The sequence below is a fragment of the Callospermophilus lateralis genome, chromosome 11, assembly GCF_048772815.1.
Source record: "Callospermophilus lateralis isolate mCalLat2 chromosome 11, mCalLat2.hap1, whole genome shotgun sequence".
Lineage (NCBI taxonomy): Eukaryota > Metazoa > Chordata > Mammalia > Rodentia > Sciuridae > Callospermophilus > Callospermophilus lateralis.
Genome location: NC_135315.1, coordinates 61,021,372 through 61,082,319, shown reverse-complemented (window position 1 = coordinate 61,082,319; position 60,948 = coordinate 61,021,372). Strand labels below are relative to the sequence as shown.

The 60,948-nt window shown below is 41.2% G+C and overlaps 1 protein-coding gene across 8 annotated transcripts; it reads right to left on the bottom strand.

Annotated features, from left to right (window-relative positions):
• Positions 1 to 3,042: 3,042 nt before the first annotated feature.
• Prpsap2 (phosphoribosyl pyrophosphate synthetase associated protein 2) lies at positions 3,043 to 40,619 on the bottom strand. Of its 8 annotated transcripts, none has more exons than XM_076870515.1 (13): positions 40,491 to 40,619; positions 38,685 to 38,725; positions 35,690 to 35,785; positions 35,291 to 35,439; positions 34,342 to 34,394; positions 31,579 to 31,645; positions 26,768 to 26,940; positions 25,054 to 25,169; positions 17,503 to 17,558; positions 9,513 to 9,661; positions 7,384 to 7,454; positions 4,795 to 4,941; positions 3,043 to 3,729 (listed from the first exon to the last, which is right to left on the bottom strand). In XM_076870515.1, exons 4-13 carry the CDS (start codon positions 35,407 to 35,409, stop codon positions 3,571 to 3,573), a joined length of 1,110 nt encoding a protein of 369 aa, XP_076726630.1. In that variant the 5' UTR covers positions 35,410 to 35,439; positions 35,690 to 35,785; positions 38,685 to 38,725; positions 40,491 to 40,619; the 3' UTR covers positions 3,043 to 3,570. The 8 variants fall into 8 exon arrangements, with proteins under 8 accessions (XP_076726630.1, XP_076726629.1, XP_076726633.1 ...); XM_076870514.1 differs by having other exon boundaries at positions 40,524 to 40,619; XM_076870518.1 differs by lacking the exon at positions 35,690 to 35,785.
• Positions 40,620 to 60,948: the final 20,329 nt, after the last annotated feature.

The following is a 60,948-nucleotide window of genomic DNA, read 5'->3' as shown; positions in this document are numbered from 1 at the left end:
TATTTTTTTTAAATCCTCTCTTTTGCTTACCTCTGCCCTAATCTTTAATATTCTCTTCCTTCTGCTAGCTTTGGATTTAGTCTGTTCTTTATTTCTTTAAGGTGTATAATTAGGTTATTGATTCGACATACTTTTCTTCTTTAATGTAGCCATTTTCAGCTACAAATTTCCTTCTGAATGGTGTTTTTTGCTATATCACAAAACTTTTTTGTTTCATTTTTATTTATCTCAAAGTACTTTTAACCTATTTTCCAGTTTCTTCTTTGATCCACTGATTTTTTTTTTTAAAGAGAGAGTGAGAGAGAGAATTTTTTAATATTTATTTTTTAGTTATCGGCGGACACAACATCTTTCTTTGTACGTGGTGCTGAGAATCGAACCCGGGCCGCACGCATGCCAGGCGAGCGCACTACCACTTGAGCCACATCCCCAGCCCCGATCCACTTAATTTTTTAAAAAATTTTTTGTGGTACTGGGAATTGTACCCAGGGCCTCTACCACCTAGCTACATCCCCATTCCTTTATTACTTGGAGTCAGGGTTTCAATAAGTTGCCTGGGTAGCCCTTGAACCTGTGATCCTCCTACCTCAGGCTCCCAAGTAGCTGGATTACAGGTGTGTACCACCATGCCTGGCCAGGGTATGTTTTTAAAATTTCAATGTATTGGTGAATTTTCCAGATTTTCTTCTGTTCCTGATTTCTATTTTATTCCATTATGATCAGGAAAGATATATTGTATATTTTAATCTTTTAAAATTTACTGAGATCTACTATTTTGTTCAACATATTGTTTGTACTAGAGAATGTTCTACGGGCACCTGAGATGAATATGTATTGTTATTGTTGAGTGGATTATTTTACAATGTGTCCATTAGGCCTAATTGGTTTATAGTGTTCAACTACTCTTATATATTTTTTGTCTAGTTCTATTAAAAGTGGATGTTGACACTTGTAATCCCAGCTGCTCGGGAGGCTGAGGCAGGAGGATTGCGAGTTCAAAGCCAGCCTCAGCAAAAGCAAGGTGCTAAGCAACTTGGTGAAACCCTGTCTCTAAATAAATACAAAATAGGGTTGGGGATGTGGCTCAGTGGTTGAGAGCTCCTAAGTTCAATCCCCTCCCCTCAAAAAAGTGGATGTTGAATTATGTATTCCTTCAATTCTGTCAGTTTTTTTTTCCTTCATATATTTTGGGGTTCTATTTTTAGATGCATATATAATTATTCCATCTTCTTGATGGATTGTCCCTCTTTATTATTAGGTAATGCCATTATCTCTTGCAGCAACATTTGTCTTAAGGGTTCTTTTGTCTGATATTTGTGCAACCACGTTTAACTATAGCTACTCTTTGCATCAGTATCTTTTTCTATCCTTTCACTTTCAACCTATTTGTGTCTTGGGAGCTAAACCAAGCAAGACTCTTGTAAACAGCATAAATTGGATCACTTTTAAAAAATTCATTATTGATATATAGAATTGCATTTGATTTATGGATATTGATTTTATATCCTCCTGAAACTTGGCTGAATTCACTTATTAGTTCTAGAAGTTTTCTGGTGGAATTTTTTAAATTCTCTAAGTATAGGATCATGTCATCAACAAATAGTGATAAAAAGTTTTGAGTTCCTCTTTCCTATCTTTACCCTTTAAATTTTGTCTAATTGCTCTGGCTAGAGTTTCAAGGACTATGTTAAATAGAAGTGGTGAAAGAGGGCATCCCTGTCTTGTTCTAGGTTTTAGAGGGAATGCTTTCAATTTTCTCTATTTAGAATGATGTTGGCCTTGAGCTTAGCATAGGTAGCTTTTTACAATATTGAGAAGTTACTATTATCCCAATGTAGTATTCTTAAATCCCATTTATTTGTGAAGATCATGGTTTTCAATTTCTAGGGACATATTCATAAAGGCAAGGGCACTTCTTCAAAGCTAATGGTTCTATCATTAATTGAATTTGAAAACTTAGGGGGATTGAAACACCATTTTCCAAGCTTTTTTTTTGTTGTTGGCATCAGGGATCGAACCCAGAGGTGCTTAACCACTGAGCCACATCCCCAGCCCTTTTTATTTTTGAGACAGTCTCACTAAATTGCTAAGACTGGCTTTGAACTCACAATCCTCCTGCCTCAACTTCCTGAGCTGCTGGGATTCCGGCATATGCCGCCACATTTTTTTTTTTTTTTTAACTAAAATGGCATGGTGGGCACCACTTGGTGGTGGGCACCACTTGGTGTTGGAGGAGCTGCTCAGGGCAGCTTCTAAGTCTTTAGTGCTTCTGCACACATGGGATCCCAGGCTTGCTCTGGCAAACCTGAGTTACTGCTTTCTGAGGGTCACTGAGAAATCCCACTATGGAAAACAGTGACTCATCTTAATTTTGTGCTAAATCAACTGCTATTTTAGTCCAGATTTTGACAGGCAGAAAAAAAGGTTTCTTTCTTGTGAGAAAGTCTATGCTTCCTCCCTGGATTGGCTGGCAGTGCCATTGAGAGCAGCCTAAAGAAAATCCTCATCCACTGGCCTACCTCTGGAGTCCCAGCATTCCTTAGAAGCCTATCTGCTATACTCTAAGGGAGAAGGTCGGAGTTCTAAACTTGAAACTTTAAAATTAGACAATCTGTAGACCCTTGACACGGACAAAGTTCCCATTATTTTCCATTTATTATGCTCCCCTATCTCAGAGCGTGTCACCCCCCCCCCCCGGCCCCAGGGCCTGCAGTGGCATATACTGATGCCACTGTTATGTTCTAGTAAAGGAGGCAAAGCCAGATGCAGAGGGCTGCTCATGCCCCCTCCATCACATTTCGTCCTGAGATTCAAACTTCTGCCTCAGTCAAGTGACTTCACATCGTAACTTGCAGGGTCTCCAATCAATCATCAGAATAGGGAGCACTGCCCTGCTAAGAGGCTACCTACCTCCAAGGAGGCTACTGTACCTTCTGCAAATTTATGCAGAAAACTTAACAAGCTGATGAACATTTCAGCATCCATAGCACATATATTCTGCTTACATTTTATTTTAGTTATAGAACAACTGTCCAAACACAATTTTAAAAAACACACACAAACACAAATTTTTATTCCTTCTTTTGTTGCAGAAAATAAATACAACCACATATTCCATATGCTTGTCTATAAAAGCATTTCTAAAAACATCATTTACTTGAGTCAACAGTATAATCTTTTTGGCTTTTCAATAGCAGGTATCAGAGTAAATTATTTGAACATTTTTGGACACTTGGCTCAAGCAACTTTGGAAAAAGGCTGTTTGTAGGCTTAAGAATCTTATTCCAAAGTTTTTTTTAATAGTTACACTAAAAACAACCACATTTTAACTTATTTAAGAGGAGAATAGTTTTTCTTTTATAAAAATTGCTCCCAAAACTCAAATACCCAACCAGACATAAAAAGTTTTGTCTGTCTTCCCAGGAATCCATGGGGAGGGGTGGGGGGAGGGGTGAGGAACAGCAGCACAGGGTTCTGTCAAGTACATCCAGCCCTAGCCAGAAGGGTCCTCACAGCATTCATGCCTGTGCTTCCAGTTTGGCCCTTGGGAGTTTTAAAAAGGACAGCCTTTTAGTCATCTAAGCCTATGTTTCTGAAAAGGTAGGACATAGACTCTCCATTGTGAATTCGACGGATGGCTTCTGAGAGTATCATGCTGATATCCACAGTTTTGATCTTGGGACACTGAAGCTTCTGAATTTCATGTGGAATTGTATTGGTAACCACCACCTAAGAATCAAGAGGAAAAACCAAGAGCATCAGAAAGTCAAGTAGCTTCTGGGGCTGGGGGTGTAGCTCAGTGATAAGACAGCGGGTTTGACATGTATGAGCCTTGGGTTCCGTGCCCAGCACTGCAGAAAACGAAAAGAACACTAAACAATCGAAAACTAAAAGCTAAGCAGCATGGCTTGATCTGAAAACGTGATGTATTTTCAAATATATGAGGTCCTACTTAACAGGACGGGGGCAGAGTGGTCTCCCCTCCTTTCAATAAGCTTTCCAATCAACGTGAAGCTATCCGTGTCTCTTGGGTTAAGATTTGATAACTTCACACCTACTAGGATAGTTATGGCTAAAAACACAGATGATAACAAGTGCTGGGGAGGATGTGGAGAAACTGGAGACCCCTCACTGCTGTTAGGACTGTGAGTTGCTTAAGCTGCTTTAGAAACCTGTCTAGTAGCACCTTAAAAGTTTACATATTAAGTTACCATATAAACTAGCAATCTCTCTCCTAGGAATATGTAGCCAGGAGAGCTGAAAACACATCCACACAAAAACTTATACATCAAGGTTCATAGCACTATTGTTCATAATAGTAAAAAAGTACAAACTGATCTCAAGTTTCCAGCAATTGATGGAGAAACAAAATGTAGCACATACCACAGAATATTATTCAGTCATAAAAAGGAACCAAGTATTGATCCATGCTACAAAATGAATGAACCTTAAAAATATTATGCTAAGTAAAGAAGCTAATCTCAAGTGATGACATACTGTATGATCTCACTTCTGTGGTAATCATTACACAATTTTGGATTCTCTAAAAACCATCAGATTGTATACTTTAAGTGAATGAATTCTATGATATGCAAAATTTATGTCACAAAGCTGTGATTTTTTTAAAAAAAAGTGGTATTCAAGCTGCTTATAGTCAATGAAATGCAACTTTAACCCATGTTTAAATTCATTTTTAGCACAAATGAGCATCCTCTTGTACCAACTCTCTGTGCCTCAGATTTTGGAGATGCCAATGCCCGGGCAAGTGCACCCACATTAACCAGGGCCCATTACCTCATCAATGGCAGACTCTTCAATCAGCCGGGGGGCGTCCGAAGACAGCAAGCCATGAGTCGCCATCACAAAGATCTTATATGCACCTCTTTCCTTCAGGGTCTCTGCTGCAGCAAGAAAGCTGTCGACATCATCGATGATGTCATCCTGTCAAATCACAGGTGGAGCAAAGGGCATATGAACACTTGCAAGGGTGGGCTAGACAACCAAAGGAAAGGGGCTGCCTAAGTGTACTGTGACAGATCTTCCGCGTTCAGTTTTAACACATGCAGGTGTCATGTCACCAGGCCCCACAATATCCCTCCAGGCCTCTACCACAAGCTGCCTCCTTGAACAGCAATTATTTCTCATTATTTCCAGGGCTGCAGTCTCTACACCCTAGGCTCACTGGGGAATGGGCTGTTTCCATCCCTGTATGTGACTGGCCAGAGCCATACCCTTTCTTCAATGCAGGTGCTTGAGGTGTGTCTTGGATGATTTTTTAAATGCAGAGGGAAATTGTTTGAAGATGCTTTTTATTCAAGGTAATGGAACTGTGCCTCTATCCCTCAGTTTTTTCCTTGCTACTTTTCCTTATTTTCCAAATTTTCTTCACTGAGCATATGAGAAATATGCTTTTTTATATGCTTTTACAATGAGAAAAACAAATAATGATTGCTGTTTTTTAATAATAAGACATCCTATCAAATGCTTTCTAATGTATAGACCACAGGTTCCTGGAGTTCTTTTATGGTATCAAGCATTGTCTAGAGTTGAATGAATATTCATGTATTTATTTTACATGTATTACTCTTTTCTGATGTAGACTGATATTAATATAATCAAAAAATACAGATATCACTTAAAAGTTCTCTTGGTAAAACAGTATCTTGTGAGACTAAACTGGCAACCATCATGCAAACCAGCAAATGCAACTGTGGGCATTAACCCAGAGAATTAAAACTGTGTTCACACAGAAGCCCATACAGGAACGTGCATAGCAGTTTTATTTACAATGCCTGAAAACTGAAATCAGCTCAAATGTCCTTTAATAAGCAGTTGAAAAATGATACCTACATATCACAAAAATACTGCCTAGCAATAAAAAGGAAAAAATTATTAAAATACAAAATGACTTGGAGCGATCCCAAAGGAATCATGTTAATAAAAATAAAATCAATCTCAAAAGTTTATAAACTATACATTTCATGCATATGACATTCTTAAAATAAGTATTATAGAGACGGGGACAGATCATTGATAGCTAGGAGTCAGGGATCAGATGGGAGAAGATGAAGGTGCAACCATGATGGGGTGGCATCAAGGAGCTTTGTGACGATGGAATAGCTCTGTACCTTGACTGCAGTGGTGGTTACACATACACACACGCACATGTGTGCACACAGGACATGTAAGTGGTGCTACCTAATGGTGCTATGTTTGACCCACAGCACCACAAAAATAAATAAAACGAGCTATGTGCTTCATAGTACTGTTAATTTCAGGTTGTGTTACTGTATCATAATTCAGCAAGACAGAGGAAGCTGTTCAGGAGCACAAAGAACCTCCCTGTACTTTTTTTCCCCCTACTTCCTATGACTCTATAATTACTTCAGAGTGATTTATTATAGCTTTTGCCAATTAAATAATAAATCAACAGAGAGCTGTTACCCTGTACTGGAGATAGATTTTTAATTTGAAAAAGGAACAAACAAAATCACCAAGCACTGGGGAAGACATGGGGCACCCTTTGAGGAGCTGGGAAAATTGTTGCGACCACTTTGGAAATACTGGACAGCACTAGTAAAGTTCCAAGTGTGCATGTAGCAGGATCATCAATTCAACCCCAGGCTCCTAGAAATTGACACATGGATGCACTCAGAAACAGGTACAAAAATGTTCAAATATTATTTGGAAATAGAAAAAAAAAAACCAAAAACTGTATGCTCAGTGCTGTAACACCATCCAGCAGTGAAAAAGAAGAATGTGCAACTCCACGTCAGTAGGCAGGTGAAGCTCAAAAACAGTGCTGGACAAAAGAGTATACAGAGACATCAACTGAGGTCATGTCAACAAGCAGAGCAAAAAAATATGGCATTTAGTGATACACGTTGTTATGCAGACTATAAAGATAAGTAAGGACAAGGACTGATGATTCTCAGGCTAGTGACAACCTGAGAATGGGAGAAGAAAGAGGCTAGAGAAAGGCCAGGCAAGGATTCCAGAGCACCTTGCTACATGGCTGTCTCAAGTGGAGCAGTGAGAACCAGGTGTTCATTCTAGTCTTTTTAAAACTATCCACACAGGCAGTAAGTACACCCTTTGTGTACATTGGTTTTATAACATATAAAATGATATGTTTTTGTTTATGTGTTTGTGTGTGATGCTGTGAGTGGAACTCAGGGCTTCCTGCATGCTAAATAGGTGTTCTATCATTGAGCTACATCCCCAGCTCCTAGTGTGTGTTTTAAAACAGTTATAATCAACTTTGTTTTGTACTTAACTTACTTGGCTGCACCATCATACATATATGTGCAGTTAATAAGTCAACAGCATAACAGTGGTACATACTCCAATTAATAATAATAATAATAAAAGAGGTCTCCATACCACAATGATGGCAATCCTTCCTCCAACGTCACCAACGACTGTGATAGGGGGCTTTTCTTTAGGAATCAGCACTGGTCAGAATAAAACACATACAGCAAAGTTTCTATATTAAAAAGTAAAAGTAAGTCTTCAAGAAGTTAATGTCTCATAATTAAAAACTCCCCACACACTAGGAAGAAAAGGGAACTTCCCTAATTTCTTAAAGAACAACTGGGATAAATAAATAATTAAAAAAAAAGAGTAACAACCCAATTAAAAATTGTACAAAGGATACAAATACTTGAAAACATGAAGACATGTAACATTATTAGACATGAAGGAAAAGCAAACCAAAATCAAAATAAGATGCTATTTCACACTGACTACGACAGTGATAATAATAATTTAAAAAATCAGAAAATAAGCACTAAGCATTAGAGACACTGAAACCTTTGTGCATTGCTAACCCTAACCCTAACCATTTTAATGATACCCTGGGAGTTCCCCCAAAAGTTCAACACAGAATTACCAATTACCAGTCCCATTCCTCAGCATAAACCAAGAGCAAGGGAAGCTATGTGCCTACAGGAGCTTGTACATGAATGCACAAGGCAGCCTTTTCTCCCAAAGGTGGAAACAACTCAAGTCTCTATGAAATGATGAATGAACAGTGTGACATAATGACACAATGGAACTCAAGCACCTTGGCACAGGATGATTTATAGGCTCTGCTGCCCACATCCTGGAGCAGTGCTGCTGGACTCCCTTATCAGTGGCTCAGGACGCTCCTCTGGATGGCATGGGCAGTAAACCACGGTGGCATCTCTGTGCAATACGTCCCCATGGCTGTAGAGGGTGTGTGCCATGAGGCGTGGATGCCTCCACCTAGGTAACAAGGATGCCCCAGAGAGCCTTGGGGCCCAGATAGAAAAGAGGCACAGGGGTGGTGCTGCCATGGAGAGCCAATACTAGGGCAATGCCCAGTGGAGTCATGGGGGCAGGGCTGCCCCTGAGACCCCAGACTGCTAGAGCCACCAGCATGCAGCTCGAGCTTGAGAAGTGGGAGACATGGGAGAAACACTCCATGGGGGGGCCATGCAGCAAGGATGTGGGAGTGGGGCCTCCCAGAGCCCTGCAGGCCCAGTCCAGCCCCAGTGTGTCAGGAAGGTGGCACATGGAATCAGAAAAGATTGTTTTGGAGACTTAAGATTTAATGATGCTTACCCTGTTGGGTTTTGGGCTTGGTTGGGACCTGTTCCTTCTCTCGTCTGTTTCTTCTTTTTGGAAGGGAAATGTGCAGCTTAAGTCTGTCCCACCACTATGCTTGGAAACCTATGACCTGCTTAACTTTGCAGGTTCACATCTGGAGTGAAATTTGCTTCAGATGACTCCCATTCATATGTGAGTAAGGTGATTTTGCGTGAGACTTGGGACTTAATGCCGAAACTAAGCTAAGATTTAACTGGAGTCGACACTGGGCACCATGAATGGAATGCATGTATTTTGCAATGAGGTGGCTGTAAATTTCAGGGGTGGGGTGGGGGTTGAAGGTGAAATGGTGTGCTCTCATGGCTGCATCCCTCCTGATTCATTTTGTTACAGTAGCCTGAGCTAAGATGGGTCGTTATACAATCTTGTATGCTGCCTTTATTCACTTACATTGCTCAGAGTGTAATCTTGTATGCTGCCTTTATTCACTTACATTGCTCAATTAGCCACACTGACACAACATAATTTATTAAGCCCTATCCTCTGCTAGATCAATTAAACATGTCCAAAATTTTGCATAAAATATAACACGGTGGTAAATAACTTTTATGTAATAATAAGCTTTTCACTTTCATTAAAGTACACTCTAGGGTATACTGATGAATGAATGAAATTTCCTAAAGTACCACATGGAGTCTAAAGAGTTTGAACATCTTCCTAGGCCTTGCAATGACAGGATGAACTGCTTTTAGAGGGCTCTACTACTCAGGCCTGCAAAAGTGCATCATTATAGTGCAGCCAGAAAAGGCATGAATCAGCTTTTATGCCAATCCAAAAAACAAAAAGAAAAGTTCACATTAAAAAACAACAAACAAACAAATGCACACTTCAGTTAGCTATACAATCAGGGGAAAGTGACAAAGAGATGCTGTAGCACTTACTGGGGATCTCTAAGCTGGGATGGATGGCAGCCACACTCCTGACCATGGGTGGGGAGTGCCGTCCATCAACCAAGTCTGACTCAGCATCCTGTGCTTCTCCATGAATCACAGCGATTCCCAGGCGCAGGCGCTCAGCAAAAGACTGTGCCCTGAGGAAAAGCATTAGATGCAAAATCAAAACTCATGTAGCACCTGTTCTTTGCCCATGTATGGTGGGGGGGCATCCTGAGGACACAAGTTAGATGCAGTTTTCAAAGGAATAATGATAAAAAGAGAATAAAATAACCTCCAGAATATCTGAATGCAGGATTAAGTATGGAGAGACCATAATAGATGCGTCCCTCTGGCTGTAGGCACAAATGGTGGGTGGCAGCCTGGTCTTACCTGCAATCAATCATCTAAGACATGTTATGTTAGGTGATTGCCTCTCAGCCTCAGTTCCTCTCCTGTCACTACTCAGGCTACTTACCTTCCTCTCAGAACCACATGAGATACAGCACATCAAATATTTGTCAAAGTATTATGCATTAATTTTTAAATAGATTTATGAAATATGATGGAGATATGAGAAACTGCACTTTTAAAGTGCACAATCTCATTAAGTGTTGATATATGTGTATGCCCACAGAAGCTTTAGCACACTGAAGACAATGAACTCTACATCACTGTAGAGCATATTCTTGTGTTTCTTTGTAATTCTGCAGTATGTATTCTGTTGTCTGACTTCTTTCACTTAACATAATGCTTTGGAGATTCATGTTATACTGTCTTTATCAAGAGTTCACTCCTTCTTTTCAATGCCGAGTAATACTCCACTGTATGAATATATTGCAGCTTAACCATTTACTTTGTGATAGATTTTGGGTTGCTTCCAGCTGTTTTAGCAAATGAAGCTGCTAAGAACATTCATGGGTTGACCTCTGTATAGGCATATGCTTTCATTTCTCTTGGGTAAATACCCAAGAAAGGAATGGCTGGATCACATAGTAACAATATATTTAACTCTTCGAAAGACGGCCAACCTGTTTTCCAAAGTAGTTATACCATATTACATTCCCATGAGCAGTATTGAGAGTTCCAGTTGCTCCACATCCTCAGCAACACTTGATATGGCCAGTCATTTAATATAATCCATTCCAAAGGTGTGTGGTGGTACATCATGCTGGTTTAATTTGGATTTTCCTAATGGCATTCAGCATCTTGTCACATTCTTACCTGCCATCCATATATATTTTTTGCTAAAAAATTTGTTTATCCCTTGCCAGTTTTTTTTTTAAACAGGTTGTTTGTTCCCTTGTGAAGTTTTGAGAATTCTTTGATATATTCTGAGTGCAATTCTTTATCAGATACATGCTCTACAAATAGTTTCTTCCAATCTGTGCATTCTCCTTTCATTTTCTTAATGTCTACTGGAATCTGATATTCCATAGATTTCCTTGTTTCCAGACAGTCTTGATGATTTCAGTCGGTATAATTAGCTCTACTGACCCAACATAATTTACCATGCTCTGTCCTCCGCTAAACCACCTATTTTGCATGAAATATAACACTATGGTGAATAGCTTTTTAAAATGAAAACTTTTTGCTTATGTTAACATACACTCTAGGATATACTAGGATACTCTAGGATATGACCAACTTTTTTCTCTCATGAACTGAGTTTTTGGTGTCATATCCAAAAATATATTTGCCTAGGAAGTGGGGATGTAGCTTAGTAGTACGGCACTTGCCTAGTGTACGTGAGGTCCTTGGATTCAATCCCTGTTACCTAGCCCACTGCCCCCCCCACCCCACCAAAAAAAAAAAGAAAAGAAAAAAGAGTAACAGCAAAACATAGACATCTTGCCTCATTCTTGATCTTAGGGGAAAATTGATCAGTCTTTCAGTAGTAAGTGTGATGCTAGCTGTCAGTTTTTCAGATTCTCTTAAAAGTTTTCATCAGGAATAGAACTTAATTATCCCATTCAAATAGAGTTGAATTATGCCAAAAGCTTTTTGAGTCTACTAAGATAATGATGCAGTTTGTCTTTTTTAGTTTGTTAACATGGTGAACTACATTTATTGAATTTTTAAAAATGTTAATCTAACCTTATGTTCCTGGGATGAACTTCAAATGGTTAGGATGCACTGACCTTTTATATATTGTTGGATTCAGTTTGCTAAAACGTTGCTTAGGATTTTTACAACTATGGTCATAAGGATATCAATCTGTAGTTTTCTTTTCTTGTATGTCTGTGTCTAGTTTTCCTATCAGGGTAATGATGGTCTCAAAGAATGAGCTGGAATCTTTCATCTTCTGTAACAGTTCACGTAGAATTAGTATTCTTACTTTCTTAAGTGATTGGTAGAATTCACCACTGAAATCTGGGCCTCAGAATTTTCTCTTTTGGGGATCTGGGGTTGTAGCTCAGTGGCAGAGCAATTGTCTACTGTGCTGCATCTCCAAAAAGGCAAAAAAGGAATTTTCTTTGTAAAGGTTTTCACTTCACTTTCCTCAGTAAGTATAGGCTATTCACGTTACCTGGTTCTTCTTGAGAAGGTTTTGGTAGTTTGTCTTTCAAGCAATTTGTCCATTTCACCTAAGTTGCAGATTTACTGGAATAAATTTAATATAGTATTCTCTTATTATCCTTTTAATACCTGTAGTTTGTGGTATCTCTCATTCCCAGTACTGGTAATCTTTATTCTTTCTCCTGACTGACTGGATAAGGTCTCATCAATTTTACTCTCAAATAACTGGCTTTCAGGTTTCATTGCTTTTCTCTACTGTTTATTTTCTATTTTACTGATTTGTGCTTTAATTTTATTATTTTCTTTCTTATGCTTACTTTTTTTTTTTCCCCTCTACTTCTTCTTCTTGGGTGCTGAGGATGGAAACCAGGGTCTTGCACGCTACCACTGAACTAGATCCCGAGCCCCTCTTATCTTGTTTTGTTTTGTTTTTTTTTAAAAGAGAGAGAGAGAGAGAGAGAGAGAGAGAGAGAGAGAGAGAGAGAGAATTTTTCTTAATATTTATTTTTTAGTTCTTGGTGGACACAACATCTTTGTTTGTATGTGGTGCTTAGGATCGAACCCGGGCCGCACACATTCCAGGCAAGCGCGCTACCACTTGAGCCACATCCCCAGCCCCTCTTATTTTGTTTTTTATTTGCTTTTCTTTTTCTAGAAAGTCTCTTAAGGTAGAAGCTGAGATCACTGATTTGAGATCTTCTTTTCTATTACAAGTGTTTAGTCCTACAAATTTCTCCCTAAGTAGAGTTTTTATCACAAATTTTGATGTGCTGTGTTTTCATTTTCATTCAGTTCTAAATACTTTCTGATTTCCTTCTTGATTTCTTCTTCAACCCATGTGTTATCTAGAAGTGTGCGAGTTAGTTACCACACACTCAAGACTTCTACTATTAGAATTATTCTTAATTCCAGTGTGGCCACAGAACTTATTTTGTATGTCTTAAATAATTTCTAATTTGAAGCTGTTTTTCATGTCCCAGAATATTGGCTTTAGTAATATATGTGTGCTCAAAAAGAATGGATCTTCTGCGTCCCTGGATGGAGTGTTCTAAACTGTGGAGTAGAGCCCCCTGGTTGACAGGATCTTTTAAGTCCTCTGCAGCCTCACTGATTGTCTACTTGTTTTATTTACTATTGTCAGAGGAATAATGGAATCGCTAATGATCATCTTGGACAAATCAATAACCTCAGTTATTGAGGTCGGCTTCATACATTTGAGGCTATGTTCCCAGTTCATAATGTTTAGGATTATCACAAATTCTTGAACAAATAAGCCCTTTTTCATTATGAAAAGATGTTCTTTGTCCCCAGCTATATTCATTGCTCTAGTTGGTTTGATATCAATGTAGCCAACCCCATTTTTCCTTAAAAAACTTAGTCTTACCATGACATATAATGTTCTATATTTTTTCTCTTAACCTATGTCCTCCTCCTCACTACCTTGTGCCCTGCTTCATTAGGTCCCCAGCCACAGCATGTCCACTTCCCCAACTGGCCAGATTCCTGAGCATAATACTGGGTTTCACTTTGTCTTCCAACCCTAACAACCTAGTACACAGCAAATATTCACGTCTTAAGGACACAATGAGTTCTCCCAGTTTTGGTTTTCCAATACCAAAAATTCAAAACATGCTCTTATCTAACAGTTTACAAGAATAGCTAAAAACAAAAAAGAAAAAAAAGTAGATTATACCAAATTCTCATCAGTATTATCAACACAAGACACATCCAAGGCATTTCCATGACACATGAAGAGCAAAGCTCTGGAAAATGCAAAATCCTGTTCTCTAGAGGGACAGAAATCTCACCTCTGTCAGGTTTCCTATGTGCACTAAAGAAAGCTTGGTTACAGTGTTAAGTCAAGGAATTAACTTCAGGCTTAAATCATTCTACTTCAAGATAAATTTTGCTTCTTTCAGTAGAAAGCATAACATTTTTACCATAGCACATGTAGTTTAACCTTTTGTGGTATTAAAAAAATCTCAACTGCATATAAGTAAATATTGATTGGTCTGGTCCTACCCATGAGGAATCTGATTTATACTTCTAAGAAAAGGATGATAAAGACTTCATGGAAGCAGGTCTGTACCACATAATCAATATAAAAGTGTGTGTGTGTGTGTGTGTGTGTGTGTGTAGAATAACTGTATTTAGGAAAAGTGAGTCAAATGAAGAAATTTACCAAAAATTTTTAAATATCCCAAAATTTAAGGTTTAGTATTCAGGGGCTGGGGATGTGGCTAACTGGTGGAGCACTTGCTTAATATATGCAAGCCTCTGGGTTAAATCCCCAGCAATGTTTAAAAAAAAAAAAAAAATATATATATATATATATATATATTTAGTATTCATCTAACTTTATTTATTTTATTTTTTTTTAAAGAGAGAGAGGAGAGAGAGAGAGAATTTTAATATTTATTTTTTAGTTCTTGGCGGACACAACATCTTTGTTTGTATGTGGTGCTGAGGATCGAACCCAGGCCGCACGCATGCCAGGCGAGCGCGCTACCGCTTGAGCCAAATCTCCAGCCCTTCATCTAACTTTAAATCCCTTCCTACAAAAAAATTCAAGTCAGTTTTAAAAGAAATTCTTAGAGAAAAAAACTTCAGTCAAATACAATGGCAGCCTCTGCAGGAAAGTTTGGTACCACACAGATTAGCTCCTCCTTCACTTTTAAGACTGGCTCTTCAAACAAAAGTCCACAGAAGCCCCAACCAAAGTCCACTCTCCAGCCAGAGGACTAAGAAAAGGGCAGCTCGGTGAGTGAGTGGAAAAGAAGGGCCTCGTTCTAGCCAAACACCACAGAATAACCTGCAGCCTGTGTCTCAGTGCTCTGGCTTAGGAGAAGTTCATGGAGGGACTGGCATCCCCCTCAGGGTAATGAGTGCCCAGCCTGCCAGTGTCTGTGGATGGCAAAACCTGAACTTCCACCCCCATTCAGCAGCGGAGAATGGCCCTCCCAATCTGTCTGGTCAGGTGGGAAACCTCAACTTCTCTCCTCAACTCAGTAACAAGCCCCATAACCTCCCCCACCATTTTCTCTACCAGAGTCAATAAGAGATCAGCAAAAATCAGGTTTTACAAAAGATCCAGACATAAAGACAGATGCAAATATCCAGGTTCTAAAAGAAAATCACTCACACCAGAAGTCAGGAAAATCTCAACATGAATGAAATCAGCCAATTAACACATGCTAATACCAAGAGGACAGACAGGCTAGAATTATATGATGACAATTTAAAGCTTCCATCAAAAGAATATGACAGGGGCTGGGGTATAGCTCAGTTGGAAGAATTCTTGCCTCCCATGCACAAGGCCCTGGGTTCAATCCCCAGCACCACATACACACACACACACACACACACACACACACACAAACACGACAAGGAATAATTATGACATGCTTGAAAGCAATGGAAAAATCAGAAAGCCTATGCAAAGTAATAGGTGTCAGCAAAGAACTAGAAAATATATTAAAAAATAATTTTAGGAGTTTAAAAAAATAACCTGTGACTGGGAGTTAATGGTAGGTTAGTGGTAGGGTGTGTGCTTAGCATGCTGGAAGCCCTGGGTTCTATCCCCAGCATCAACAAACAAACAAAAAACAACTATTAAATTAAAAAGCTGTTTTGACCTCAACTGAACTGATAGCTGCTGTCCCCAGCAGCCACCAGATGCTTGGCAGAAAAGCATTTAGCAGTAACTCTCTCAGACTTGTGAATACCATGAAGGAAATCAGGCCTGCAACACTGACACACGCCACGTGGACAAGCCTTGAGGACAGATGCTGAGTCAAACAAGCCAGTCACAGAGGGCCACGCACTGAGATTCCATTTATGAAATACTCAGAACAGGCAAATTGAAACAGGCAGAGATGGAGGGAAGTATGGGCAGGGAATAATTGTGTAATGGGCACAAGGTGTTTTGTGGGATGATGAAAAAGTTTTATAATTGGAGGCAGGTAGTGGTTGCACAACATGTAAATGCATCAAATGCCAGCAAACTGTAACCTTCAAAATGGTTACTGTCTGCCCTCTGTATCCATAGGTTCTACATCCACATCCATGGACTCAATCAAGGACTGAAAACATTTGAGGAAAAAAAAATGCATCTATACTGAACATGTAGACTTTTTCTTGTCATTTATTTTAACTATTTACATAGCATTTACATTGTATTAAGTTTTAACCATATGTAATTCAGACATAATTTAAAGAATACAGGAGGATATAGCATAGGTCATATTCAAATACTATGCCATTTCACATAAGGAACTTGAGCATCTGTGGATTTTGGTATCAAAGGGGTGTCCTGGAACTAATCGCCTGCAGATACCAAGGGACAATTATATATCATGTGTTTCTCAGAAGCATGAAAATCAAAGAAAAATAAGTAAAAATTAGCCTTTAAACAAATGTTTAGAAAAGCTGTTTGAAATGTTTATATTCTGAAATGCATCAAGATTTCCTACAACTTAATCAAATGGACAAGAAAAGACCCAATGATAAAGCTTACAGAAGGTACGTGGGGCGGTGACACAGGCCTGGATATGGTAAGGAGGTAGGCCATAGAATGGGGTCTCATAATTGTTTTGGCCCAACACCAATTTATTTTTTTTTAAATATACTAAGTGTATACACTGTTAGGCTTAATTGATAATATCAAACAACTTATCTGTAAGATTTATGAAATCATGGCTTACTAAGAACCACACTCATTCTTTAATATTAACAGCACCTGGGCCCATTGTGGAGGTACTTTATGTCTTCTTTCATGCCACAGGACTCAATAGATCCACAGAGATAAAATATTCAACTGGAAAATCATTTTAGAGGACCTTTTTTTTTTAAAAGGAAAAAAGCCTTTATTCCTACCTGTGCTTTTGTTCTTTCCCTCTCCAATGGACTGGCTTCTCTAGAAAATAATGCCACATGAAATTCTGTCATCCAAAATCCAATTTTAAGTACTGTATCCCTGACTCAGCACTTACTGCAGGCTAAACATAACTCAGTACAGACTGGGGGCTGCCCACTCTGTATAGCTCAGGGTGTTTGTTTCTTAAAATGTTACCTTTTAACATGTGCAAATAAGTGGCCTCTCAACTGGATACATTTCTGTTAATAAATCACTTAGTTCTTTGAATAAGAGGCAGCAAACAACCACAGGTATATTCACCAGTATTTTAAGTGGCAGACTTTTAAGACCCATAAGTGCTTGTCCATCTGGAAGGGAAGGAGGTGCTAATTAGTATTCCCCAGACTTGGATGGCTTTGCTCAAGAAATATAACTGGCAGTCACAGGCTGGGCTGGGTGGGGTGGGGTGGAGAAACTGAGTTGGCAGGATAATCTTAAAATCAGTACATGGAAGAGAAAGAAGGGTTTCTAGGGGTACTACTGACATCTGGTTGGGAACTCCTGGGAGTTGATCAGAACCATCCTCAGAAGCTGAACCAAGTACAGGTATGAGGTCCCACCTACCTCTTGGCCGAGGCTGGAGACTTGGCCACGATGACTGCATTCCTGTAATCTGGGATCTGTGATAGACAAGAGTTTGGGGATTACCACCATGTCTCTAAGAGGTCATGCTGACAGTCAGTGAAAAAGAAGGTTCCTAAAGACTCAAACTGTCCTATGATTCCTTGGAAGTTTTGCAAAAAGAGAAGTTCAAAACAAAGTCTTTTTGGGAAACTGAAGGAATGCCAACGACCTACTAAGGTGTGAGACCCAGAGATTCCTTTTAAGAGAAAAATAGGATAATCAGTGATTAGCTCACATATGTACACCGACAAATAACTGATATAAAGAGGCTTCTATTAAGTCAATAGAAAATCCTCTCATGATTCCCAATTACATGCAGTTTCACAGTACAAGTAGGATAGTCACTCAATTCAAATCCAAGTTAACTGTCAAATTTCAAATTACTGTGATCCAGAGATGACTATTCAACATATTGTAGTCACTATATGCTGAATGAACCAATTTTGGAAAGGAAAATCAGCCCTGTACTATTTTTAAAAGAGCCTAAAACCAAAAGCAAACTAACAAAACCAATTAAAGTATCAACCCCACTTATGGTGGGGTTCCTGAGGGACTAAACTCATGGGAACTTCACCACTGAGCTATGTCCCCAGCCCTTTTTTCTATTTTTTATTCTGAAGCATGTGTGAGACTTGTTGCCAAGGTTGACCTTGTCTCATCAAACATCATCATGATGCAATCTTCCTGCCTCAGTCTCCCAAACTGTTGGAATTACAGGCATGTGCTATGGTACCCTACCTGAAATATTTTTAATGTTGAGAACTGATGTAATATGTGCTAGTGATGTAGTGATGATTAGAGTCAAAGATGTACCCATTTTCAAGGTCTAAGTGCATAGAATTTTTTTTTTTTTTTTTGGTACCAGGGATTGAACTCAGGGGCTCTCCACCACTGAGCCACATCCCCAACCCTATTTTGTATTTTATTTAGAGACAGGGTCTTAATAGCTTAGCGCCTCACTGTTACTAAGGTTGGCTTTGAACTTGAGATCCTCCTGCCTCAGCCTCTCAAGCAGCTGGGATTATACGTGTTTTTTTTTGGTAGTACTGGAGATTGAATCCAGAGGAGCTTTACCGTTGAGTTACTTCCAGAACTTTTCATTTTTAAGACAGGGTCTAAGTTGCCCAAGCTTGTCAAGAATTTGTGATCCTCCTATCTTTGTCCCCCATGTTGCTAGGATTATAGCACAGTGCACCACTGTGCCTGGCTTCCAGTGTTTTCTTGTTCTCACAATTATACCAGATGGTTTTAATATCAGCAGTAATAACACCTAACACACTGTATGATGCCTACCATATGAGAAACTTTTTAAGTGAACAAAAAATTGATTCACATAAGGATACACAGATGCATCTGTGTCGGGAGCCATTCTCACACGTGACTGGGTGACTCCCGGTTAGGGTCTGAGGCGCTCTGGCTTTGTCGGAGCTTTCCCGGCCCTCTCCTGTTGAGAGAACCTGTCCGTGTGGGGGTGTAACTGACCACTGACCCCGGAGGCCCAATCACTGACCCTGACCTTGGAGTGCGGCCCCCCCTTCAACCTTCATTGGATGGAATTCTCCCCTGAATTTCTTGCTCCCCAATAAAAGGCTACTCCCTGGCGTGCTCTCTCTCTCCTGCTAGCCCTGAGTAATCCTTGCTGCCCTGCCGGGCAGTTAGAGGAGGGAACCAGAGAGGGGAGCCGTCTCGGACCTGGTCATAGAAAAAGGTAACTGAGTCTGTGTGTTTATTTCGATCTCGCTAGCTAACTTTTATGCCAAGAACCTCATTAATGAAACCATTGCGCTGGCCGCATGGTAGACATCTGTCATGAGCACACAGATCAGTGCATCCACAGGAAAGCCTAGCTCTTCCCATGCTCTCAGGAAGGAAGGCAGAAAAACATATTTTCACTTGGGCACTTCTTTATTTTTTTAGAATTCATTTGAAATGATCTCATGTATTTCCTTGTCTCATCAAACATCATCAACTAGCAAAAACTCACCCTAGAGAAGATATAACAACCAAGGAAACCATTAGTAAAACAAATAAAAGGACTCTAATCAAAACATGCCTATTGTCTCTTCCAAGGTTACACAGGAAATCATACATTTGAAGGAGGAACAGTTGTAATGAGAAAGAACAAGAAATCTAGGAGGAAGAAGTCATTATGGTGTAAATGAGAAGTTCAGGAGCTGGTTGAATGGTAGAAATAAGCCAGCTTAAGAAAAACAACCTGAGATGACTGAGCCAAGGCCTTTTCCCAGTATGCTACATATAAGTATGCAAACACAAATAAAACAAAAAACAAGTCATAGCAGGGATAGTGGTGCACACCTGTGGTTCCAGCTATCCAGGAGGATGAGGCAAGAAGATCAGTTATTTGAGCCTAAGAGTTTGGGACCAGCCTGGGAAACATAGCAAGACCCCATCTCAAAAATAAACCAATAAACAAATGGGGGAAGAGAAGAAATTATAGTCTATATTATCTTCTGAATTAGCACTTTAATTTTTTGGGGTTATATAATATGAAACAAAATAAGTAGTTATTAATTTTCCTCTTTCCAAAATTCTTGAGTCATTTTCACTATGAGGGCCTAAACTGATAGTTGGAATGTAGGGAAGGCCTCAAATCTTACCAGAAAAAAAGTTTTTTTTTGAGGTCAATAAACTGCTGTCTTTTAAGTATAGTATTGTAAAAGGAAGTTATTTGGAAAAGTTACTGAAGAAAGAAATAATTCATGTGAGACAAACAGTTCCTAAAATAAAAATCTAAGTACAATACAAACCAAAATTTAAAAGACTTCTTAAGTAAAAAGTCACAAAGTGCTCTTATGTCAAAGAATAACAAATATGACTAATAAAACTGCACAAATCTGATTTACCCAATAATAAAAGGGTGGTTCAACTTGAGAAAAATAAATTTAATACACTACATTAACAAAATGTGCGCACACATACATACACACACACACACACACAAACAGAATTAATAAAGGAGGAAAACGTACAATTATTTCAATACAGAAAAAGCATTTGACAAATCCAATACCTTTTCATGATAGAAGACTCAGAAAAACCAGGAATTGCAGGGAATTTACCTGATATGATAAGGAGTATTTATGAAAAACCCATAGCCAACATCAGACTTAATGGTGAGTGAAAGCGTTTACCCTTAAGTTCATGATTGAAACAAGAATAACACTTTCACTACTTGTGTTTAAAAAGGACTGAAAATTCTACCTGGAAATATCAGGCATGAAACGGAAATGAAAAAAACTCAAGTTGGAAAGGAAGAGGTCAAACTAATTCCATTTGTAAGTGACCTGTTCTCATACGCAGGAAACAATAAAGAATACAATCTCGACTCCCTGAAAACCCACAACAAACTACTATAGCTAAAAATGAATGTTGCAGAACTGCAGGGTACAAGAGCAACATGCAAGTATCAGTAGTGTTCCTATATTCCACCAATGAACACTCCAACAAACAAACAAAATTCTACTTGCAGTAACATTCAAAAACTAACAAACTCTGGAATAAATTTAACTTAGGCTAGAAAGTGAAAGACTTGTACACTGAAGAAACTGATATCTAAATACATGGAAAGAAATGTTGTATTCATAAATGGAAGATTAAATATTAAGATGGCAATACTGTCCAAAATGATTCACAGATTTAATACAATCCCCATCAAAATTTGAGATATGGCTTATGATTGCAAATCAAGCAAGGTTAAGTCACCATGAGGCCTAAATGACTTTGTCTTCTTGGAGATTCTTCACATCTCCTCTCCAATTTAATTCAATAGCAGATGTAATACTGGAGATAAGGTCATGCATGGATTCTGTATTACAGTCTAGAACTAATGCTGTTAAAATACATTTAGATAGGAAGAATCCAGTGGAGAAAGGTGGGTAGGGAAAGTTTTGAAGCTCTATTGTGAATTACAAAGTGAAGGCAATGTATTTTATTTACGTATTTATTTATTTTATTTGCGATTTTTAGATATGTAGACAGTAGAGTGTATTTTGACGTATCATACATACTTGGAGTATAACTTCCTATTCTTGTGATTGTATGTGATATGGCATTACACTGGTCATGTATTCATGTATGCACATAGGCAAGTTATGTCTGATTCATTCTACTGTCTTTCCCATTCCCACCCTCCCTCCCTTCCCTTCATTCCCCTTTGAAGTAAAGGTAAAGTTGATTTTAGAAAAATTATTCTACATAGAATTTTTCTGGTCATAACCTGTTCAAAATATAACTGCTTCTACCTTGTTTTAATCTGGGCTGGGAGAGAAGTGGGTTGACAGGGTTAAGACAAACGAAAACCATAGTTCGTTGCAGGTATTCTGGTGCTGTTTCCATGAGCTTCACCTCTGGTTTTCTTACTTTTAGTAACCCAAATGAAGAATTTAAAGCTCTTTTATAAAATATTTTGGAAACAAAGAACATTTCATTGACAGTGATTCTAATATTCAGGTAATCAAACCTGATTTTTGCAGATGAATACTTGAACAAAACTCAACATGTTTCTGAAACAGATTGGTATGGAACAAGAATTAGTAGTTTATTTTCAATCCTTGAGTCATTCAACTGGATCAGTTAGAATTTTCCAGGGTAATAATGGCCTGTTAATATTGCCTGGAATAAATAAATGAGTTCAACATTAAAAAAAAAAATTGAGATAAACATTTGCATAAACAGAAAAGCTGTTCTCAAATTTATACGGAGTCACAAGCTTCAAAGAACCAAAACAATCTTAAAAAAAGAACAAAATTGGAGAACTCATAATTCCCAATTTGAATCAAAACTGAGTGTGGTATTGGCAAAAGAGAAGCATAAAGACCAATTTCAGAGTTCACAGATAAACCAAACATCTATGGTCAATTGATTTTTGACAATAAGGTACTAAAGCCATTCAGTGGGCAGAAGAATAATTTTTAATAAATGGTGCTGGACAATTGGATATCCACATACGAAAGAATGAGTGTGAACGCCCACCTCACAACATACATGAAGAATAACTCAAAATGGATTAAGACTTACACCGAAGAGCCAGAACTGTGAGATGTTTAGAAAACAGGGAAATATCTTGATAACCTTGGATTGACAGTATATATTTTTTAAAGATAAGACAACAAAAACATAAGTAATAATAAAACCTGGACACATGCCTATAGTCCATACGACTACAGTCCCAGTACTGGGGAGGCCAAGGCAAGAGGATAGATTGCTTGGGTCTAGGAGTTCGAGACTACCAGCCTGGGCAACATAGTGAGACTTTGTCTCAAAAAACAAAAAAACAAACAAACAAACAAATGCCATAAATTTGATTCTGGTATTGGAGGGGAAAAAATAGATCAATAAAAAATAGTTAAACAAACTTTATCAAAATTATAAACTTTTGTGCATCAAGGGACACTATCAAGAAAGTGAGGCAATCTGCAGAATGGGGAAAATACTTGAAAATCTTCTACCCAATATAGAGTCTGGTATTCACCAAGTTCAATGGCATTACTTTTTAGGGGATGCAAATCAAAATCACAATTATCACTTCACACCCACCAAGATGGCTATAACCAAAAAATAACCAGAAATAAATGGTAAGAACCACCACATATTCCTGGCTAAGTGAAAGAAGCCAGACAAGAGGATAAACTCTATAATTCCATTTATATGAAATCTCTAGAACAAGCAAATCCCTGGAGACAGGAAGCAGATTAGTGGTTGCCAGGCAACAGGGGCAAAGGGCTGGGTAGGTGGAATGGAGTTACTTAATGAGTTCAGGGTGTTCTGGGGTGATGAAGAACTGGGACTAGATAGAAATAGTGGCTGCTCAACATTGTGAATGAACTAAATGCTACTGATTTTTATGTTTAAATGGTTAATTTTATGTTGTGTGAAATTCACTTTGTGAGACAAATGTTTGCTTCCAACATTCCCCAAACACAACTAAAAGATGGATAAGTTATAAACTGAGAAATCTAAGGGAAATAAATACCAACAAATCAAGAATGAAACAAAGAATGCCTACAACTCAGTAAGAAGCACTCAAACGAAACCACTATTAAATAGAAGAAGGGATGTAACACATTTTCAGTGAAGAGGAAAAATATCTGAAGATATATATGTTCAACCTCAATAGTCATCAGATCCATCCTTCAAAGTGACAGGATACCATATCACAAGCATTCAACTAACAAGAGTTTAAAATTTGGTAGCGTAAGCACTGAAGCAAAGATGGATCCACAGGATTTTGATCTCATTGCTAGTGGGAACATAAGTTGGCACAACTGCTCTGGAAAAATCAAACATTCACACAACATGCAATTTTGAAATTTCACTAAGTTACAAGGTGGCTTGTATACCACTGGAGACATTGAGCATGTTCACAGGAGAGCTATTATGATAGGGAAAGCCTACAAACAACTCATGGAAAAGATTAAGTAGGCTGAGATTCAGCTGCACAAAGAGCACTTCTCAGTAGTCAAATGGATAACTGCACGTACAACAACAGGGATGAGTTCCAGTTGTGTACATAGTTCTTACTACATAACACCAAGTGAAACACTCAAAAGATTACAGTTTCTTCTTGTCAAAGTTAAAAAATGTAAACCTACATACATAATTTAGCATTAGATATATGAACTAAAACTATCTAAAAAGAAAATTCAAGGAAAAATGACAGGAGATTCGGGGCCCATGGTTCCCTGGGTGGGAGGAGGCAGTGAGATGGGGCAGAGAAGGATCACATCAGCAGATGTGAACTACTGGGATGGTTATCTCCTCTCTCTCTCTCTCTTTTGTACTGAGGATTTAACCCATGGGTGATTTACCACCAAGCTACATCCCCTTTTATAAAATTTTGAGACGGGTCTGGATGAGTTGCCAAGGCCTAGAACTTGCTGGGATTACAGATGTGTGCCACAGCACCTAGCCGATTTTTGTTTTCTTGTTGGGTGATGGAATTAGGATCATGGGTGTCAACTACTCTGTCTCTGAACAGAGAATGGAGAGATGGAGATAGTCAAATGAGCCAAGACCACACGTGGACAAATGATGAGACTAACTTATCTTTTATGATAAATGACTAGTCCAATTCTATGTACTTGAGGTCCAAAAGAAAAGGCTATTTTTTTTTTTTTAAAGAGCGAGAGAGAGAGGGAGAGAGAGAGAGAGAGAGAATTTTTTTAATATTTATTTTTTAGTACTTGGCGGACACAACATCTTTGTTTGTACGTGGTGCTGAGGATTGAACCCGGGCCGCACGCATGCAAGGCGAGCGCGATACCACTTGAGTCACATCCCCAGCCCAAGAAAAGGCTATTTTAAGAGACGAGTAAAAGAGATAAATTACTTATTAAAACATTTAAAATACAGAAATGCATTTGTAAACCACAATAGATCGCTAAACAGGATACAACAAATTTTAATTCTTTAGGGACACCCAGAACTATACCTTTACCAGAATATTAAAATAAAAAGTTCAAGTTGGCTCACCTCTTCTTGAATATACTGTAATAGGAAGGGAGATGCTCTTAAATTATCCACAGGAATATTAAAGAAACCCTGAATTTCCTTCTGGTGTAAATCCATAGTAATGAGGTGGGTTAGACCTTCAAAAATAAAGCAGATACAAGCACATAAATAGTTGTAAAACTAGCTGCACCACATAAAATTAGTATCATGTAAAATAAAATATTATATATAGTAAGTTACCATGAAAAAATTACTCTCCTATCAAAAAACCCCAGCATCAATATGGTTCAGATTTTTTGATACTATGAGATGCATGATTTTTAAATAAATTTAAAGTACAAAACAGTAAAGATAATAGTAATAGAGAAATGAATCTAAAAATTCTATGAGAGTGGTTCTATCTATCTCCTTGAATTTTCCTTAATAAGCATAACAAAGCCTACAGAGAAACTATACCAAGCAGGAAATGGAGCAAATGAAAAACCTTCACTATATCTTTAAAGAATATCTGAAATGATGATCAGCAAAGTATAGGGAAAATTCAATATGAAAAAATTTAAAAAGCAGTACTTGCCCAGAAGAGCAAAAAAAAAAAAAAAAAGAGCCTGGTGATTCCTCCGGTGGAAGGTTGGAAGGAAAGGGTAAAAGGGTGGACCCAAAAGACCAGTGAGGAGCCCCTGCTCCTCTTTTCAGTGCCTGTTACAGTGTTTTCAAGGGGAGATGCTGCCGAGGTCCCTGGGGTTTGTTTCACTTTTGCCTTCTTTGGAATGGGTACACTAAAAAATATATTCTATGGTAAGCATCTGTGTTAAAATGCAGCGATATGGTGATTTTTAAATTCCTTTCTCTTTGTGCAAATGCTCTGTGATATGTAGCTTATAATCATATACTCACAAGCACACACATGGACATATAGGAGAGTGTTTGCACATGTACAAACACACACAATGGAAACTATGTAGAATATTTAGAAACAAGTGGACATATTTAGGATGCTACCTAAGAATGCATAACACAAAAAAAATACACACTGTTTGCAAAATATGCCTGTCCTGGAAAGGGAAAAGGCTAAAATACAAATAGTTGCTGTGTTAAGAGAAACAGCAGGGTTCAGAACGACTGTCATCCTTCAAAACAAGTTTAATGTCATTTCAATATAAATTTGAACAAAGTTTTTAGGAAAAAATGAAAACAAAAGTTTTTCTCATTACCTCCATGTTTTAGGGAGTCGTAAACAGAATTCTCTGCAGAATTTCTCATTATTAATCCCCTTTTTGTGATTTTAGTTACCCATGGTCCAAAAAGATTATATGGAAAATTCCACAAGTAAGCAATTCATAAATTTTAAATTGCACATTGTTCTGAATAACACTATGAATAACCTGCTTTGTCCTATTTAGGAGGTACATCATCCCATTATCTAGTGCATCTATGCTATATAAGTTATCCACCTGAAGTCACTTAGTAGCCATCTCAGTTGTGAGATCTGCTGCCCCAGTACTGCAGTGCGCCTACAGAGTTTACTAGCACTCACTGTTTTAGGTATCACTGGGGGTCATGGCACATCTCTCTTGTGGAGATGGACTGCACAAACTAGTGGGGTTTAAAAGCAGCATCACTGTTTTTCCTCGGTTCAGCATTCTCATTTGCTTAAGAGAATGCTTTGAAATGATTCCTGTAAAAATAAACTCCCAAGCTCCCAGTCAGTTAGTTGTCAAGGATCTGCCTTTCTTACCAGCTTTGCACATCATGGAGGCCAATAATTTAGAGACAATGGAGCCTCTTTTCCTCATCTTGCACTGTTTGCTGTAAGGAAAGTAGGGGATCACGCCGATGATGCTCTTGGCACAAGAGGTCTTACATGCGTATACCATAATCAGGAGCTCCATGATGGTGGTGTTCACATCCCTGTAACCCAGGCACAGAAAATCCCATTGAGGGGTGTGAGATTTAAGATTTCCCTCCTGATCTGGGGATGTAGCTCACTAGTAGAGCATGCTTAACATGCTTGAGGCCCTGGGTTCCATCCCCAACACCAAAATAATAACAGTAACATTATTATCTCCCTGTTCTAAGACTTGAGGTGTAAAACACAGAAACCAGTGATGTCTTCTCTTCTCATATCTCCATGAGCTCTCCACACATTTCCTCTCAACTGATGACTCTAGTTTCTTCCCCCCCCCGAGACCAGCGTTGTTTAGAAGGCAAGAGGCAATAGGGATTAGAGTTAATTTTGGAGTATTTCTGGTGTGCAAAGTTCCTCTCTGATTAATGGCACAACACAGGCCAACTTGCATGGTGCAGATGCACCTGGTGGTAGGCTCCCATGGAAGCTGTCTTCTCACAGAGTACTGGTCTCAGAGATAACTCCAAAGTTACACACTACTCCCCACCCACTCCTGGCTCCTGGAAGATCTTGCTCCAGCAATCCTCCCTCCCTGCTTGCACCATCATCTGTCACACTCCCCTGGCTCATATTCATCAGCTTGTAAATATTCAGGTCCTTCTTCCATTAAAAACTACAATTCATAACCAGCTTCTCTGAAGCCCCAACTCTTTGCTCCACTTTGCAATACATCTTAGGAGAGTTGTCTACCCCATTAGGTGACCATGGCCTGCCCCTCCTGGAATATCCCTGAAGTCCATGCTCCATGCAGAGAAACTTGTCCTTAAAGTGAAGTTAGACTGTGCAGGCCTCTGCTCAAGACCATGAGATAGCCTCCTCTTCTGCCCATGGCCAAAGCCCAAGGTCTCACAGTGGCTCCCATGCTCCTTTATTATGATCAGCCCCTGTCCTTCCCCTGGCTCCATGCCCCCTTCTCAGCCCAGTCACACTCTATTCTGGTCAGTCCTCCTACTGCTGCTCATTGCCACAAAACACCTGGTTCTAGATGGTTCTATCAGACTCACTCCCACCCCTTGTGCAGTTTTTGTTCCAACATTACCTTCATGACAAGACTTACCCTGTCTGCCCTTCTACCCTCTCATTACCATCCCTTCTGATTCCTTGCTATACCAGTTTTTTTTTTTTTTTTTTTTTTTTAGTTGTACACAATACCTTTATTTTGTTTATTTGTTTTTATGTGGTACTGAGGATCAAACCCAGGGCCTCACACATGCTAGGCGAGTGCTCTACCGCTGAGCCACAACCCCAGCCCTATACCAGTTTGTTTTTTCCATAGTGCTTATCACTTTCAATATACTGGATAACTTATTTATCAAGTTCTCTTTATGTCTCCCACCACTAGAATATTAACCCCACAAGACAAGGATCTTTACCTGAATCAATCATTAAGGCACATCACACACCAGTAACGAGAACTCACACATCACAGACATTCAACAAATACTGGTTAATGAGTGAATGGAAACACAGAACATTTGGATAAGTAGGTTTCTGTTATCATTGAATAACAAGTCTGACAACTGGTGAATTAAAACATATTTTCACAGAAGCATTCTATGTGGGAAGATGAGTAGAGGAACTGACAGTGAGTACAAAGTCACTCTAAGATCCAGAACCAGAAGCAACAAGGAACAGGGCTTCCACCACTCAACTCAAATGATGAAACTTGCTTGAATCACAGGAAAACTTCAGTTAATGGACTTTTCTTCATCTAAAATCTGTCTCACACTTCTAGTAACTGCCACTGGAGTCTGTACTAAAAGTAAGGGGCTGGGGCTGCAACTCAGGGGTACAGTGCTCTCCTACAATGAATGAGGCTCTGGGCTCACCCCAAGACTCTAAAAAATCAATCAATAGATAAATGAGGTGGAGGCTATATCTGCACCAGCAAATCTCCATGTGATTTCAGAAAGAAGACAATGGCATCCAGGCTTGTCATAACCTGGATGAGACTGAGGACCTGACTTAACACAAACTGTGGCACTCAGGGGACAATGTAAAGCAGAGGTACAAAGAAGATTTGGGGGATACTCAGTGGTCTTGACTAGGGGAAAAAGAAGCTGACAAAAGACAAGGACAGATGATGACAGTGTTGAAATAAACAAAAATATGCAAAGGAAGAGAAATGGAAGTACTTGAAAATGGGAAGGATTAACAGTCACCCTTCCTGAATTCTAATTCAACTGGAACTTCAGCTCCCATGACTCTCCTGGACAATCCACACAGCCTCCAGTATTTATCCAACTGACCCAAATTGTCTCTGAGGAGACAGAGGGCTGCAGACACTCAGGAGCCAGAGTAGCCTGAGCCGTCTATGCCTGCACCTTCCCTCCCTGATGCTGCAGTGGGGTACAGGACAGGCGGGTCCTCCACTAGCACTCTGGCACAGGACAGGCCTGGAAAGAGGAGAGTGGCACAGGATACCAAGACTTGGTGCCTTCATGCCCAGCTCTGCTGGGGACCATGAAGGTCTAAGCAGAAGAGGAAGCAAGGGCACCTGATTAAGGCCAGCCACAGCCACTTTCTCACTTTCTTATAGCACATACACTCTCCCTGGGTTGGGATGCAATGACATTTCCTTGCCATTCCTCTTTCTGGGACAGATAAGAGTTTTGTGACACCATCCTGAGGAAGCAAAATCAAGACAAAGACAGTAAAAGTTTAGGTGAAAGTTATGTGTGTTCCAAAACGAAATTCCTGGGAAATTTGGCTTTTCTTCCTTTTCTTTGCTGCTTATCATATTTAGTTTATGTGTGTGTGTATGTATGTATGTATGTATATATCTATATCTATTACTAAATTTGGTAGGCAGCAATTTTCAGACTCTCAGTTAAAAAATGATGCAGTCTCCAAACTGATTTCTAGATGTTAAGAATGTTCTGAGGCCTTGGTTCTTGCATTAAAAAAGCAGGAATTCATAGAAAAGTGGTTAGAAGTTAGGGCTTCCAAACCATATGAGCAGGGAAAGGGAAGAAGACAAAGGCTCTTAAAGGAAAAGACCAAACAGGCCCTCTGGAGAACAGATAGGAGAAAGGGTACAGTTTTGTGATAATTAGGTGGCTTCTTACATTGGTAAGATTTCTTTTTTTTTCTTTCTTTCTTTCTTTTTTTTTTTTAGAGAGAGAGAGAGAGAGAGAATTTTATTATTTATTTATTTTTTAGTTTTTGGCGGACACAACATCTTTGTTTGTATGCGGTGCTAAGGATCGAACTCGGGCCGCACACATGCCAGGCGAGCGCGCTACCGCATGAGCCACATCCCAGCCCCATGGTAAGATTTCTTGACTAGTCTTAGGACAGAAGTCAATCTCCCTGGTTGGAAAATTTAACTCTAGGAAGAATTATGACACCTGAAATCTTTTGTGAAGTTTTGCTCTTATGCAGATAAAGAGAGTTCTGAGAAGGCCCTCATCCTTCATCTATTGTTTCTCAGAAGTCCTCAGATCAAAATAATCCCTATGTCATTATGGGATACCTTGTGTCCCTTATAGAAAGAGAACAGGGTAGGATGAAGATGGCATGATCTGGGTGGATGAACCTGCCACTTTCTGGCCACCTGTAGCCCCTCTGCCTGGCCAAAGCTGGGATACTTGGGGCCCCTGCTCCTTATCAGAGTTTGGAACGAATAACCTGGAGCTATCACACCTCTCCCCTCTCACCCAGGGCAGTGTGGTTGCTACAGGCCACCCCAGGGGGACCTTATTCTAGGGGAACTGAGCTGGAATGGGGAGTTACTGTTGAACTGGGAAGCCCAGGATTGGAGGAATGGCCAGGCCATTTTTTAAAAAAGCAAAAAACAATCATTCTGAGTGGAAAATTTCCATTCATGGAGGTGTCTGGGAACCTCTGGGGAAAAATGCACAGTAGACAAATGCACATTTGACCTGGATCAGCTGAGAATGCAAGCACAAGCACAGGGCTCCACGTGATCACCCTGTCTTCCACAGTGGTTCTTCATTCAAAGTGGCACAGAAAACCTCACTGAATTCTCTACACTCAGCTTATACATCTGTAACTCCACAATTTCTAGAACACATGTATTGGCGTCCAATGTGGGCCAAGAGGCCACATTTAAATTATCTACAATAAAATCTTTATGAATCCCACATAAGAAAATCCCCCTTCCCTAACCTGTTTTGCATTTTTGGATTAGTGGGAGTAGAAATGCTTCCCTGCAAGCCTTACATAATCTCAATTATTGACTAGAATAACTTCATGCATTCTGTTATCATTACGAACCTCTACTCTAACACTTGCTTATTTACTCCCATCAAAAACGGAGAAAAGGCGGCATTCAGTGGTATGCTCCTGTAGTCTCAGTTACTCAGGAGGCTAAGGCAGAAGGACCACTTGAGCACAGGAGTTTGAGGTCACTTTTATCCACATGGCAAAGCCCTGTCTCTTAAAAAGCATACATGTGCATACATGCACGCGCGCGCACACACACACACACACACAAAAAAAACCAAAAAACAACACACATAAAAGTCAGCAATTATGATAGAAAAAATAGCAAAGTAAGATCCACCAATTTTAAGACTATCTGAACTTATCCTTTCCTGTCAACTCTTACTGTTTTAAACACTCGTGCCCAAACAGAAACCAGAAGGCATCAGCACCACTTCTGGAGAACTACTCACTTTGAGACAGTCTGGATGATGAAAACGTCTTTCCCCCTCACAGACTCTTGAATCTGTACTCTGGTTTCTGGAAGGAAGAGGAAAAAGAGGAGGAGAAGGCACAGAGTTTATATTTTCAAAAATATACAAAGTGTCTGCTTCATACCCCAGTGTTGTTATCTATCAAAATTGGAACTATTTACAAAGACTCACTAGGCATTAGATGCTCCTAGAAATAATAAACAGAATGCTATCAATTGTGCTTTTTAACAGGCTCAGCTACATGACAGCCTTAAATGGGAATTACCTTTCTGACCTGAAACAAGTACATCTAGGCTTCTCAGCCTTTACATGTGAGCAGTAAGAGCGGTGCTAGGCTGAGCTTAGGACCTGTACAGGAAATGACACATTCATTCTTTTGACCTGGATCAGCTGAGAACGCAAGCACAAGATATTGTATGCTATGACAGCAAAGAGAAATGAGATCTGATATCCCTACTTTCAAAACACTTGTAATTAACTACAAGGGAACAATTGGATAAATCTCTACAAGACAAATTCTTCATCAGTCAATGTCACAGGAAGAAAAAAAAAACACGAGGAAACCATTTGAGATTAGAAGAGACTGAAGATATGTAAAACACACATCACTTGAATTAAGAGTCCTGGTCTGTGGGGGGTATGACAGCTGTTGGGATGGTGGTATAGCTCAGTGGTAGAGCACATGCTAGCAGATATGAGACCCTGAGCTCCATCCCCAGCACCAGGTTCTTTAGGAAAACTATGGAAATCTGAATATAGAGTGATATTACATAAATAAAGAACTATTAATTTCTTAAATATGACCGTGGTAATATTTTTTACACAGGAGAAAGAATTTATTCTCAGGAGATATGTGGTCAGGTATCTAGCACCAAGTGTCTCAATGTCTATAATTTACTTTCAAATGATTCCACACATACATATTCAGATGGCAAAATGTTAACTATTGACTCTATGTTGTAGATATACATATGGGTGGGTGGGCGCTTATGGGGTCAGATTTTAACTTTCACATATGTTTGAAAATTTTTATTAAAAATATTGGAAAGGGCTGGAGGGTAGCTCAGTGGTACAGAACTTGCCTAGCACGTGTAAGGTCCTAGGGTCCATCCCCAGCACTGCATCAAAGAAATAAAAAAGTTGGAAAAAACAGAATGCAGATTTACAAGAGAATGTGGTGTGATGCTGAGAAAATGAACGTTAGAATCGCGGAAATTTGGGTTTGAATCCTGACTCTCCTACTTCAGGGACCTCGTACAGAATATCACACCTAAACTGTTTTCAAGATCTGGTGACAATACAAAAGCATAATTGTTACGTTCTTCCTTCCTTCCCAACAGACACTAAGTACCTTCCCTCCCTTCACTCATAAACTTGAAGAGTGAACCAGCCTCCTTGAGTTTTCACTGCGAGGCTTTCCTCTGGCCTTAGAATGTCTTTCCTCTGGCCCTAGAAACTCCCCTAGAATGTCTCTTCAAACTGTTTCTTCAACTGCACTTTTCTCTACTGAAGCCATTTGGGGTATCTCAGGAGACAAGAAAAAGGAGGCAGTACTGGAGAAATCAATAAGGGAAGAGGAGAAGGGTACCTTTCTATGAAAGCCTCTTGAAAGCTTTGTAATACTTAAATATTTGACAAAATCCTGTAGTAGAAAAGGAAACGGAATGAGTATTTACAGAGTACTTACTATGTGCCAAGATCTGTGTTAGACAGATTATCCATTTAATCCTTGAAACAGCCATAATTGTTTACAATTTAGAAAGGTTAAATAACCTTCCAAGAATAAGGTGCTCTCAAGCCCATGCAAGCTGTACATCACTCTTGCTAGAATAATTTTAAGTATCCAACATTTAAAAATATATTACCAACATCTAATAACACATTCTTTGTAAATTGAGATGGTTATTGGTGGCAGAAATCAATTAGCAGAAATATTTCCTATGATGTTTAAACTATGGCAGCTTAGGTGGAAATAAAGAATAACTAACTAGGAACTAAGGGTATCAGAGGCAGGATGCATGCTTAGCACGTGGGAAGCTCTGGGTTATATCCCCAGCACCAGGGGGAAAAAATGGCATGGTAATATATGTCTATAGTCCCTGCTACTCAGGAGGCTTAAGCAGGAAACTGTTTGGGCCCATGAGTCTGAGGCCAGCAAGAATACTCCAACTCCCCACCTCCCCTCCCCCCACCCCCATAACCCCCATACTGGGCACCTACTACTGAGCTACATCCCATGCCCTTTTATTTTTTGAGACAGGGCCTCACTAAATTGTCCAGGCTGGCATCAAACTTGTGATACTCTTGCTCAGTCTTCCAAGCAGTTGGGATTACATGGCATGTGCCATTGTGCCCAGTAAGACCCTGTCTTTGGGGGAAAAGAACAAGAACAAAAACTAAAAAACCCAACTGAAATTGCAGCCACATAGGATTTGCTTATCCTGCCTAAGGTGATGTCAATTCAACCAACAGCAAAGCTAGTTTTCATTCATCTGACTGTCTGGTTCATATATTTATGCAATTATTATTAAATAAACTCTAAAACTGGCATTTGAGACTCACATGTGACTCTAGTTGGTACGATTGAGAACTAAAACATCACTCTCTTCCACCTTGAGTGACTTTTTGCTAACAGAATCAGACAACTGAGTCAAATTGTCTCAACAGTAGAGGATGAAGGACTAAGCCAACATGCCATATTCCCCAAAAAGATCAATGGTACACATGACCAAGATAGCTCACCTCGGTTAGGTTCCTGGTAAACCTGCACTTTGCCCATTTCCACCCCCAGCCGCCTAGAGAAGAGAAAGTGGGGGAAAAGCTGAGAAGGTCATAGAACAGACTCAATATCTCTATTATTTAAGGATGATCATAAATTGATAAAAGTAAAATAAAATAGTTATTCTTATTACAAAATTTGAAGTCAATATTAAATTGTTATGAGTTCACCTCCTGCCCTCTTACCCCCTCCTAGGTCTAGCCAAGGCCTATACAGTCCATCTCTGCCTGTCTTGCCTCCTATACTCCTGCTGCCCTCTGACCTCCAGCCCAGGTTCCTGACACACACTAATGCCTGCTCCTGCACACCAAAGGGCCTTGGAACCTGCTGTTCCCTCTGCGTGGAGGCCTCTAACCTTAGACCTCCATGTGTTGGCTCCTACAGGTTTCTCAACTTACTTATCATCCTCTCAGTTTAAGACACTTGTACATCCAAGCTAAAGTTGTACAACCTGCCCCATTCCAACTTTCTCGCTGCCTTCTTTGGCTCTCACACTAAAATGTAAACTTTGTAAGAAAGAAGAAAGTTGTCTGGTCTGCTCCCTGCTAACCCCCAATGGCTAGAACAAGGTCTTGTACAGAGCAGGGGTTTAATGTTCATTTAATAAATATCTAAAATTACACTGAAGTATAAGCTGTGAACTGTTCTTATTCACTATACATTTCACTTTTCATTATATGAAAATAATCCTATGAGCACACAGCACCCAATGCAATCCCTGGCACTTATGAGGCACTTAATGGAGTAAATATGTAGGGAACTGGGATAATTTAAATAAAGGTTAGCTTTAGTTTATATGGATAATATATAGATTAACTACAACATAACTGCTTTCAAGCTTGACAATCACTGCTAATCTGATTATCAAATTTATATCACACAACAGATTTTAATGGTAAAATTATAACTCACTCGGCAATCTTCTTTGAAAGCTCCATACATGATGAATTAGAATTTGCTGAAAACAGCACCAGACCTCCTTTGGTTATGTTCATCTTGGTTTCTAATTCAGGTGGCGTCACACAAAACATCAAAACCTTCTTGGTTTTCCAATTCTGAGCCTAGAAGGATATAAAATGTCAAGAATTGCCATATGATATAAAATATACCTGAAAAGATTTCTTAAAAATAGCAAATAACTTCTGCTGGAAAAAAAAAATTTTCACCATAATGGTGCCTTTTATAGGGGAGATATATACATATATGAATAAATAGAAAGTTTATTTGAATTTTAGGGTTCCAAATTGATGGAAATAAGTCAAAAGATTTAAACTGATTTTCACAACCACTGGGAATAAATGATGAACTTACAAGAAAGATGGAGCTGAAGAGCTCAGTGTTTTACTGTTTGCTGCTTAAAGTCAATTATGGACAACCTCCTTTTATTCTCTGACAACAAAATTCCTCCTGGATTAACACACAGAAAAATGGCAGAGCCATTAGCAAGGATGTGCACTGATCGATCCTTAAACAAAAAATATACGATCTATTTACACTCAGCTTTTCTTGTAAAACCTGTTTCCCATAAATCTCCCTGTGATCTTTTAGCTGCCTCCCAGATGCCCGAGTCATGCATAAAACTTATCTTGTCATCTTTCTTTTCCTCAACTGGAACATGAGGCTGACTAGAAAATAACCCTAAGGAAAGTTAAGTGACCTCCCAATTGACAGGCAGCAGGACAAAAGTAAAAAGGCTCCTGGCCTAGAGGTCATTAGAGCTGAGCTTCTCATCTCATTTATTCTGGGCTGCATGTCCCTATTATGTAATGAGGATTCTGCATTGCATGGAGTATCAATAATCCAGCAGGCCATGAGGGGATCCTCTCCCAGAAAGCATAGTGCACTTCTTTCATTGAATGTTTACTTGGGGCCCCTGGTGGTTATAAACAGGCTGAAATTCAGCTGATCCTTTTTGTTATTCTTAAATTTTAATTAAGCAAGTAACATGCAAACACATCCTCCTTGTCAAGATCTTCAACACCATAGTTAAGGCAAAAATCACCAGCCCCAACACCAGGCTTGTCCCCCAGAAGTGAGGGTTCCTGGATACCTCAGACCTTTTCCATGCATTCACAGGCCTGACTCTTGTAAAATATATAGACAAAACATACATTCAATGGTTCCAGCACAAAAAGGTATCATTGTACAAATCTATACTTTTTCACCAAACAGTATATTTTGACAAGCTGGGTTAGAAAACACAGACCTATTCTGTTCTTCCTAACTCTGCCTAGTCTTGCATGTTCAAGACTTTTAGCCAGGTCACCGTCCTGAAGAGTTCTCATAGTGCACATTTGCCATGGAACCATCTGGTCACAGGTAGCTCAGTGCATAGTCCCACTAGAGGGCTAGGAGAGTATACCTCCAGCCAAGAGCCCTCAAGGGGCATTTCAATCAGGATAGCCTAGGATTCCAAATCAGAATACATATGGGACTACATTGCAATTAATCTTAAGCCTATGAATTATAAAGAAAAATGTATGCAGGATGATCAAAGTCCTGAAGACATCAAGGAGGAACACTGATGTCTACCAAGGCTTTCAAGCAGGGATCAGCAAATATAGCCAGGAGCCAAATCAAGTCCCTCCAAAGCCATGCTCCTTTGTTTGAAAGTTGCTCCGGGATGCAACTGCAGGCTGGGCATAACCACAAAGCCTAAACATTATCTGATCTTTTACAGAAAAGGGTGGGGTGGCTGACCACTGCTTTACAAGAGAGCACAGCATCTGCAAAGGATGAGAATCCATCAGAAAGGTTAATATAAATGAAAGAAATACTGCATCATCACCAACACTGGGTGGGAAGGGATCTTAGATGTCCTCTAACAGAGATGTCTGTTTACAAAAAGGGTAGAAGTTTAGAAGGAAACAAACAAAACTGTTTCTTCAGAAGTCACAAATTTAGGCTTCTGAGTCAAAACTCATGTTTGCATCTTAGCTTTCACTTCCCCTTAATTGACAGCGAGGCCTTGCTAAGTTACTTAAGACCTCTTAGCTTCAGTTCCCTTATCCATGCAAATTAGAAAACTGGTCCCACAGGGTTACTGTAAATTTTCTGCCAAGGATTTAACACATGGACATTGGACACATGTATACGCAGCAAATAACTTTCAACACTTTGGATATCTATTAAATATAATAATAGGTATGGGGTGGCCATATTTCTTTCTAAGTTTCAAATAAGCTCCTAGAAGTACAAAAGTGTTCTTGAGAGTACTTGGAACAGAATGAAAATATTTTAGAGATACAAAAAATATTATATAAATAATTTAGGCCATTTCTAGTCAATCTGCTGTTAGTAGCCCATCTGTAGTTTCTTGCCAAGGAACTACACCAAGGGCTCATCATTTCAAATTCTTCCTCAGAACATGCTGAGACTCCTTTCCCTGCACCCTCTATCCATTGCTTCTTGTCCTTTGAAGATTTATAGGAAACATCAGATTCCTTGTTCACAGGACAGCCCCCACCTTATCTTAAGATAGTTTCTCTTGATATTTCCTGAAGTCTTTCCTTATCTCACATGGCTCAAATGCCCTATCTCACCCTGACTATGGTATCTGAAGTTCCAATCTTCAAATATGAAACTAGTTTTATAGGCTAGTTTTAAAGGCTAGCCTCAAAAACACAATGACAGGACAGGCTGGTAGGAGGCTCAGTAGCACAAGGTTTTATCGTGAAATGGAGAATAAAAAGAGCATTCCCACTTTCCCCCTATAAGCTACAACTGCTTTTATGTTTATTCTAAATCTATTCTGGAACGTGTAAGACAGCATGTGTGAAAACCCATCCTTTCCAGAGAATCTTTGCATCTTTTAAAGTGGAAATCACACTCCTCTCTGAATGAGCTTTGAGTCTGCTAAGTTTCATGAATTAAACCACACTGCAAGAGTTCACCTATTGTGGACAGACTAGTAGTCATTTCAACATCAACCATTCTTTTTTTTTAAATTCGTGACCTTCAGTGATGATTCATATTGGAAATGAGCAAGGATGGCACAGAAGTATATAATTTTCCCACTGTGTAATACTCCTCTATCTGCAGATAGTGGAGGAGGGTGAAGGCTTAGGATTGCCTTCCACAGTTATAAGCTGCCAGTTCTGGGGCACATCCCTAGACCTTAATCTTTACCTTCCAGAAAACAGGGATAGAAACCTGGTATAAAACCTTCCCCACCAGAATTTAAAGTCCAGGCAGCAGAGCTTTTTTTTTTTTTTTTTTTAAACTATTTTCTGCCAATATCCAATGTCTAGAAGATCACCTAGCATTTGACAGAGGCTCAACAAAAGTATGTTGAATAAACCCTCACCTTGTTGAGTTGCGGCGATTAACAAATGGAACTGAAGTAGTCTGTTAACAAAAAGGCATCAAAAAACAAAGGATTATTACTTTTATTAGTAATACACCTCATTCTAAGAAAATTTACTTTTTAAAAAATCAAGGGCTGGGGGTGCAGCTCAGTGGGAGAGTGGGTGCTTCATGCAGAGGTCTGGGGTTCAATTCCCAGGACCAAAAGAAAAAAAAATCAATATTGAGAATTTACTGGTAAAATTTAAATCTAATTACTCTTCCATTCTTCTGTGACCCCAGGCACTTTGTTCATCTGTCATCATAAAGTTTTATTATCCCTAATTCTTAACATTTTCTGAGTGATCTGAACTTTTATGACAGCCCAATGAAACAGGTATGAGAATTAAACCCATTTTAGAAATGAGAAAGTTATGGCGCTGAGGGTATAGCTCAGTTGGTAGAGTGCTTGTCTTGAAAGCCCAAGGCCTTGAGTTCAATCCCCAGCACCAAAAAAAAAAAAAAAAAAAAAAAAGAAAAAGGAAAAAGAAAGAAAAAAGAAGAAAAGAAAAAAAAGAAATGGGGGAAGTTTAGAGGTGAAAAACCTTACTCAAGGCTGCACGGCCTCTCAGCAGCAGACAGAACTTGATCTTGGCCTGATTTCTAGGAGTTGGTAGTATACAACACTAGTTGCACAAACTGTCTCAACCTACACAGAATATGACTTGCCACCCTGCTAAATTCCACATACAGTGAGCAGAAAAGGACGAATATCCAGATTTTGAAAAATGATACTGCAAATATGCCTTCTTTAGAAAACGGTTCATATCAAGTGCCAAAGAAAGAATACAAAAGTTTAAGTATTTCCAACTTCTGAAATTTACCCCAAGGAAAGGAGGATAAAACTCTACGCTCAATGATGGTAACTGCAAGATTTTTTTTTTTTTTTTTTTTTAAGAGCAGAAATTCTGAATATATGTAAAGGTTCCACAGTGGGGTAATCAAATACAACTGATACCATGCACTCAACATAATAATTATTCAACACTATTTAAGCAAAGTTGCTTATGAATGGAGCAGAACTGGGTAACAAAGGCACAGACCAGGACAAGGAAAAATATGGACAAGAAAGATATTCTTTAGTGGAGTGCAATAATATGGGTAAATTATTTTTATTTGTATATTTAAATTCTTGAAACCAGAACATTAGAAATCATACTTCCTATTGCCCCAAAACCCCATCCCACATTTTCATCCTTTATACAACCTAATCATTCAAATTGAGCCAACATTAAAGTAAATTTCTAAAAAATCCTTGTCATCAATATACTATATTGGGGGTAAAACATTTTAAAGCAGAACAGTAGCTTAGAAAGCACATCTCGGCGCTCCCTCAACCTTTGCGGGGTTGAGTACGGAGTGGAATAAAACCACTCTTTTGTAGGTAAACCTCCGCTACTAGCAAGACCAAGCAAATTAAAACTCAGGGCTGAGCATACAATAGGGACCAGAGATGAGATCCCCTGCTGGCTGGGGACCTGCTTTCTGAAGGGCTCTGCTGCAGGTCTCGCAATCAGGAATTGCCTCCCCCAAGGCGCCTAGAGGGGGCGACGGACCCCGGGGCCACGCGGTAGGTCCCGGTCCCCGCCAGCCCACTTGAGAGGGAGAGAGCGAGGGGCTCCCTAGGGGCGCTAGCCTGGAGTCTCCCTCAGTACCCGCAGCCTCCCCCGCGGGACCGGCCCACAGAGCCGCGGGGCTCCCCGCCCCTTGCACCTGCCGGTACCCGCCAATTCGCACCGCTACTCGCCGCAGGCTCCCGCCCGCCTACCTGGCCCCGACCCCAGCCCCGGCCCTGCCGCACCCTCCGCAGTCGAAGGAAGAAATCACGGCTCTCCAGGCGGTGTCCCTAGGAGCAAAATGGCGGCCCCACGCGAAAGAACCGCATCCGCAGCTACTGAGAGGCCTGGGGACGACGCGGGGGAGGGGCCAGAATGGGGCTCGACGAGTCACGTGACTTGGGCTTTGGGCGTGGCCTACCTGAAGGGGAGGAGCGGGATCTTCCGGTCCAGGCGATAGGGGTGGGGCCACATAGAGCGAATACTGGGGGGGTGCGGAAGAAGGTGGGGCCAGGAGCTGGGACCCGGAGCTGGGACCAAAGAGATGCCTGGCTTGGTTTTGTGGGCGTGACCCTCCTCACGTAGAAGTATACAGTGGGCGTGGCTAGGGCGGAGTCCGGCCGACACGAGGGGCGTGACGGAAGACGGGGCTACCCCTTTTAGTGTCCCTGGGAGCGTGCAGGTCGCAAGGATTATGTGTGAAGTGAGAGTGGGGCTTGGAATTGTAGGTGTCTTGATTCAAGTCTTTATTGGCCTGCAACCTCGAGCAAGCCACTTCATCTCTCTCTTAATTTCCTTGTGTGGAAAACAGATGATCACAGTACCCATTTTATGGGATTGTTGAGTGGAATAAATGAGATACTTGCAGAGCTCTCAGCAAGGTTCCTAGCACATCGTAAGTGCGTAGTTGTTATCGTTTCTATTTGTTTTGCTGCTCTTTTCTTAAGAATTGGTGCTTTGGGTATCCATTTTTGAATTCTTTATAACTTCAGTATGTTTACTCTATATCATATGTATGATTGGGACCAGAAGTGTTTTGGATTTCTGATTTTTCCCTGGATTTTGGAGTATTTGCATATACACAATGAAATATGGCGATGGGACCAATTATAAACACGAAATTTGTTTCATATATACCTTATACACATAGCCTGAAGATCATTTTACAAAACATTTTAAATATTTTTTTTTTCTGTACCAGGGATTGAAACTAGGGATTCTTAACCATTGAGCTACATTTCTAGCCCTTTTTGTGTTTTATTTTGAGATAGGATCTTTCTAAGTTGCTTAGGGCCTCGTGCATAAAACAAGTTTCACTTTGTATCATTCCTAAAGCAAAGGAGGGCAGTAAAACACCATGTTCCTGAATGTACTTTTTCTGTTCCCTAAACCCTAGCCAAGTTAAGGACACAATGAAAGCAAGCCTGGGCAGTATTCACATTATCTTGAAGGAAATTGGCTTTCTCTTGTGAACACTCAGGACTGGGCAAGATGGTGTTATCTATCAAAAGCTATTTCTTGCATACATGCCAGCACAGTTGCTTCTTGAATTGCTGCTCATACAGGTAAACAAAGCAAGTTAATGCTGATGTCACTGCTTCTGCAGCCTAACATATATAAAACCTCTCAGTGGGGACTGGTACAGAACTGAAGTCACTGTGAAAAGTGTGTCACTCGTCCAGCCAGTTTCCACTGGACAAAATGCTGTGAGGGAGAAGAGGCACTACTTGGTGAAGCACTTTGAGGGATGGAGTGCTGTTTGTCATCCCTGAACTCTCCTTGGAGCAGTTATTGATCTCTTGCAAGCTTTTGTCCATAAACCATGTCTCCCATGCCATTTCTGGGCACTTTCTTTGTCTTTCCTGCAACCTACTCCACTGCCCTTGCACAACTGGGCTGGAGATGAGACACAGGTGTGGAATTTTCCACTCATGGCATTATGTCACTGGCAAAACATTTTGGGTTTTGGAGCAATTTGCGTTTCAGATTTTTAAATTAGGAATGTTTAACCTATATTTGGGCGATGATTTGGTAAATATCCCTAACCCAACCCTTAAAGACTGTAAGCACCACAATGGCAGGCTTTTTCTCTTGCTGTTTGATGGTACCCAGCAGTGTGCCTGGCACAATTATGGTATTCAGGAAATGTCTGTTGATGCTCTTTGCTTGGTGGAAAGAAGACAAGCAGCAGCAAAGAATGATGCTGAGTTGGCTGCAGGTTATCACTGCTCGCAGGGGTCCACGGTGAAGTGGCTTTTTTCTCATTGGTTCCCCTCCCTGCAGGCACTAAGATTGTGTTTACTTTGATCTCTTATAGCAGACACAACTTCTCTATTTGCTTTCCATTCTCCAAACACTCTGGAAACCTTTTGTATACTGATGTCAAATCTTTCCACCTCTTTATTCTTGGGATAGACCCTGTCTCAAAATTTAAAAATATGGGTCAGTTGTACAGCATTTACCTAGTAAGCATGAAGCCCCGGGTTCAATTTCAAGTACTGGGCAGGGATGATGGGGAATGGAAGGAAAAAATCTTTGCTATAGTTTAATAGAAGTTCATGGTGTAGAGGGACAGAATGATTCTTCTTTTTCAAATGATTGTTGAAATGAAGGAAACAGACGTGGCTGTCAAACACTAGGACCAGGTTCCACATCCTCTCTCCTCTCCATTGCAGAAAAGACCTCCTAGAGATACCATTGTTTCTCCCGAGCTTTCAGTTTCCTCACCTAAAAAATGGTCACTTATGTTGGTGACATGGAAAGTTTGGTCCCAGTGCCTGAAGTCAAGAGAGAGGGAGGGAGGGAGGGGGAGAGAGAGAGAGAGAATTTTTAATATTTATTTTTTAGTTATCGGTGGACACAACATCTTTGTTTTGTTTGTATGTGCTGCTGAGGATCGAACCCAGGCCGCACGCATGCCAGGCGAGCATGCTACCACTTGAGCCACATCCCCAGCCCCAATAATGAGGTTTTGAGAAAAAAGTTTTATTGCTTTGTTAGCAAAGGAGAATACAGTAGACTCCTATCCCAGAGGCTGTGATTCTAACTGCCAGGGGGAGCAACTGGCTTTTAAAAAGGGGATACAAAGGCTAAAATGCAGCCGTGCCCTATCAGGACTACTTATTTGTAGCTTCGAGAGAGAGAGAGAGAGAGAGAGAGAGAGAGAGAGAGAGAGAGAGAGAGAGAGCGCGCGCGCTACTTCTCTGACCCACTTGTACCAGCCCTGAAGTCTGGAATCCTTCATTCCTGTGGTCACTGGGCTGAAGAACAAATAACTCTGTCTAGGACAGGAAGAAGGTTAAGCTTGCTTCCTTCCCTCATGATTAAAGAGGGGGAGAGGGAGAAGGAAAAAACATCTTTAAAATAAGCGACCGATGGCAAAGCAGCAAAGGTTGTGTTCAAGGCATGGAGTGGCCCCATTACGTCAGCAGCTGTTTAGGGGTTGGGTGAGCAATGACATATCCATGGAGTCCATAGAGTAAGAGGTCACCAGAGAAAGCTGTTTTGCAGCTGCCTCTTCACACTTGAATTCCCGGCCAAGCGGCCTCCAAGGTGGAGTGGGACTGCAGCTAGTCTTACTGTGGGAGGCAGCAGAGGCCAAGACCAGGTCCCTAGTCAAGGGATCCTTGGAAGTTTCTATCATTGGATCCCTTCTCCTATCCTCCAACTTTTCTCCTTTCCCTTTTTGCCCCTAAATGAAAAGAACTTCATTTTCTTTTATTAAAATATTTACATGTTACCAAAAAATCAAACAAGGAGAATTAATTATATATCTGCCTTTACCTATGTAGGTAATTACCTTTGATACTTTTTTGACTCCATTTTTCGTTTGACAGTTTATTGTGCACCAGGTCCCAGGTTGATGAATTTAGGTGGATGTCGTCATTATGTGAACCAGGGACAAAATAGCCCAGACTGGGAACCAGCATCTAGGGTCCAAATTCTTTCACCTGTCTCCCCAGCTGTGTGATCTCAAGCAAGTCCCTTTAGCTCTCTGCACCCATTTCCTCATCTATAAAATGGGAATGCTAACAGCTTCTACCCCATGGGGGGTTGTGGTGACCAGGTGAGTTATTAACCAGCACACAGATGATAACCACTCTCTATTAGCTATACTTGGGAGCTATTGTGGTATGAATGGATCATGGTTCTGTTAAACCAACCCCTAATTATGGCCACTTTTTACTATTGTATACAATCTATATCTGTACCATTGCCCAATTATTGCCTCATGTCAAATGGCTAGCCGTGTGCTTACTTGAAAGGTGATGCCCTTTCTACATTGTTTCCCAGAAAGTATATACTGATTTACGTTCTCACCAGGAAGGTAGAAAAGCATGTGTGTCCCTCACCCTCACCAACACCAGGCACTATCCCTGTTTTAACTTGGTAGAGTGGAATGTCAATGTTTCCTGAACTTTAAAAATCACTTGTCCAAATCAAGCTGCCTGTAGCTGTGCTGGCCATCCTGCTGCTTGAACTCCATCTCTATTCATTCACTCTACACATGTCAGGCCCAATGCCAAGACCTGGGGCTACAGCAGGAAACAGACAAAACATCTCCTTCATAAGGTGGCCACAATAGAAGGGCCATTTCATGTCAAGTGTTCAGCAAGGTTCTGCTTTAATACCCAGTAATCTATGGCTACAGTATTTTCAAGTAAGTTTTATTTTCTAAATATATTACATAGTATTATTATCATCACGTGGCATTCATCATCATTACACATAATTATATTACATATTGTCATTACCTTTTTTAAGCTATAGACCTTAGAAGTCACTTTTCCTCTCTGACCCTCAGTTTCCTCATCTATGAGGAATAGGCTAATGCTCCTACCTCCAGGCACTATTGAGAGGATGGAATGGAGCCATGTATTTATGGTACCTGGCAACAAACTAAACCACAGTGAAGTTGAGATGGGCCACACACAGCCCCCTGTGGCAGCCTTCTACTGACAGACTCAGTGAACATCTGGGCTTGGAATTGTTCTCACTGCAGCTATTCTCCTTGCACTGTTGGCCACACTGTGCAGAACCACAGCAGCAGCCTACCTGCTAGGACTTTGTTTCCATAACTGGAAAGTGACTGGTTAAAGGGTGAGGATTCCCCTTGTGGCACCCCAATTCAATTCTGTGGGGTCTCTCCCTGCCAGAGTCCAACATCACAGCAAATGCTCCCCCCCTCCCAAACCATTCTCTGGCTTGGTTACTCTTAAGTCCATCATCCTGAGCTGGAGTCTTGGACCTACTGATACCCTCCTCCATCTGGTCTACCACTGTCCTCTCTGGAGAGCCCTTTGTTACCACCCTTCAGGCCATTTCTCCTTCCTCATTTATTGGAAGTTACTCCCAGAGAAGCCTAGCAATGGGGCCTTTGACTTTGCTTCCTAGGGCCTCCAGGGATTAAGGTTGGTATACCTCCTTCAGGGGCTTTCACTACTCACTTCATATTTTGTATTTGCTTAAGATAATAGCAAGGGAAGATGCTTTCCCCTGTTCACATTCTATCATAAGTGTTTGCATTAATCAGGAATCTTGCAATGAAGCACAATTTAAACTCGCTGAAAATGAAGAGTTGACAGGTGGAGTTTGTTTCATTTTTCATAGTAAAGATGGTATGGCTAGATCCAGCACTCAACTATCCCCAGAGTTTTGTGTTTCTCTTTAAGATTTCTCTGCATTTTTCTTCTTCAGTGGTTTTATTCTCAGCAAGCTCTACCCAGAATATATGAAAAACTTTTTAAGAATCAACAGTAGGGTTTACTTCATGCACACTAAATTGTTCATGTTAACAAAAATAAAATAACAAGTGTTTTTAGGATGTGGAGAAATTGGAACACTTAACATTTCTGGCGAAAATATAGTGCATTCACTGTGAAAGACAGTGTGTTTTAGTCATCTTTTTCATTGCTGTAACCAAAAGACCTGACAAGAACAATATAGAGGAGGAAAAGCTTATTTGGTGTCTCACAGTTTCAGAGGTCTCAGGCCATAGACAGCCAGCTCCATTCCTCAGTGCTTGAGGTGAGGCAGAACATCATGGAACTCAATAAGGACAAAATATATGCCCCAAAAGCATGCCCCCAGGGGCTCACCACCTCCAGCCACATCCTGCCTGTCTACAGTTACCACCCAGTTAATCTGTATCAGAGAATTAAAGCATTGATTTAAGGCTCTCATAACCCAGAATTATCTCACACATGAGCTTTCAATAGATAAATATTAAAAGCATAACAGTTGGGCAGTTCCTTGAAAAATTAAGACAGAATTAGCACACAACTCTTCAATGCCACTCCTAGTTACATGCCTCAAAGCACTGAAAACAAACAAGTACATGTAGATGAATATTGATAGCAGAATTATTCACCAATGGCCCAAAGGTTGAAATAACCCTAATGTCCAGCAGAATTACTCACCAATGGCCCAAAGGTTGAAATAACCAATGAATGAATACACAAAATGTGGTCTGTCCATACAATGGAAAATTATCCATCCATGAAAAGGATAAAACATTTATTTTGCAACATAAAAGAACCTCAGTAACATGATGCTAAATGAAAGAAATCATTCATGACAGCTCACATATGAAATGACCAGAATAGGAAAATACATTTAGAGAGCCGACCTGTGTTGCCAGGAGCTGGTGGAGGAGAGAAGAGGTAGTAAATGCTAATGGGTATCAGGTTTATCTATTTCATTTATTTTTTCAAAGAACCAACTTATCATTTTGTCACTTTTTAAGTTATTTTGTTTCAGTTTCATTGATTTCAGGTCTGATTTTAATTGTTTCTTGTCTTCTATTACTTTTGTTGTTGATTTGTTCTTTTTCTAGGGTTTTGAGATGTAATGTTAGGTAGTTGATTTTTTTTTGTTTTAATGAATGAGCTTAATTCAATGAACTTTCCTCTTAGCACTGCCTTCATAGAGTCCCAGAGATTTTGATGTTTTATCAGTGTTCTCATTTACCTCTAGGAATTTTTTATCTCCTCCCTGATGTATTCTGCTATCTATTGTTTATACAATATCATATTCTTTAGTCTACAGGTGTAGCTTCTATTTTTTTCAATTTTATCATTTATTTCTCATTACATTCCATCATGATCTGGTAGAACACAGGGTATTATCTCCATTTTTTTTTTTGCAGTTGCTGTGAGCTGCTTTGTGGCATAGCATATGGTCTATTTTAGAGAAGGGACCATGTGCTGCTGAGAAGAAGGTATATTTACTTGATGACGGATGATATACTCTATATAGGTAAATGGATGGAGTTGGAGAATATCATGCTAAGTGAAGTAAGCCAATCCCCCAAAACCAAAGCCTGAATGTTTTCTCTGATTAGTTTAGTGGATGCTGATCCATAATGGGGGAAAGTGTGGGAAGAATGGAGGAACTTTGGAATGGTCAAAGGGGAGGGTGGTAAGGGGGAGGGGGTATGGGGCAGAAAAGATGGTGGAATGAGATGGACATCATTACCCTGGGTACTCATATGATTGCATGAATGATGTGATTCTTCATCATATACAACTAGAGAATTGAAATGTTGTGCTCTATTTGTGTACAATGAATTGAAATGCATTCTGCTGTCATGTATAACTAAATAGAACAAATTTTTAAAACTGGAAAAAAATGAGGTGATGTAGTTCAGTGGTTCAGGGCACCTAGATTCAATCCTGAGTACTACTGAATCAATCAATAAATAATAAAATGGGTATACCCTGCCAAACCCCCACCCAGCCTGTAAACTATGGAAGGGGGAGAGATGCCAGGATTTCAGTTTTGAGGTTTCCCTAAGGTGTCCAGGGATCTGCTTACTCTGGGCTATCCCAAAGACAGGAGATGGCTCTGGATGTAGCTCAGTGGTACAGTGCTTCTTGTCATGGGTGAGGCCCTGGATTTGATCCCAGCACAGCCAAAACACAAACAGAAAACCATCTAAGACAGCAAGGAGAGACCAGGGCTGGGGCCCTATATCACCAGCCTGGGTAGCTTTGTCAAGGACAAGCCCCCTGGAAGCAGGGGCTACAGGAGAGAAAGCCTCACTTTCCTTTCCTACATATTTTGGAGCTTGGAGTAGGTCATCACAAGGGTCCTGCAGGCTCAGCAATCTCAGTTGTCCCTGGTGTGACACTGCGCTCTGGATTTTGGATTTTCTGCCCACTGGAGGGACTCGGAGAAAACAGAAGTCAGGAAGACAGATGAAGGATACAGGAAGACAGAAGGGTAAAGGATTATGAACCACTCATGCTCAGAAGGGGGAATGACCACCTTTTTGGAGCCTCAGGGTCTCATGTGGAACTGGTACCAGAGTGCTTGCCCTGGCTGTGGTGAAAAGGCTTTGGGAGGTCAAGGAACTCCAGGGCCATTGCCATTGTGGCCAGCATGGGAAAGGGCAGATCCCTCTAATGCCCCTGTTTCCTGCAGTGGTTTTTCCTCCGTAGGTGCAGGATGAGCCATGGCCACCAGGGGGAGACAGCCCACCGTGCTCTGCTGGAGCATCTGCAGCCAGGAAGAGCCACCTTGTTCCATGTGCTGAGTTAGGACTGGGAACTTGCAAAGGAAGAGACCAATATGATCGCAGCCCTCGGAGAACTACAATCTGGAGGAATAGAAAGACTAAGTAATACAACTGAAAGAAAAGACCAAGTGTTACATGTAAATAAACCCTGGGGCTCTACAGGAGGTGAAGTCACTGCATGAGGCCTTCTGAGGGGCCTCACTGAGGTGACTCAATCCTTAGAGCTTGGATCTATTGGGATCCAGCCCTGCACAAGGAGGATGATCAACTACTGATAGATTCAAAGGTGGAAACGAGTTGTCCAGAGAAGAGGTAGGAGGGCAGTCAGTGTGGCTGCAGGGAGCCCAGGAGGAGAGAAGGGGAGGATGGACCCTGTTGGGGGCACATTTGGGGACTGACAGGCTCTACAGTGATGCAAAACTATTTGAAGAATTAACAGAAATAGAGCAGATGAAACAACATCTCATTGTGTTCTCACAGGTTTTTTTTTTTTTTTTTTTTTTTTTTTAATCAGAAATGCAGGAGGCCTCAGCCAGGGCTTCTGCCATGTTTCTCATGAGGCCTGGGCCACATTCTCAGCTGAGGCTCAGTTATGGCAAGGTCTGCTTCCAAGCGGAGTCACAGGGTTACCTGCAGGACTCAGCTAGGACAAGGCCTCATTCTCCTCATCGGTTGCCCTCTCTGTCCTGAGACTCGGGAGCCTCTCCTTAGGGAGCCACAGAAGAGAGCAGCAGCTTCCCCAGAGCCAGAGATCCCAGGGACAGAGGGACAAGGAAACAACACAAAAAGAAGAAAGAAACAAGAAAGGAGAGAGAGGTGTTAGCCATAGTCACTTCATAAGTCAATCTTGGAGGTGAAACCAGTCATGTTCCAGAGGTCACAAGGGAGACACTAAACCCAGGTCACACTGCAGGGGAGAGGACTGCTCAGATGTGAATACCAGGGTGAGGGGAGCTGGGCGCTGCTCAGCAGGAGGCCCAGCACACAGACTTGGCTGGAGCACATGGGTCTGAATCTAAAGACCATGGGAAGCAACTGGAAGGCCTAGGGAGATGAAGATATCCTCACTAATTGCATTTCAATCCTCTCACCATGCAGAGAGAAAAGAAGGTCGGGAAGGAAAATGACATTTACAGAATCACAGGGCAGGAGGCTAGGCCTGTTAGCTCTATTCTATGTGACATCCCACCTGTTCCTATATTTGATCTCTACTTCTGTGCATTACACACACAAGGCAGCAGGTTTTCTAAGTGCTATCTCACATACGCCTGGTGACATCACTAGGAAGCAGATGCTAGGATGACCCCACTGTGCAGTGGGAGACACGGGAAGACTTGAGGGACATGATGACTTGTCCAAGGTCTCATGAGAAGACAGAAGGAGGAGTGAGGTCTAGACCCAGGTCTCCTGAGGAGACAGACCTGGGACCCTGGCTGTACCCAGGCCTGTCAAGGGATGTGGGGGACAGTGTTGGGGATGGCTGTGAACGCATATGGAAATGTCATAGGGCTGAAGGAGAGCCAACAGTAGTCCAAGGGACATTGTGGGCTTATCTGGAGGAGGAGTCAGGTCAGGGAATCCCAAGACATGGCCTCCCTTCCTTGGTGATAGATCCAAAGAGAACTTGGAACCCAGTAGCCAGGCACCCACATACTAGCAACAGCTTCCTCCCCAGCTCATTTTATGAGATACATTTGAAGGAAAAGCACATTTTTCTGCATTCCCTATGAAGGCCAAGGTTTTAGGAGGCCTCAGGGTAGACCCCCCGCCCCCTCCCCCCCGCCAACCATGGCTGCACCCAACAGTATAGCCACCTAGCCAGAAACCGTACACCACCCCGAGTACCTCTGCAATGTCTTCCTCCTGAGTTTGGGGGAACAGGGAGCTGAGGCAGGAGTAGCTATTGAGAGATTGTGAGCCAGGTGTCCTGTCATGGTCATCCCCAGGACCAGGCTGGAGGTGGGGATTGGGAGTGTCTAGGCCTCATTCTGGCCCCCAGTGCCATCTCCTGTCCTCCTAGGGTAGAACTCTGGGACATAGGGCCTCTATGAGGTTTGGGGAGAAGAAGGACACAAGGGTCAGGAACAGCCACCAGGCTCTGTTTACTTGCTCTCCACAGGTTCTCATTGAGGAGAACTGGAGCAGGGGCTTCTGTGCCAAATCAGTGGTGGAAGAGCCAGGGCTGAGCACCAGAGGTAACAAGCTTGGCCTCAGGGTGAGTGTGGGAGCAGAGGGGACTCCACATCCAGGGCTTAGAGAAGAACAGAGGGGGACACTGAGCCCAGACACCACCCTGACCACCTTCCTTGTGGGGCTGGAAGGTGGAGGGGCAAAGTCCTGAACTGTAAGGAATCTGAGCACCAACTCCTCACCCATCCCCACCCCTCCCTGACAGCAGTGACCTTGGCCTCATGTAGGATCACTGTCTCCATATTAGTGACAACATCACAACAGAAACGGTGACACTCTTTCACTTCCCTTCTTCTGTTAATTGTGAATTCCACCATTCAGCAGATAATAAGTACTGGACCCAAGTGTCCAGGTGGCAGTGACCTGAATGTTCTTGCAAATACTATCCAAGTCTTACATACCATCAAGATTAGTAGGGCTGTGTTTAGCAAAAACATAATGGACTTATGCCAATGGGTCCATCTCTGTCACTTGCTGTCTGAAGGAATATACCCCAAACTCTCAGAGCAGGACCAGGGGCCCCCTGGGCATCACTACCTTCCAGGTAGAACCAGTTCCCATAGCCATTCAAACTTTCAAGGCTGTGGGACCTGACCCTTGTTCCTTCTTGGAGCCATTTCTATAGACCACAGAGAATGATGCCCTGGGTGTCCTCACATGGGGACCCTCCTGTCTGGGATGAGCCTTTTTTCTCATCCCCACAAAGCAATGTTCTGGTGGGATTCATGAGATAATGATCCTATTGCAGGGAGCTACCATCTCTTGTCAGCTAACAAGCTGGCCTGAAGCCATTAATATTTCTAACTATTTCCTCAGCAATTCCACTTTGAACTCTGCCAGCCATTGTTGTGCTGGGGCTCTCCTGTCCTCCTGTGGGATAAACCCCTTAGGGCTTCAGATTTTGCACTGAACACCATCCCCAGATACTTCTGGTGGGTCACACTTTAGCCATTGATTCTAGGCCTCCTCCATGTCCCATTCCAGAAGGGAGAGGTGGCTACAGAGGTGGATGATACCAGCACTTTATGTGTGTTCCAGGCAAACTCACTGGAGAGTCTGGTAGAGATACACGAGCCAGCCTTCATAGATGATTACTCCTCCACCCAGGGACCTAATGTTGGGAAGGTGAGTGCTGCCCAAGGTGACGGGTCACATACAGCCGTGAGTCCTGGAACTGGCCCTGCACCTCTCTGAGCCTCAGTCTGCTCCTATGAACAATGGGTGCAAGAAGACTGACCTCATGGTAGAAAGGCCAGGCCTCTCATGCTGTTGCCCCCCTTCCTTCTAGGGTACTCTCCTCTCTCTGTGGCTTGCAGTTGCTTCACAATCCAGCTGGTAATATCCATAGCCAAGTCTGTATGACAGGCCCCGACATGGAGAACCTAGGCCTCTGGGTCCTGACCTTGATAGAAAACCTGGAGCCTAGGGAGAAAGAGGCCATGGAGGGAGAGGCCAAAGAGGTCTAGGGTAGGGGTGGTGAGCATGTAGGGAAGGAATGAGGCTGGACATGCACAGCAGAACTTCCAGAAACACAGGCAGGGCAGAAACAATAAGCACTAGAGCCGTCATTGTCTGTATGCATTCTGGGAATAATTCCAAGGGTGGGTTCCTGTGTGGAGCTCTGTGAAAGGCAGTGGGAAGTATTTTGTCCCTGGGAGGAACAGGGATAGTTGGCAACCTTTACTCTGGCATGTGCAGGGCTACCTCTGGTGCTTGTGGAGACTCTTGCTCCACTTCCACCACCTCCACCACCTGAGAGAGAGCTGGAGCTGGAAACACCTACAATGGCGGCTCCAGGCCAACAGCTCCTAGTGGCCCCTCAGCCAGCAACACCCATGGAGCACACCTTTACAACTGTTTCCACCCTAGAGCTACACTTACCCTCCTCTGCCATTTTTTTCCTGCTTTTTATTTTATGTATTTATATTTTTGTTAAAATTAGCTTCTTTTAAAATTAAAGATTTATTAATTTTTAAAATATTGTTTATTGGCATTAAGTACATTCTCAAAATTGTGCACTAATCACCACTATGTAGTTCTAGAACATTTTTCTGAATATAGTTATCTATAACCACTTCCTTCCCTCCCACTAGTCCCCAGCAACCCCTCATCATTCTTGCCCTGCGATATGACTAGCCTGCATTTTTCAAATCAATGCAGTCTCATTTCTCTTTGGTAACATGATATTGGAAGGGACCGATGAAATTTCTTTAGTAGGGCAAATGCCACACAGATCTAAGTTGATTATTTTTTAAAATTTTTATTGTTTTGATACTAGAGGTTGAACCCAGGGGCACTGTACCACTGAGCTACATCCCTGGTCCTTTTTCTTTTGAATTTTGAGACAGGTTCTTGGTCAGTTTCTGAGGATCTCTCTGAATTCTTCTCTGAATTCTAGGACTGCCCTCAAACCTATAACCATCTTGCTCAACGCAGTAATATTTGGAAATAGAAAAAAAGACACCTCTATATTCAATGCTTGGAGAACAGATAAATCAGGTGTGTAACAGTTACACCAGGGAAGATCATACAACAGTGAAAAATAACAACGTCCAGCTCCAAGTCATTGAACCAGTAAATCTCAACAACACTGCTGAACAAGAGTACCCAGAGAAATCATTTATGATAATATCAACAACAAGCCAGCAAAATAATAAAGCACTAGGAAACACATTCTCACCATAGGGTATAAAGAACAGGGAGAACAAGAATGGACAAGTCTCTGGCTAGTGACAACCTCTATGTGGGAGAAGAAAGAGACTAGAGAAAGCCCAGGGAAGGCATCCAGGGCACCTGGCTGCATGGCCCTCTCAAGTGGAGCAGTGAGTCCACAGGTGCTCATTCTTGTCCTCTTTAAATGAACAGGCATCAAGTGTAGTCTTGGTGTGCATTGATTTTACAAAGTGTGAGACAGTCTGTGATTTCTGGGAGGTGAGTGAGTGTGTGTGTGTGTGTGTGTGTGTGTGTGTGTGTGTGAGGATGCCTGTCAGAGAATGTCAGTACTCATTCAAAGTTCTCAACTTCAAGTCCTTTTATCTATCATGGCCAATGCAACAGAGTAATCCCACCTCTGCACTCACTCATTTTTCAAGATTTCTTTTGCAAGGCTCCTCCTCGAAGCACTGGTTGAATTCGTAAGGAAGTACAGCCCTCACTGACATCCACGTAGATGGAAGGACAGTCTGTTCCTGGTGCCCCAGGGAGCACTGGTGCTGCTGAGGGTCTGCCTGTGCCCACAGGGAGAGAAGTCAAGGAAGCTGTTACATGGAAAACACAGATGTTTTCAGGATGTCTGGAATGAGAGGCTCGTTGGTTTTTAAAGGATACTCAGGGCATGGTACACCTGCACACACATATTTGAAACTGACTCTGGGTGTGAGGGCATTACACAAACACAGTGAAACAGAGAGACATATGAGAGAGACAGAGCCCAGCCATTCAAGGTGATAAGCAATGGTGGCTGGAACCTAGAAGAACCTTTATTTCTACATTGTCATAGGTAAATACTTTAATAATGTGACTATTTTTCATTACATAAAGATCACATCATATCAAATCTTATTCAGTAAATTACCTACCCTTTATTTATAATGGTATTATTAGAAGAAAAGATCAGTAACACATTCAATATGAATGAAAAAGGGAATGAAGGACACAGTCCTCCCACCCAGAAACAGTACCCCGCTCAGGAAGGACTCATCCTTCTGGTCCTCCCCTTCCTGTGCAGACCTGTGGGCTCTTAGTGCCTGGGCAGGGATCAGGTAGGGACCTGAGCTCTTCAGTCTTCTCATGTCCGTACTGGGGATAGGGCCCTGACCTCCCTGGTGCATTTTCAGAGGCTGAAATTTTACAACAATAGCAGCTTCTGGACCCATTCCATTTTCCCATGTCCCACAGAGCTGAAGGGGACATCTGTGTTTTAGATGGATCTCTAGGTGTGGACTTTTAATTTCCAATGGACACACGTTATCAAGATACTGGCTATAGTTTTCACATCTGACATCACCTCATTGACTGGAGACTTAATGGGGGAAGGCAGGAGCTGTGGTGACCCTGGAGCTGAGGGCAAGGGCTGGGGGGCGTGAATCCCCTGAGCACTGGAAGACACCATGGCAATATGCAGGCAACTAGGGGACTGGGAAGGCCTCACCCCAGCCCCTTTTACCTCAACAGTTAATTTATCACACAAGAAGCAGGGAAAGTGCTTACCATAGAAAGTACTTACCAATATTTATTCCTATGGATAAATCTGCAGGAAGGGGCTGTGCCTATTCTCATATATTGTTCTCTCTGCTTCAAGGACCTCTTTGCCTCACTCCTCATTTACCTTCTAGACTTGGAATAAGACAGAGGTGAGACTCACTCCATGGACCTCTGGGTATACCCAGAACTGGATTCCATGAGGGCTAATAGAGGAATTCAGTACCACTCAGACATCTTGGAAGCAGGTGGATGGCATTCCACTCTATAATGCATAAACTTGAAGCCACCCTAAGTGCAGACAATTTTCTGGGAACTGATCATTATCGTATAAACAGAGCAGACAGAAATCCCTGCCCTCTTGGGACTCTAGGTCAAACATTCACACTAGATATTGGGGTATACACTCAACATTATAGGAGCTGGGACACCCTCCTGGCCTCCTCTAGATATGCAGGCATATCAGTGGGACAAGATGACCCAGATGAGGTGAAGAGAGAATTGGGCAGCATGTCAGTGTGTGAACAAAAGGCCTAGGAAAGGCTGGGCAGGACAGATCCCCACTATTCTTTCACTTTTCAGGTATTTATAGAGCACCAGCCCAGAGATAGTGAGTGCAATGCACACAGCAGACACCACCTTCCTTTCCTCATGGAATTGACATGCCATTGAGAAGGGAGCAGAGAGACCGTATGTCAAAGTTCCCTGAAAACAGGTGGGATGGTCACACTGTTGATCAAGGTCTCCATACCATTGGGTTCTATCAGTACATCCTTGGTTACCAGGATGTAACCTGGAACCTAGTCTCTGGACTGGGGCTGTCACACTAGGGTGTGCATAGTGGGAGGTTGGCCTGTCTTTCCAGAGGCCCAGCAATGCAGCTGTGCAGGGTTGCCTGGGATGGCTATGAGGAAGAAAGGCCAGGCCTCTCATGCTGGTGCCCACCCATCTTCCCCTCCTTGGGTGGTCTCCTCCCTCCTTGGCTCGTGTCTGAAACACTCTACACAGCTGGTCAGAACATCAGCCAGCTCAACATGCCAGGCCCACATGTGGGACACAAAGCTACCTTCTGGTATTACTGAAGCACCCAGTGTCCATTGAGTCAGAGCCTGAAGGTGAGAGGAGTGGGGTGGGGATCTGTGAACATGTGGGGAGGAGATGGGGCTGGGTAATCAGTGTGGAGCTTCTGGAAGCGGGGGTAGGGCAGGGACAAAGAGGAACAGAACGATCATTGGTTGGAAGCAGTCTGGGAACTCTTCACCAGCCTGGGTTTTTGTGTGGCCCATTCTCTGAGAGAAGGTAGACAGTATCCTGTGCCTGGCAGGAATGTGAATATTCGGTGATCTTTTCTCCTCTTCCAGTTGCAGGGCTACCTCTAGCACTTCTTGCAGCTTCAGCTGCTGATCCATCACCACATTGAGCACCAGAGGGATAGTCACTGTCAGAAACCCCTTCACACCAGTGCCAGCTCCTAGAGGCTCCACAGCCAGTGCCAGCTCTTCAGCTCTACCTTGGTCCTGCTATGACCAGAGCAGCCCTGTCCTCTCATTATTTCTTCCTATCTATTTTACTTCTTCATTTTTTATTTGTTTATGATTAACTTGAAATAAAATTTAGTAATTTATTTATTTTGAAACGTTTAGTTCATTGCATTTTTTTCCTTTTCTTTTCTGCCAGGGACTGAACTCATGGGCATTTAATAACTGGTCCACATCCCCACTACTTTTGATTTTTTAATTTTGAGACAGGGTCTCACAAAGTTGCTTAGTTTCTCACTAAGTTGCTAAGACTAACCTGACCTTGTGATCCTCCTGCCTCAGTCTCCCAACTCACTGGGATTAGAGGTAAGTTTCACCTCACCTGGTCCAGTTCAGTGTATTCTCAATATTGTTCAACTATCAACACTGTCTAGTTCAGGACATTTTTCTCAATCAAGTTCCTCCCCATTCTCTACCTCCTCTTCCTAGTCCCCAGCAACCAGTCATCATTCTATCTATGTGATTTTCCTATTCTGGATTTATCACATCAGTGGCTACATATTATTGGAAGGGGCTGGCTAAGTATGACATTACAGATAGGTAACTCCCTAGACAATATCTCCATGACTTTGGTGTTGGAAATGCTTATCTATGACGCAAGTGTCAGAAACCACAAAGGAAATGACTGACTGCTAATGGCAACACAAAACCAACAACAACAGAGATAGTTACACCACAACAAGATGAGTATTCCTTAGACCTTCAGGCAGATAAAAGGCTAATACTCTGGGGGCACACAAAACCCTCAGGAGTCAAAAATTTTTCAAGTGAGACAAAGTGAAATGTTTGGCAATTCAAAAGCAATTCAAAAGGGAATCAATGTACATGGGCTGTACTGTTAGAGATGCTCAACTTCTAAATGTCAGTATAAATACATTCTGGAAATGACCCCATTGATTGAGCAAGTTTTAAGGCTGGTGCTGAACAGCATTGGGGAGAGTATGGGAGATGAAGGCCTGGGCAAATTTGCTGGGATACACAGCCAAAATGGTTCACCACCCAGTGGTTCTCGGTGAACCATTTGGCACCACCTATAAAAGTTCTAAAAGTTGTGTGTGCTTTTACTTAACACATCTAATGCCAGCTACTAATTCTGCCAGATCTGGTTGGAATAGCAAGGAACTAGAGATGGCCTCGAGTTCATGATCCTCTTGTCACTTAGCAGCTGGGATTACAGGTGTGAACCACCCTGCCTAGGTTTAAAAATTAATTTTAAAATGGTAGAAAATTCAAGTGTGGTCAGAGCAACTATGATGATCACCAGAGACAACCCTATCATTAGGGAAAGTTCAAGTATTTACAGAATCTCTCCCAGAAGTTGAGGATGGGAACTCAGCTTCTTTCTCCTTTATGTAACAGATCTTTTGTCATAGTTCTTTCTCTTGGATAACATTGAGGAGAGGGAGTTGGGGATAGTGTCAAGAGGCTTAAAAGCCTAGGGTTATACCACATCAGAATATGGCAGATGTGGCCTCATAAGAGTCAAAGACTCTGGCACAACAAGTATATGAAAAAATGTCCAACATCATTAGCAATCAGGAAAATAAAAATCAAAACTACTTGGAGATATCATCTCACACCAGCCATCAATGGCAGTCATCAAGAATACAAACAATAATAAATTCTGGAGAGGATGGGGAGAAATACTAACACTTTTTCACCATTGCTGGGATTGTAAATTAGTACAACCACTTTGGAAATCAGCATGAAGACTCTTCAGAAGACGATGCATAGAATCAGCCATAGCACTCCTCAGTATATATAGAATCAATGTCATCGAACAACAGTGATACATGCATACCCATGTTTATAGCAGCACCATTCACAATAGCCAAAGTATAGAACCAGCCAAAGCATCAATCAACAGATGAACGAATAAATTAAATGTGATATATATATATATATATATATATATATATATATATAAAATATAAAATAACATGGAGTTTGACTCAGCCATAAAAATCTAATTATGTCACTTCCAGATAAATGGATGGAATATGAGACCCCTATCTTAAGAAAAATAAGACAAACTCAGAAGATCAAAAGTCATATGTTTTGTCTCAAATGCAGAAGCTTCAGAGGGAAAATAAAGGAAAAGAATGGTGGTGGGAGAGAAATCTCGTAAAAATCCCAGAGATGCCAGTAGGAATACCAAGGGGTGGACGATGGAGAGGGAGGGAGGAATTACTTGGGAATACAACACAGCAATGAAAAGGGATGAACTGTTGCCAAATTATATTATTATATTGTGTGCTTGTATAAATATGTTAACAAATCCCATTATTATGTACAACTATAATGCACCAGTAAAAATGTGGAAAAAATAAAACAATTATGCAGAAGTGCCTTACATTTTCACACAAAAAAGACACTGGCAAATTAATAGTCCTGCTGGATCATTAATGATCATTCCAGCTCATTATCACATAGGATGTACAAAATGTCTCCCAGGACAAGACCACTCAGGTTTGAAAGCTTTCAATGGATCTTGGGTTTTAAAAGCAGAAGTGGCCTCAGTCATATGTGGCTTCACCCTTCCAGGCAACTGAGACACAATAGCATATCTTGTTTACAGACTCATTCAAAGTGTTAACATAATATTACATTTCTCTCTCTGTATCATACTTTCTCTCAGCTATTAACTTTTTTTGCATTTATGCACTTTAATATATCCCATAGATGGGATGAAATTTCTCATTTTTCTGAGTGTACATGTTGCAGAATCATGTTGGTCAGTAGTCACATATATACATACAGTAATAATGTCTGTTTCATTCTACTAACTTTTAAAATTTCATGTTTACATCCAAATTTTCCTACCTTTTGAGGGACACAAAGGGAAGCTACTTTGCTAGTCTCAATTACTGTCATCAGAATCCCAGGTAAGCAATTTCCTCCCCACCATCCCCGTACATTCCCATTCCCTCAGGGCGGGGCTACTTGTGTACAAAGCAGGTGGGCTAGCTCAACCACTAGTTAGCAGACATACTGACTGCAAACCCCAATTTTTCCAGATAGGGTAAAAGCAAAACCCCACTTATCAGACTCTTAGAAACTGTATCATGGTTTAAAAATCAAAAGAATATAAATATAATCTGACCATCATGATCTCCACATGGAACAAATGATTCATTGTACCAGAATCATCTCATGGGAAATATCCCATAGGCACATGAACAACTTCCCCAATCACTCTTTATCAAATCTCCCATATGAAACCTCCCCCAGTGGACACCATTGCTTGGCCCCCTCATGTTGAATACAATCAGATGTGGTGGACACATAGTTAAAGGAAGAGATGGGGAAATCAAGGCAAACCATACGTGCTTTGCAGGGGAAGTTTCTTCTGCAAGGAGTGTCTTCTCCTTTCTCCAACTATGGAAATCTTATTCATACTTCAAAACCCAGTTTAAATGTCATCAACTTGGAGAAAATTTACATAAGTCTCACCATTCTTCCAACAAAACCACTGTTGCCTGTGGCCATAGAGTGTAAAGGCACTCTCCAAAGTAATTAGACTTCATAGCTGTGTGAGCTAACTCAGGATCAAATCCTCCCTTCATCCCTTACTAACTGTGTGACCTTGTGCAAGTCCTTCAGCTTCTCTCAGCCTCAGTTTCCTGTAAAAGGAATGAACACAAAGCGCTTAGTACAGTGCCTGGAACAGAATAGATGCTCAATAAAATGACAGTAAACTCCTTTATTACTTTTACCATTAACATGCCCACCTCTGAATTCCCACAGGCACCATTTTGTATAGTTCATTCCACGAATTCGCTATTTGCGATAGTCTTGTTTTGCTAATTAACATTCCATATGTATCTATTAAATATGTTGCAAGGTCCCTGGGGACAGAACTCTTCAGTCATTAAGACAGAGTAGCTCTCCCAACTTGGACAGATCAAAGTCTTTCATCTGCCTAAGTGGTCAGCAGTCTTCTGCTGGCCTGGAGCTGGCACAGCCAAGACTGAGGTTAATGGGATTCCACAAAGAGCCTGCTGCTTCTGGCCCCAGCCAGCAGGTTGCTGATCATTGATAAAATACAGACTAATACAAAAAGCAACCTCCTCGTGGCCACTGTCCCATAAATCATCAACCACCAAGGGCTACTGAATTCTTTGGAAGATGGATGACAACAAGCTGGAAGGCTGCTTGATAAGGTTTCCTTTTGAATTCAGTGTAGAAACCTGGGTTTGAGAAATGGGGTCTCACTACCAGCTC

Coding starts and splice junctions, on each gene's coding strand:
- Prpsap2 (XM_076870515.1), bottom strand. CDS start 35,409: ATGTTTTGTGTGACGCCACCTGAATTAGAAACCAAGATGAACATAACC. Junction 25,170..26,767: donor CTCCATGATGTGCAAAGCTG/GTAAGAAAGGCA, acceptor TTATTTTTGAAG/GTCTAACCCACCTCATTACT. Junction 3,730..4,794: donor AAGAGTCTGCCATTGATGAG/GTAATGGGCCCT, acceptor CTTGATTCTTAG/GTGGTGGTTACCAATACAAT.